At 41.3% G+C, this 72,089-nt stretch overlaps 1 protein-coding gene across 2 annotated transcripts; it reads left to right on the top strand.

The window, feature by feature from the left end:
- Nucleotides 1-27,119: 27,119 nt before the first annotated feature.
- LOC148015651 (DNA repair protein RAD5A-like) lies at nt 27,120-34,471 on the top strand. 2 transcript variants are annotated; one of them, XM_087665400.1, is made up of 20 exons: nt 27,120-27,242; nt 27,402-28,412; nt 28,527-28,660; nt 28,748-28,934; nt 29,026-29,160; nt 29,353-29,504; nt 29,595-29,679; nt 29,763-29,975; nt 30,061-30,207; nt 30,301-30,447; nt 30,528-30,595; nt 30,681-30,803; nt 30,900-30,999; nt 31,085-31,197; nt 31,303-31,581; nt 32,662-32,862; nt 32,969-33,062; nt 33,173-33,244; nt 33,326-33,424; nt 33,516-34,471. In XM_087665400.1, exons 2-20 carry the CDS (start codon nt 27,402-27,404, stop codon nt 33,636-33,638), a joined length of 3,483 nt encoding a protein of 1,160 aa, XP_087521526.1. In that variant the 5' UTR covers nt 27,120-27,242; the 3' UTR covers nt 33,639-34,471. The 2 variants fall into 2 exon arrangements, with proteins under 2 accessions (XP_087521526.1, XP_087521527.1); XM_087665401.1 differs by having other exon boundaries at nt 27,129-27,242; nt 27,381-28,412.
- The last annotated feature ends 37,618 nt before the right edge of the window (nt 34,472-72,089 follow it).

The raw sequence follows: 72,089 nt of genomic DNA, 5'->3' as shown, positions 1-72,089 counted from the left end.
AGCTTGAGTTAAAGTGGCTTGGTCTTCTCTTGAATCTTTTCCTTGTTGATTCTTCAATCTTCCCCTCCTCAAATTATGCACGACACTTCAGTGCTCAATTTGATTTGAATATCAAGAATGTCAGTGAGTTGGAAGTGGGGAAATGAAGTAAATAAGAGCTTGAAAGAAAATAACTATGGTGGAGCTTTTAGGGATTACAACTCCAAAGTGGTTTTCCACCTGGCGCAGCTCACAGAAGTAATTATTTGATGAACCCTTTCATGAGAAGAGAGCTTGGATAGTGGGCTTTCTTTGCTCTATGCTCACAGGACAAACCGCGGAGCGCAAACTCAGATCCAGACGTACGACCAGCAACCAGCATGTTCTGGATAGCGAGGACAAAAACTCACAATGCCGCAGATAGGAGCGACCAATGTCAGGGGTTGATGTGCTGGATTGAAGCGCCCTGAAGTGGGGAACGAATATTTAGAAGGAAGCGGGTTAAGATATTGACTGATTGAGGAGATTAAGAAGCTCCAAGGAGTTAGGGTCCTGTAGGCTACGGCAGACAAGCAGTGGCTATGAGATTCAGGTGAAGAAATGAGGTCATGCCTTCAACCTGAGCTGGGGAGAGATCAAGCAAAGTTGAGAGAGTATGAACCGTAGTTGGAGGAGTAGTGCCATGCCCGTGGGCTCTGATACCATGTTGAGAAACACAGGATCTAGAGCATGGCAAAAGCTATGGAGGTTGGAAGGTAGAGATAAACCTCATGATGACATAGACAAAGAAGACAATACTGTTACACAAGTGAATTAGATTTCAAGATTGAGACTTGAACTCATAAACACATTCTTGTGTATTAGATAGAAAATGACAATGACACTAACTAAAAGAGGAAAGCATCATGATATTGTATTCATCTCATATGAAAGTGATAGCCAAGTACAATGTTATATAGAACTAGATAGTAGCATTCTGCATCACTATGCTTATGGGATTTAGGACCTCATCTTAGACTGCTTGCTTTCCCTTGCCTACTACTCCATACAAAGAGGCATACAAATGGATGTGATTGCTAGAATCTCAACAATTCCTCCCCCCTAAAACAATGCAAGTCGGTTCTACCTAGCAACTAGTTGGTCAATTTATCATCTTCCTATTTCTATCACTGATTTAGAAAATCTCCCAGTGATTTGGGACCACCCTACTCTTGGACGAGGACCCATCGGGGGTCATGCCCACCCACTTTCCTTCGATGATGGTATCATCTTTAGTTTTTTAATTACCTACAACACATTTATTGAAACATATATAACCAGCTTCTTTAATTAGTTTGTTAAATCACATGTTTCTTCACATAATTTATCTCACGGACATGCATACAATTCAAAAAAACCTTGAGTAAAAAATTCTTTTATTATATTGAAAGTTTATTACAATTTTCATCTTTTCGATCTTACAGAAGATATACAGAATTCCACGAGGGTATTCTGTCCACCAAGATTCCTCCCTTGTAACTAGTATTAGGGTTCGAGGATCCCATCCTGGATCACGAAGGGGCTCGTCAGATTCTAGGAGTAATGCAAAATTTATATCCAAAGCTCTCTTTGGCATCCACATTTCCTACTACTCGATACTATCCCTACGGTCAGACCTTTTCACTATGGAGCCGGTCTAAGCCTCTCGAAGCGATAATCATGACCCCCTTGGAGTAGGGTCTCACAACTAGCTTGGGGGTAGCCTAGCACAATCTTTCATTTTATCCTATTTGTTAATGTTTTTTATCAGAGATCTAGTTTCTAGCAAACACAAACAATCATTTCAAACATATATCAATGATGCAAAGACAATCACACCATCATGCAGCTCACAGCTTCACATAGCCAAGGTAGATCCTTAACCTAAGGTAGCCTTACATTCCAATGAGGATTCTCCTCCCCATAAAGAAGTGTTGAGTACAATTCTTTCAACTTTGCTAACTTACCCAACATAAGTGATTTTCCTTTAGTTGCTATTTAGAAAAATATTACGACAATAACTTAACGAGATGATTTACAAGACCTTTAAATAGACTTTTATTTTTTAAGCGTTAATCAACACTTAACCTTGTTGCGTTTGACAATAAATATATCAAGTTATTCTACTAATCTCGAGTGCACATAAAGTCCTTTACTCATTTTGTGCAATATCCTCATGCAACTATTTCCATCATGATTTTATGAATTATAATATCGATTAATCTAACTACAAATCATGGTGGATAGCAGTTAACTGTTTATGTGTGTATTCGTATGCTGTCTAGATGAAACTGTCATTTCGTGTAAGTGTAAATATAGAAGCTAATATTTATGTACTTAATTTTTATATGGATGTTGTCCATGTAATCTAACAATTACTTATTGTACCATTTAATGCAAAAGCTAACATTTTATGTAAAATTTTGGTAAAAACCTTATTATTTTATATGGTGATATGAAAATAATAGCCTATTTTTGAGTTATGAATAACCTGATTTGGCACGATGACATTGGAAATTTCGTTTTTGCTTGTACTCGCGCTCCCCACGCCCAATGTTGCATTGGTAGTGGCAACTTCGGTAATCTCAGGCACTCTCGTATCTCTGGCAATACTCGTTGACCAGTTGCAGTAGTTCTCATGGTCTTCGCGCCTCGTTGCTTTGGGGCCATCGTTCGCAAGTGGGGTTCGAGAGATAGAGAAGGTGGAATGAATTTAGGATGGGAGAGCGTGAGAGAAGATTGCTGAGTTGAAGACCAAGAGAGGGGGAGATTGAGCTAATTCTTTTCCTCTCTAACCGTCTCTCTAATTCCCTCTCTTGCAGCCTCTCGGGATCTTCTTCCCCCTCTCTCTCTCTCTCTCTCTCTCTCTCTCTCCCTCTCTAGCTCCCTCTCGTAGCCACTCGGGGGGGGGGATGTCCTTCTATCTCTCTCTCTTTACCTCCCTCTTGCAGCCTCTTAGAATCTCCTTGCACCTCCCTCGAAACTAAGCAGAGGGCATGCCTTTATATAGGCAGAAGGGAGTGCATGCTGCCTCTCCCTTCCCCCCTCTTTCTGCTCTCTTTGTGTAAAGAGAACTCCTCCACTCAAAGTGGGGAGCTTCTTTCTCTTTTATTTTATTATTTTATTTAATTTTTTGAAGAAAAGAGGGGGGGTTGTGAGGCTATCAATGCCTATTTTGGGTGGTAAAGAAGATATTGATAATCATGATAAAGGAGATGACAAAGAAGAAGAAGAAGAAGAATAATAATAATAATAATAATAATAATAATAAGACGATGATGATGATGATGATGATGACGATGACGATGATTAGGGGGTGGCCTTCTTTTTGGGGCCCGTCAGTTTGACACCCCCTCTTTTTTTTATTTTCTAAAAGTTAATTTTACATTAGTTAGTTATTAGTTATTTTTTAATGTTAGTTTTTAGTTAGTAACCTTACTAATTATTAACTTACTAACTATTAACTTACTAATTATTAACCTTACTAATGTATAAGCTAACTAACTAACTAACTCATAGCTAACCTTACTAACTTATAGACTAACTAACTTTACTAACTTATAGATTGACTAACTAACTTTACTACTAACTTTTATTTGTTTGAAAATATTACTTCCTCCTCCCCTTAGAGGAATCGAGATGTCCTCATCTTGAGAGAAACTATGGGTATTGTTGATAAAGAACATTCTCATCTATCCATGTAACATCTTCTTCAGACGGAGAGCTCCATCTTTCTTCTTTTGGAATAATACTGGGGCTCCCCATGGTGAACTAATTGACCGAATATACCCTTGTTCTAGCAGTTGTTTGAGTTGCCCTTTTAGTTTGATGGCTTCAAGAATAGACATTTTGTAAGGTCTTTTTGCAACTAGAGCAGCTCTTGGAACAAGTTTGATCTCATGATCGGCTTCTCTTTCGGGAGGAGGAGGTAGCTCAGTTAGCTCTTCAAGAAATACATTGGCATATTCTTTTAACCAGGATGGTTATTCTTTTGTCTAACCATCTTGATTTACCTTGTTAAGCTTGATCAAGTAAACATGTAATCCTTTCTTTAGATCTTTCAAAATTCGAGAAGCTTTTGCTAAATTGAACCTTAGGTTTCCTTGTTTCACCCTTGTGTAGTTGCTAAATCACTATTCAAATCCTAAAATGTGACTTGACCTTTTCCACAATGGATATGAGCATCATTGGGAATTAGCTAATCCATTTCTAGTAAACATTCATAAGCTCCTAAGTTCATTACTCTGAAACTCATACTTCAAAGGTTTCCTCCTATAGGTTAAACTCTACCTTGGGAGTTTGGTATGTAGAAAGTACTTCCTTTCCATTTGCTAATTTCACAAGCAATTTTGATGCATTTACTGTATCTATTCCCAAATTCTTAGCACACTTGGGTGAAATAAATGAGTGTGTACTTCCACAGTCAATCAAAACCTTAAATGATTTACCTTGATGACTAGTTGGTGTCTGTGTTATCAAATATTGATGATTTGGACCCTTCTTATGGAATGCCACATGAACAATTGCTTTTTCAATATCGGCTTCCATAGTAGGGTCTTCCTCCTTAAGGGTAGTATTAATCTCTTTAAGGGTAATATTTGACGTTCTTCCTCTTGCCATAGCTATTTGACCACGTCCTTGGGTAGCTTTGCCTTGACCTCAAAATCGACCTTGGCAATGGTTTCCACCAAGCTTTGGATGATCTCTCCTGAAATGTCCTGGCTCATTACAGTGAAAGCACCTAAGACCATCCATGTTTCCCTGGGTAGGAACAAAATTTCCAATTGCATTAGATTTTGTCTTTTTCTTCTGACCTTGGTGAAATTGATATTGGGTTCTTTTTGCTTGATCTTTGAATCCTTCTTTGCTCGGGTTGTTGTAGCTCCATAACTTATTATTTTTAGGCTTTTATTGTACTTTCCGCTGGGGGTTAGAGACGGAGCCAGCCGACCAAAGCCACTGGACGCATCCAACTTGAGGACCCCTAGGTGCAGTGCAGTGCATGTGAGTGCATATATATATATATATATATATATATATATATATATATATATATATATATATATATATATATATATATATATATATATATATATATATATATATATAGAGTATGACCTAGGAGGTGCAAATACGAATGACGTGGTGCGAATGAGTATGACCTAGGTGGTGCGAATGAGGTGGGGAGAATGCGAATGAGGTGGTGCAAATGAGGTGGTGCGAATGCGAATGAGGTGGTGCGAATGCGTATGACCTAGGTGGTGCGAATGAGTATGACCTAGTGCAAATGAGGTGGTGCGAGTTGTAAGATTGTGCAAACCCTAGGCGGTTCAAGGATGGTGGTGCGAGTTGATGTGTTAGAGCAAGGGTGAGAAAAAAAAGAGAAATATATATATATATATATATCTCTTTCCTATTCCCCTACCGACCCTTCTGGCCAACTTCCCTACTTATTCTCGTTAATCCGCTTCTCCTTCTCAACTACTTCCACTTCCCTTCTCTCCTAGTCTTCTTCCTCAACTTCTCATATTCTCCTATGCTTCCTCTTCTTCGTACTCTTATCTTCTTCTATCCCCTTCTTCTTATTCTTCTTATTCACCTTCTTCCCCTCTTTCTTCCGCTTCTCCTTCTCAACTGCTTCCACTTCCCTTCTCTCCTAGTCTTCTTCCTCAACTTCTCATATTCTCCTACGCTTCATCTTCTTCGTACTCTTATCTTCTTCTATCTCCTTCTTCTTATTCTTCTTATTCACCTTCTTCCCCTCTTTCTTCCACTTCTCTTATTCTTCTTCCTCACTCCTTCTTACTTTCTTCTTCTCTTGTTTTTCTATCCTCCTCTTCTTCTTCTTCTTCTTCTATCGTTCTTCTATCTCAATCCTTGCATCTTCTTCTTCTTCTTCTTCTTCTTCTTCTTCTTCTTCTATTCTTCTTCTATTCTTCTTACTCTTCTTCTTCTAGCTCTCTTCCTCACTACCTCTTGCCCTTCCTTTTTCTCTATTTCACCCTTTTTTTCATCTATCTCTTCTTCTTCCCAACCATCTTCTATCTACTTCTTCTTGGCCTTCTTTGCTTTCTCCTTCCTCTACCTCACAAGCCAAGAACTTTAGAATACGAGTACAAAGGCAAGCAGTATATTTGGTTAGATCTCAACCATAAACATGTACGTAACCAATGACAAAAGCAAGAACGATGAACCCTCATCTCCCAATGTTCCCACACAAGATGTCCAACAACAAAAAGAGCACTTTGAGTTTTGAGTTTTGTGTTTTCTTGTGTTTTTGTGTTTTTGAGTTTATGGTTTGTGTTTTCTTCTATTCTACCCTATTCCAATCTCAATCCAACAAACCGGTTCCTTCCGATTTGGCCCTTCCTAACCTAGCCGCATGGGTTTCGGAAGCTAGCCACAAACGCGGACGATCGGAACCACATCGATCCTATCCACGCCCATGCACAAGCCGCCTATTCCGCCACACGGTGGGAGTGTGAGAACCTCGGCAGTTGCACCATCCTAGGTCCCGGCAACAGAACCAAAATGTTGAGGCAAACGCACCAACAGTCGGGACTTTGGACGGACTTCTATTCTTTCAGAAGCTGCAACTCACGTTGGCGACAATCTCTTACCTTGTCTCTCATGCTCCGCTCTAACTAACCAAGCATTCTCCTCTCCAACCCAAGGAAGCAAGAACACAAGACTAGCTCGAGTTGTAGTGAACTCACCTAACTTACCTTTCAAAGGCTCGAAGATAGTTCCATGACCACTATCAACACGATCCGATGCCGTCACTCCTTCGCATCCACCACCAAGCACACCAACGAGTCGAAGAGCTAGTAGAGACGACGAGAAAAGCAAGAAGACGACGAAGAGCTTCACCTTCCCTCAGTCCCTCGCTCAACACACCTCTCACTCTCTCCCTCTCAGTCACTCTCAACACAATGGAAGCAAGATGATAGAATAGAAAGATTGAATGGTTGCACTAACAGAGCTTCCGCAGCATGAATGTGCCAAAGGGGGTGAATACAACTGAGACCTCCCACCCTTATATAGACATAGAATTAGGGTTTGGGTTTGGGTTTGTGCCCCTTTTGCGTTTAGGGTTAGGATTGGGGTTTGCGCCCCTTTTGCGTTTAGGGTTTCCACAACTGTGAATTAGTGTTTGCACCCTCTTTGGGCATCCTACCCACATAGTGGGCTTTAGGCCGGTCAATCCTTGAAACATGCTTGAACCTTAGCCTAAATAGACCAAGCCTACACTATTCTAATCACAATTACATGTGCGCAACCCACTCAACACATGCGGGTGCGACAAATACAACTACGGGTGATAAATACAATGTGCACGGGAGTGAGCCCGGCTCTCACAAAATAATACAACCATGATAGTCTGATGATGTCCATGAGTAAAATGTAATACACAAGTGCCCAAAGTAATACAATGAAGCTCCACAAAATAGTAATCCACCAAAAAATAGTATCCAGCACTTGCGCTTTCTGCAGCCTTCTCAAAATACCGTTAACATTATATCCTGTTAACAGGCGCATTGATTCCAATCGAGTGTTTATGGGTGGATTCAACCCAACACAAATTTTTGACACTTGTTGTGTCATATCCATTAGGGGTGCATACTTTAGGAGTGAAACGAACTTCGAATAATATGCTTCAAGGGATAATCCTAGCTACTTCAAGTCATAGAATTCGTTCATCTTTTGTGTGCGATAGGCAGGTGGTAGATACCTCCCTTACATAGCTTCCTTAAGCTTAAGCTTATCCCAAGTGACTGTTTCCACCAAAGTCTCGCTTCGCCTGTAAGCTTAAGTTTGGCGAGCATGGCTTGGTTAGCAGGTGCAGTTCCTGCTGCCTCAAAATAGTCCTCCATGGACTCAATCCAGATCTCGGCATCAGCTTGAAGAGTCCTTCCCTTGCCATCAAACTCAGGTGGCTTAATTCGTTTGAGAAGGAATTTATTCTCTTGAGCCACAGCTAGACTTAGTGCAGGAGTCGGATTTGGAACCTGCGCTTGGGGTTGCGTCTGAACAATAAGATTCTTTATGTTAACATCTTATCATACATTCCCATATTACGTTAATATGAATAGCACAGCTTTTTAGCTAAGTGATTTAATCACTTAACACCTCAATTAACATTTATGATCAAGATAGATAATTGTAAAAAGTTTTATTTATTCATGAAGGCATAACCCCTTGAGTACATTTATTTTGGATAAGTAGGAGAGGCTGATTGATACATCAATTTGGGAAAAGTAGGATTATGTTACAATTGGCTACATGGACAGAATAATAGTATGGAGTGGGGTCATGGATTTTCAGGAAACGGTAAGTCATAGGAAGCTTGGGGTATCCCTTCCTTTGATACCCGTTCTTCTCATAGCGCCCTAACTCTTTGATTCTGAGCAGAGATTACCCGGGTCACTTCTTCATAGACATACTTGTTCTGCTTGACTTGCCGACCGCTAACGTGCAAAGTTGCGTTTACGCAAGCTTCGACAAAGATGAACAGCTTCACAATATTTAAATCCTCCATCCACTTGATTCTCTTCAAGTTGGTCTAAAGGTACACGAGTCGATGGGCTGCTATGTAGTATGTTCTTGAGTCTCCCATCCATCTCTGCTCCACATACAGGGGCGAAGGATTATAGATGCGGTCCAAAATATCCATCATGCCAAGCCTCTAACGATAATTTGAAGCATGCATTGCAGTCATGAACATGACCTGGAACACCAAGAACTTGCTCCATGCTTCGTGACTCTACAACCCAACATCCATAAGTGAGTAAAGAAATATTTTCAACAGAAAACACTACTCTATTCTACTCACCTTCCCCTATTTATCCCCTTATTCCCTTTATTTTTCTCCATTAAGTTCGCTTGTAATCTTTACATTTCACGGGTTTGCTCTGATACCAACTGTAACATGTCCGCTCGTCCACTTGTGGGACACGCCTTAGCAGCCCATCGGGAAGATATTCTAGAAAATACCACCTGGCACTCACAAGGAATGTCACAGGGTTTGCGATCTAGGTCTTCTCGAGTCTGTCCCGAGTGGAAGTATCTGGCCGTTCCCACTTAGGATCGACCTGAAGTCAAGGTTTCTTTCCTATCAACCAAGTCTCTAGGAAGTAGCTAGCGTCAAGCTCAAGATGACCCACTTTGAGTAGGAACAACAGAGTCGAAGCGGATTTATGATGCACTTAGTTCATGGAGAATGGGAAACAAGAGGGAGGCGAAGCTCAACCTCTCTGCCCATAAGGCATAATCCCATTCCGCTCCCCTAAAACAGCATAAATCGGGATTCTACTCAACTGATTCTAGGTCTTCACAGTATCGTTATCACGTCTTTTGAGAAAAGTTCCCAGCTAACCAAGACCACCCTTCCGTAGGACGGACCCAAGTCACGTCCACCGCACTTTCCTCGGGTTGCTTAGTTATCTAATTACCTACCACATTATGTTTGACGTGCAAAAGCAGCTTCCTTGATTAATCAATTTAAACACAGGTTCCTTCACGTAACTTAGGCACTAAAAAAAAAAAACAAAGTCAAGCAAGTTCCTTTTTCAAATATCTGATCTTTATTTATCATACTCTTGGAATACATCAAGTATCATGCCCGAAGTCTATCCCAGCAATCAACAGGATTGCTGCTCCAAGTTTCGCCCGTAGACTAGTATACGGGCCTCAAGATCCCATCTCGAGACACATCGTCCTCTTCTGTGGGATCCAGAGGCAAGGAATTTACAACCAGAGCCTCCCCTGGCACCCAAGCGTCCTCCCGCTCCAAGCAGCATCCACAGAGAGACCTCTCATGGCAAGCTCGGTCCGTGTACCTAGCACGGCTAATCAAACCCCTTGGATAGGGCCAGGCAAACAGTCAAAGGTAACTGATCTTGCCTCTCTCTCCACGCTATTAACCTGAAGCATTAAGTGTTTGTCTTGAATTAGTTCCTTGAGCAAAGAAGTTCAAACAATGTACCTAAGTGTACAATCACGATCAGTTCTGTGGTCGTTCGTACGACCAACTGCTAAGGTGTGATTCCATTTTCCCGAATACTCCCAACATTCGATCCTGGATTGTTTGCGGCTTGACGAGATTCTAGGGGCTTGGCAAGCTAGGTTGCTTGTTTCCCCTTTTTCTTTGGGTTAGGGTTTGTACCCTACCGACCCTAATTATCCTTACCTTAGGTCTCCTTGTAAAATAGGTCATGGACAACCCCGTTGTCCTCGATTGGTCAACTTGCTAGTTGTCTCCTAGATCCCTTGAAGTACCTATGTACCTTTATCTTTGATCTTAATTGATCAAGATTGTCTATCCCCTTGACCATGGGTGGTCAAGATGGTTCTATTTAGAACAGTTCCTACTCCATCTTAAGTATAATCTTCTTAAGCCCTCTTAATAATGCTCACATGCACTAAGCTTTTACCTATCCCTCTTGAAGTCACCAAGGACTTTGACATGGGACTCATGGATCTCAGTCCCATTTGGTAAACTACAACAACGTTGAATTTTCCCAACAACTTTAATGCACGTAACGTAATGCCATGCCTTGATTTCAATGCTTACAATTTTGATATAATCCATACGATATTTTGTGCCACACATGCGAAGGTACTTTCTATGCATGCAATCTTAACATTATCCTCTATGTAATTATTTACACGATCTATAACCTTTTTGAATGATCTGATCTTTATAACTTTATGTGATCATTATATGAGTCTAGCTGCACTTTAATCTTTTCTGCGGTTTATTACATGTACCTTAGAATCCATCTTGCGATATGGAGATGCACTTTGTTTCTTTCAATGTCCTCTGAAATGCATTTTGCAAGAACTTGTGCAAGGAGCAATGCACTTTATGCAATAATTCATGCAAGACGTTTTTGGTAATTTACGATGCAATTATCTTATCAATTTCACCTATTATGATGTCATCTTACAACGAAAATTATCTTGTTTGTTACATACATCACAACTAAGTTCATACCTAGGAAATTATCAATCGCGCAATTAATGTGATGCATGTGAATATGATTTTCACCATGATAATTATAATCTATGATTTAATAATAGAGCAACCTGGGTTTGGAGTGATGTCTTGATTCCAATGGTATTCATGCCTGATAAACCGTTCACGGTTGCGGTGCTATCTTGATTCGAACCTCCATCCACACTTGCAAGGTTTCCAGCAATCCTTGTGGAACTACGCTTCAGGGCCATACTCGAAGATGCGTGTACGAGAGATAGAATTCTCACACTCTCCCATGCAACTATAAGTAAATTCTTGTGGCCTCTCCTTGAGTGGAGAAAAGATAATGAAAAGGGGGTGTAGTTTTGGAAATATTTGAGGGGGCTTATGACCTCTCTTTAAGGGGGGGAAAGGAGAAACTCCAAAAGCTTCCCTCTCTCTCTCTCTCTCTCTCTCTCTCTCTCTCTCGTGAGATGATGAGGAGGGGGGGCGTTTTCCTGACAACAAGGCGGGGGGGCTGTGTTTCCAGGCTACAAGGGAGGGGAGGGCTCCCCTTTTATAGAGGGGGAGGAGGGAGGGCTTCATGAGGGGGGGATATGGCCATTAATAGCCGCCACCCTCCACCTAGGGGGCTACATGCCCCCCCTTCTCTTCCTTTACTCCCTCTCTCCCTCTCTCTCCCCGCCATGCAGTCAGCAAGGGGAGAGAGGGAGAGGGTAAAAAAATTTTGAGTTAAATTTTTTTTAAAAAATTAAGGGGGGTTCTTATGGGGAAGGTACCGGGGGGGAGAGAGAGAGAGAAATATTACATATAGAAAGAGAATTCATTGTATGGATAGAGTCTGTCTTACTGACTCAATATAGTACAAAATAATAACTAACCATAGCAAAGTGGACTGAGAGTTATATGCTTCACCTAAACCCTATCCTACACCTGGATTATAGAAAAGCATATTGTCTCGATAAAAATTAAAAATAACTACTCAAACACATGGGTTATGGCAACACAAATATAGGACAAAATTACCTATAAAGCAAATTGTAGAAAACAAGATGGAATCCATGATGTACCCTATGTTAATCACTTTAAGAATACTTGATTATATAGCTATGATAATCAAAATCTATTGAAAATTATACATGTTAAAAAACATCAATTCCTCATAACCAAAAATATTTGATCATTTATATGAATTTTGGCAACACATAAGAGGGCAATTTTGGATGTAAGTTGTTCTGCAGAAAAGAACAGAGAATGTCTACTCTACCTTACATTGATTATTGCAATAATAATCGATTCTAAAATTAGAATAGATATCAAATCCTATTGTATAAACAGTAGAAAAGGGAACACACACACACACACAGATAGAGAAATGAGCATATATGCAACCTTGTCCAAATTGATCTCTACAAGAAGATACTACTGACATAAAGATCTATTGAAAAATAATGACTAATAGAAAAGACAAAGGCCAAGGGGAGAGAGAGAGAGAGAGAGAGAGAGAGAGAGAGAGAGAAAGAGAGAGAGAGAAAGAGAGAGAGAGAGAGAGAGAGAGAGAGAGCACCTATGCAATATTGGCCAAGATCTCTATAAGAAGACAACACCAGTTAAACCTAATTTCAAACTCCACCAAAAAAAGTAAGGAAAAAACCACAAAAGGGGAGAGAGAGAGAGAAAGAGAGAGAGAGAGAGAGAGAGAGAGAGAGAGAGAGAGAGAGAGAGATGAACACCTATACCTTTGACCTAAAATAATATCTGCATGATGGCAATAGTAAGATTTAGAACCTATATAAAGCAATTAATGAGAAACCACACACACATACACAAACATATGAGCACATATGTCTCTTCTAAAAATGATCCTTGAGAAAAGACAACAACAAGAGTTAAAATTAACATTAAGCAAACCATAAACCACACACACACACACACACACACAGGAGTACTTATGCCACATGTTGTCGCGCTAAAAAACAGGGGGAATGGGCGAAATTGGAGAAACTCAAAAGCTATGCACTATTCATTCCCTCTCATTTTTAATCCCTTGCTACCCCTTTTTAATCAAAAACTCAATATTTGGGAATAGAAGTTTCACCCCTCCATGGATGTCAATACCTAGCCTTCCTATCGGACAATCCAAAAGGTTTATCTCTTAAACTATATTATGTACAATGTGAGAGTAAGAGTTAAATATTTTTAGGGGATAGCTTCGGTGATTCAAATGAATAAGAATATACAATTCTTTAGAAAGCTATCTCTTTATTATAGCCACAATTTAAGAGGAAAAGCTAACCAATAGCCTATAAATATACAAGTATGTGTATCTTTCTAAAATTCAAATAGTTGCCAAATGTACAAAATGATAATACTTGTGAGAAAACTTTGGAAGTTAGTGTTAATCTTATCCTCTAGCACTATGTTTATTTACAAATGTAAAAACATAAAATCATGACAAGGAGTCTATAATTAGTCTACGAGTTTTGTGCACACAGTCAAGCCATTATGAGTAATGTTGAATTGGGTGGTTACACGCTTCCTTTTCCTTGAGAGAAATAGATGAGGAGAAATATGTGTGCAAACTTATATGCATGGGTGAGAGAGTTTGTCAAGTATCCTGGTGGTTGTGTCATTAGAACAAAAGGACAAGTGAACTAAGCACTATTGTATACATAGAAAAACTATGTAATCCTAGTGGAAAATGCCCTAATTTATTTCTAGAGGTATGTAAGATGAGTGTAGATTATCATATCATGCTTAAATACCTACACGCATTGCAATAATAATGTAGGTGTCTACATTTCTAGAGGTATGTAAGATGAGTGTAGATTATCATATGCATACTTAAATATAATGTAGGTGTTTGGATTTCTTATGGATATATATGTATATGTGCTTGTGTATGTATGTATGTTTGTTATAGATACTTATGTGATCGTGTTAATTTCATATTGAAAGGGGGTTTTAAAATAGGAAATTATATCTTAGATCCTGACCTTGTGTTTTTTTCGGGGGTTAGGATGAGACTTTGCTCCCTCTCATTTCTCATCCTCTTTGAAGCAAGTGCAGCATGAGTTTGGGCTGACTTAGACAAGCAACTACTCAATGCAATATAAATTGTTTGGGTTGACTTAAACAAGCAACAACTCGATGCAATATAAATTGTTAGACAACCTTAGCAATTATTTAGGAACCTTATTTCTAGTCAATCCTCATGGGTATGGACTAAAGCTTCCCCTACGAGGTAGACTCAAGTGAACCTAGACAACAAATTTTGTGACATTCCAAGGGAGTACAAGATCCTGACCTCATGTTGTTTTAGGGGGTTGGGGTGAGACTTTGCTCCCCCTCATTTCTCATCCTCTTTGAAGCAAGTGCAGCATGAGTTTGTTCTAGTTTGGTTTGACTTACACAAGTAGCTATTTGATGCAATATAAATTGTTAGGCAACATTAGAAATTATTTAGGAACCTTATTTCTAATCAATCCTCATGGGGTATGGAGTGAAGCTTCCCCTACGAGGTAGTCTCAAGCGAACCTAGACAACAAATTTTGTGACATTCCAAGGGAGTTCTAGATGATTCTTGCCAATGAGATGGCTACTCCCTGAATGAGGCCGATGTGAAAGACAACAATCCATGAGATGGCTCATCCATTGGAACAACGATGAAATTTAACTTTGCTTGCCAATGACCAATTCGGACCAAAACATCCTTAGCCAGTTCACAATATTTGTATTTGCCTTGCACCAATGAAACTTCAACTCGTACTGCTTTTGATGGCCTGACTCCCAAGCGCGCTGCGACTTGTGGTGAAAGAAAATTATGAGTGGCACCAGTGTCCACCATCAAACTTTGTGAAATGTCTTCCACTGCAGCCTGCACATACATGTTTTTGATAGAAGGAATAAAAGCAGGCATATTCGTGGGGGGGTTGGCGCCTACAGCACCTACTTTAGCTTGGTGATGCCAATCCTTCTTTTCTTCTTCAATTTCTGTAATATGAACCGAGGATTGGGGCACCTCAGGAGCAACTTGAACATAAGTTGCCCTAGAACCACTTGTTGAAGCTGTGGTCCCCTTTTGACAATCGCGAGAGAAGTGAGGCCCCCCACATAAATTACATACTATGGGACCTCCCCTTCCTCTATATGTACTGGTATAGCCACCTCGCGAAGAAAAATTGCTTTGACCGGCTCCTGCACCTGTAGATCGGAAGGTAGTAGATGTGCTGGCAGGGCTGGAGTCGGCCCGAGTACCTTGAGTATACTCAATTCGGAGGGGTTGATTGTTCGACCACCCACTATCTGCATTAACATTGGTTTGATTGAAGCCTTGACTTGTTCTTGTAGCCCATGGTGTCCCAGTAGAAGGAGTATTACGCATGGAACCTACTTGCCTACTTTCAAAATCCATGAGCCTTTCGGCCATATTCATAGCATCTGCCACTGTCGCTGGCTCCTGTTTCTCTATTTCTTGCCGAGCCCAACGTTGTAAACCATATAAAAAACCATGTAATTTTGTCATAGGGTCCATGTCGTTGAGCTGCAGCATGATGGAACGGTATTTCTGAATGTATTCCCTCATTCTACCATTATATTGCTTGAGGAAATGCCGTTCGTCCCTGACTTTGAAAGGCTCATTTTTGGGAACAAAATAATCTATCATTGCTTTCTGTAGATCTTTCCATGAGAGCTTACCCCCCTGTTGTTCCTCCTCAAACATAAGCCATTTGGCCGCGTCCCCATCTAATAATTGACCTGCTGCGAGACCTTTGCGGTGGCTTGAGATCCTCATTAATTTCAAGTAACCATCCACCTCACGGATCCATCTATTTAAGCTGATGGAGTCTCTTTCTCCTTTATATTTGTTTGGTGGCTGAGGTTTAAATTTACCCATTTCTTCAGAAGAAGAATCATCCCGATCTCTTCTGTCCTTCTTTCTGCGTCTTCTATGTGGTTCAACTTCATTATCTGTTTCAACCTGAATTTTTCCCATAGCTTTGGGCAACATTGTAGCCAAAAGATCTTGCATCATACCCCGCATGGCCTCAATAGAGTTGGGCTCCCTACGAAGCGCCACTCTTTCCTTTAGTGCTGCATCCAAATCATCCTCATGTTCTGTTGGGTACTCTTCCCCAACCTCCATTTGAGGTTTACTAGCCCCAATTCCGAGGGCTACCGAGATTTCATCTCGTTCCTCTCTAGCTGCACTTTTATTTTTGTTGCGTCCACCCATTTTTGATGAAACACAACTAGCTTTCCAGTATGATCACTCCCACGCCCGTTGAAGGTCCTGCCTTCGCGTGAGGAGAGGCTCTGATACCAAGTGTTACACACTAGGAGTGCGTAAGGTAAATATCCCCAAGTTGACTTTGGCACAACATAACACGTCACATCACAGCACGACACGGCGCGGCATGGGGCAGCACGGCACGGCACGACACGGCACGACACGTCACGGCACGACACAACACGATTGCAAGAAAAGAGAGAGAGAGAGAGTTTTGAGAATGAAAGTGAGAAGATGTTTTAGATTGAGAAGGATTTACAAAGGAACGGGCAATTCGAAGATGGCGCAACACGCTACCAATATCGTCTCAACACCGTTTGATAAGGAAGCAAGAGGATGCTCCCTTATACACTATCTGATGTCCATCGCTTTCCTCACACCTCAAGCAGCGTGACTACAATGATCACTAAAGGATGTTGATTATAAGACATTGAACTATGGTCTCTATTCGTCAATAGCTAATCATCGTTTCTAATATCTATCAACAGGGGCTGTAGGCTGTCACAACCGAGGCATTAAATACTCTCTTCTTCACAGCATCTCTAATCAGTTGTTGTCAGAATTAGATAGACCTATTTGGCTTCATCAATTGCACTCCTCATCCGTCATCCATCAAAAGGCACAATCATCAATTTTCTTTCTTCGACATCCATCATCATCGTTCTTCGATCAGCAAACAAGCATCGACAACTATTTATTACAATAGAGAAAGTTCCACTTATATCAATTATTTGTAATAATAACCTCAATCAATTATGTATATGTTCAAATGGACCTATTCAAACAGAGTGTTTCTATGCAACACATTCTCAAAACACTATTATTGAAGTATTCTCACTAGCATGAAGAAGATGGTGTTCGTTTGAGATTTTGGAGTGTGCAAGCTCATGACAAAGTAGGGGATGGCATCCTTGATGTGGTGATCCGTGGGTGGTCTCCTACGGCTTTGTCATCGACGCTAAAGACATGTTCAATGGTTTTGTGGTTCTTCTTCTTTGTGATTGCGAGGAGGATAGCTTTGCAATTGTGTTTGGGGAGAATGATGAAGCCTAAAGATGTTCAAAATCTAGCACCCTATTGCATCTACATTAACAATATCATATATCAATGTAGTCTTATTAAGGTTTTACAAATGGTGTATTCATAAAGCAAGCTCGTAAGTGTTGAGGTCCCTAAAGAAACAATGGCTCGGGCCAATGTAAATAAAATTATTAGTCATTAATAATTTTTGCACGAAGGGATGCATGTGGGGGAAGATTGGGGTGTGATTCCTATATCTATATATATATATATATATATATATATATATATATATATCTGTGTGTGTGTGTGTGTGTGTGTGTGTGTGTGTGTGTGTGTGTGTGTGTGTGTGTGTGTGTCTCTCTTTCATTGTGTGGCTTCTATGGATGAGGGTGAGGAAGAAGAGGGAGATGAGACAGATTTTATTTGCTTCATGAGTGAGTGGTTAAATCTCGGCATATATTTTGCTCTGGTTCTGTTCTTGGGAGATTTATTCCTTCAATGGACCAATTTTTGTAATTTTTGAGAGGGATGAAACAAATGGATTCAATTTGAGGTTGAGAATAATCCGCTTAATGTGAAGCATTATTGAACCCATGAAATGCTTAACTTTGGGAATGATGCATTTACATGTTTACCTAATAGACTACATTCATTGGAACAAGAGCAACAATGCATGTGTTTCAAAGAGGAGTTTCAAAGCCCATGGATAACATTCAATCAGTAGGATGTGTACAAGCCCATGGATCATATTTTGACCACTTAAAAAAAGCTATCATAATCATTGTTTGAGAAGCATGCACATGTGTGTGACATTGACGAGAGACACATCAAAACTCCACTCCTCGTCATCATTTTGGTGGTGGCAAAACATGATTATTCTATATGAAACACCATGATGCACTTTGTCATACATTATCACTCTCTTATTAACTAGATTGCAGTGGGCATTGGGTGAAGTATCCTTCCGTGCAAATGGAAGAAGAGCACGACATGTGGCACATGTAAAAGTCACCATTACGCCCATCACAAAGGTCATTGTGTAGCATTGGTGACAATAAACACGTTTGTGTTTGGGAAAACACACACATGGTCTTCCATGCTGATGTTTATGCCTTAGCGCATCGCATTGGTGTTGTTTTTCACCACGCATGTCCCAAAAGTGATATATTGATATGAGCCTTGTCAATGGAAGTTGGCACATGCAACGACATCCATGCATGCTTTATCCCATGAATAGCATAGCATTCATTAATAAGTTGTAAAGACCAAACTATCGACCATATCGTGGCATTTGTTAATAAGCTATAGAAACCACATCTCTTACTTTACCTTATCAATCAATGGAAGCCAATGCTCCATCATTTCTAGTTCATGCTTCATTTTTTGGATATGTACTTCCATTGCTACACTTTGTGGTAACAATGAGGACCTTGTCATTGTTGTGGGGTGTTGATCACAAGGCATGTGCATTATCAACTAGTGGAAGCACAATACTCACACGTGGTTTTAGTCTCTTTGAATAATTGGTTGCAAGCCATATAGGTGCTTACACTCTATGATCCCATTTAGGCAATCATAATAAGTAGATTACATCCTAATCTGATACCATGTGCCTCAAGGCTTGAGATGGTATGCATCCTAAATAACAAACTAGACTTATTCAATATTTATAAAGGAAGTATCATCCTCGTATCATTGAAGAAATTGCTCTTCTTGTGCTAAAATTTTGGTGTGCCTTTTACTAGACTTGTAAATGTTATATTGTCCCAAATCAATTGCATTGAAAATACTTTATAAAGGAAGATCCATATTTATTTTGGAAAATAGGAGTCTAGAAGTTGAACATACCAATCTTCTGCTTTTTTTAAGAAGAACTCTATTACGATCCCCTCCCCCCATCACCCTAGTTGACTTCTAAATTGAGAGTTTTGGATAAGGGCATGGAGTAGATTCAAGATAGAGTGATTCATATGACAATCAAGCAATGCCTACTTTATGTACTATTAGAGTCTCTCCTTTAGTTTGGTTGTGCCCACATTACTGTTAGAAATTGCTGATTTAGAGCATGACACAAGCTATGGTGGATGAAAGATGAAGACCAAACTCATAATGACATGAATAAGTAAAGACAAACTGTTACACAAGTGAATTAGGTTCCAAGATAGATTAGCTTGGACTCATAAACACAATCTTGTGTAAAGTCGACAATGACACTACACTTAACTGAAAGTACAAAGCATCGTGACATTGTGTTCATTTCATATTCAAGTACGATGGTTTATAGAGTTTGGGTTGTTCCACCTTCCTCATTGTGCATATGGGATTCAGGACAACTCATCCTGGAGCATACATCATTTGTCTATTTTTCAACACCCCCCCTCAAATGATGAGTCCCTACATTTGCTAGCCTTTGCTCCCCCCCCTTTCATGATAACATGGCCCGGAAGACTAGCTCATAGGCAGCCTAGTCAAGTTAAAGCTTGAGACTTTACATCTTTGGCAAGGGTTTTACAAATCAAATCCACTAAGGGAAACATAGAGATCCACTATGGGAACAAATTCCTTAGAACAACTTGATAGGGTTGTTGATGGTAGCGGAAGTATCTTTTTCTTCTTCTTCATTCATAAATTGACTTTGGTGATGGTCATTCTGCATCTGTTGTGCTCTTTTCTTGTGGAAGCATTCACTGACAATATGGCCAGTTTTACCACAATAATGACATGTCATCCGACTTCTGTTGTTGGTGTTGAATCCTTGACCTCTTCCTTTGGGTCCAGTAGCTCCTCTAGTGTATAATAGGCTTTCCCTTGAGCTGGTCTCTTTTACATCTTTGCTTTTAAATTTGATTTCTCCATCAAGCAGTGAGTGCTCAATATCTTTGAGTGAGAGACTCTGAACATTACTTAGAGTGGACACAAGGTTCTCATATGGATCCTTGTTTACACTTGCAAGCAGTACGACTATTGCTTCATCTTCATCAATATTCTTCTTAAGAGTTGCAAGCTAGGTTTCTAGGCTCTTGAACTTGTTAATGTGAGTAGTCATAAAAGCATTGTCTTTGATATCTAGTTTATAAAATTGCATGAGGAGTTTTACATTTGAGTTCTTTGCTTGGGTACCAAACATTCTGTCAAGTTCCTCCCAAGTGGTTCTAACATTTCTAATGCCAGATATATGATGTAGCACATCATCACTTAGTCCCTAAGCAATGATGCCTAGTGCCTTATTATTCATCTTCTTCCATTCTTTGGTTTTGAACTGGTCTTCTTCAACAAACCCGTCTTCATCATCTTCCTTCTTGTTATCTGCATCATCTTCAAGCAGGTCCCAGAAGTCCTTTCGCATCAGGTGATACATGGTCTTCTCCTTCCATGCATGAAATCCTTCACCATTGAATTTATCTATTTGTTCAAGCTCTGCCATGTTGCTAAACTTTAGCTAATCAACAAAAGTTTGTATTTTAATGTGTCAAGAGACACAAGAGAATCAGTGTCAAATTGACACTAGTTGAGTGTTAGTAAATACTAGTCGGTACTTGATCTGCTTTCTTCCTAGATGGTTTCTGAGCTTGCTTGGGCACTTCCAGAACAGTAATGAACTTTAGAGAGTATTTCTCAGTGATTAAAATCACTGTTCATGACTTCAATGAGAAGAACCTGTGAAGAATGTCAAATTTTGAAGCTTTGGCTATGGCTTCATGGATTAGGGTTTCTGCAGTAGCCTGGTTTTTTGCTCTGTGTGGACTGCACACTTGATTATTCTTAAAAATTTTTACATGGCAATGAAGCTTATCTCATGGGCTACAAAAGCCCTATGGTGGCTGCGAGAATTGCGCTATGTATTGTGAGCACAGCTGTATGAATCGTCACGTTGTTGCAGACTGCATCATTTTTGAAGATCACGTAATGCTGCCTTCTGTAGATGGTAATGTCATAGTTTGATGTGATAGCAAGGAGCGCCTTAAGCTAAGGAGTAATTTGGTGAAGGAAGCAAGAGCTGACATAGCCTTTATGGTGAGATCTGAATGCTCAACTGAAGGTAGGTGTAGTTTGGATATGGCTGTTAAACAGGGCATTGAGAAGAAGGAGTAGGATTTGGGGTTCCAGACTTGTCCTGAGTTGATCTGAGCTCGAGTTGAGCTAGGTTTGGAGGATTAGTGCCATGCCCAACTGGGCTCTGATACCATGTTAGAAATTGTGGATCTAGAGCATGACACAAGCTATGGTGGATGAAAGATGAAGACCAAACTCATAATGACATGAATAAGTAAGGACAAACAGTTACACAAGTGAATTAGGTTCCAAGATAGATTAGCTTGGACTCATAAACACAATCTTGTGTAAGATCGACAATGATACTACACTTAACTGAAAGTACAAAGCATCATGATATTGTGTTCATTTCATATTCAAGTACAATGCTTTATAGAGTTTGGGTTGTTCCACCTTCCTCATTGTGCATATGGGATTCAAGACAGCTCTTCCTGGAGAATACATCATTTGTCTATTTTTCAACAATTACCATATTGAATGAGATGGCTAAACTTGGGCCAACGTCTTCTCTAAATGCAAGCTTCGTCACATCATCCATTGGTGATGTTCCTTTACAAATTGGGATTTGTGGAATGCTCCAATAGGAGTATATGGTACTTGGCATCAAAATTGGACATTGTGCATGAGTGTTATAAGATCTGAGATACACGCTCGACTTTCTTATATACTTAAAAGATATATGGTAAATATCATTTTGGCACAAAGAGAAAACATATGAGGGAAAATAAAGATGTAGAGAGAGAGAGAGAGAGAGAGAGAGAGAGAGAGAGAGAGAGAGAGAGAGAGAGAGAGAGAGAGAGAGAGAGAGAGAGAGAGAGAGAGAGAGAGAGAGAACACACTAGGGATTGGAAGATGGGCCAATCCCCCCGCCCCCCCTTGTGGAGTTATATTATTGACAAGGAGCAGGCTCCTCCATTACACATAAACCAATTCTTAACTTGTAGATCTTGGGAACAAGATCACGGTTCCTTGCACGGTATACAACCGCCAGCTAACACTTACACAACTTGGAAGTTGGCACCTTTTGATCCTTCTTGAGTCTCTCCTTCTCTCCTACACAATATATGTAGGGCTTTCCTCTTGGAGCTTGATTTCAGCAGAGCTTCCGCAGTACTTGCACCTTCTCTTCTCCTCTTGGAACTTGATTTTAGTAGGGCTTCTGCAGCACTTGCACCTTCTCTCCTCCTCTTGGATGCATACAAAGTGATGCTTCCTTCACCTCTGCCACACCCAAGGAGAACCTCCTCTTTTATAGGCTTTCAAGAGCTTCTCTTCTTGGAGAGAGACTTGAGTGCCAAGATTGGAAAGGTTGATCTTCATGCAAGATGTGGCTGTTCCAGGACCTACTCTGCAGCACCAATTTCGAGATATCTCTGTGCGTTGTTCGGATGGAAAAACGTCCAACACAAAAGTTGCAGATCTCGTTGTTTTCGATAACCTCTAGCGGGCCGTTTTTAGAGATCAACTTTCTATCGCAAGATATTTTAAAAATGGATTCACCATGTCTATTATTAAAAAAACAGCTTCTTAAACTGTACTCTTGACTTGTGGTGCATGCAACCACCTTGAGCCATAGATAAGGAGAGTCCATTAGATTTCCTTGGGCCTCAACCTCAAGATTGACTTCCCACAAAAGCTCATGTCATCTTAGACCTTAGAAATAGAAAATCACTTATCTCCTCAGTTCCAGAGGATCACATCCCTTGTCTTTCTTAGTGAGAGAATTACCTCTCTTGTCTTTCATAATGAAAGAAAAAACCTTAAACCTTGACTTGTAAGGGAGAGGATGACCCCAAATGAATGCAATGCTCATTACACACAAGTAAACATTCCCAAGCGTCCCCGGATGCATGCATAGATACATATATACAATGCTAATGCACTTTCTCTTCTTAGAACTCAATCCATCTTCGTTTATGTGTAGCTCCTTGGTTCTTGTGTACACTCTTACACTTGGCAGACACTTCCTTTTCCCTTCATAACTTTGTACTGCATGTACTAGATATCCCGTCATAGTGCTCTGATCACCCCATTAAGTGATGCACTAGGAATATTGGTCTCTAAATGGTCTCATGGCCATGCTAGATCATCATTGACACTTAAAGAAAAGTGAGTCATTAACTTATTGACATAAATTTATTAAATAGAGAATGTGCAATAAGCAATCAATTTAGTGACTGTTAGTGCATCAAGTTTGACATAGATGAATAGATCACATCACGAGACTCCGTTGTTGTTTATATGTTTTCATAGTAATGATTCTAGTCATATTTGTAGCTCTCATATGCTCAAGCAAGTTTCTTGAGAAGCCTAGAAAACAAATAAAGTACCATGGCAAAGGATTCTCAACCCACTCCTTATTTGCATAAAACCAACACAACACAATTTGATAAACAACTTGACACTTCCCTAAGTGGTGGTCTAGAACCTAATAGCAAGGATTGCTTTGATGACCTTTTGAGAACTCTTCTAGTTTTGGGAGACATTCTCAATAAAATGGTTGATGGTCACATGTTCTTCATGTAAGTAAAAACCTTTTGGAGAGTTATTCAAGAGCTACTCTCTCTCGATCATAGCTTGGGTCACATGTACACGTCATGATCCACATTTGTTTTAAAAGTGCTATCAATGGCTCGTGCCTTGTTAGGAGACAAATGCATCATCATCTCCAACATCCACTCATATTGGATGATTGAAACAAATGGTCTCTCAATCTCATTATCTACCACCATGAGATTCTAGGGTTAGAAGTAGAAGACCTTCCCTTGAGCAAGGAGTTCCTTTGTCTCCATAACATTGAAATCTAGTCATTGTTAGATGGTCTCTCTATAGGCAACATGTATGAAATTTTAGCTATTTATTGTACAAATGACAAAAAGAAACATGTAATTAAGAAGAATACCTAGATTTTAAGTTGGAGTGATATCATTTGAACCTCTTTAGAAACACAATTAGCTTGAAAGTCACATGATCCAATTGGGATGATTGATTGAAATTGAATTCCTCTTTTGAGACACCTATTTTTGCCACGACGTGGCAACATATGCCCACATCAAATAGATCATCTGTGTAAGTTTGAATCACACTTGGAGGAACTAGAAGGTGAGATAAATATTCTCTTGAGGATGGAGAATGTCTAGAATGAACATCACGGAAGTACACATAGTCACTCTTTGATCCTTTGGTATATTTTATTTTAGCCCATGATGGACTTTTTTTTTTTTTGGGAGGTCCCATCTATTTGAATCTTTCTACTTCCATAGAGCACTTTTCTACCTCAATGACACAAATGCTCAACAATAGACTCTAATGATTGAGATACATATTTAGTGGGCCACTCGAGCACAAGTGGTGTCTTATGTTTTATTATGATGTTTGCCTTTAGCTTATCTAGTTCAGCCCAATTGGTAGTATAGACTTTAGTTGTCTCGACAATTTTTGTAGCTTTCTTACCAAGAACCAGTTTAGTGGTAGGAGAGTAGTAGACTTGGATGATGCTTTGTTTAATTCCTTACATCCACAAGCAACAACAAACACCTTGACATAAGATATATACAATAATCCCTTAGCGCCTAACATCTAAACAATAGTGCTCTTTCAAGCATTAAATTGTTGTGTTTGATGACTCATAATGAGTTTTGCTCATAATGGTGACTGAAGTTAAGCACGAATCATAATCTCTGATCTTGCATGGTGCATTGGCTAGGGCTTTTGTCTAGGAATGGTGTGCAACTCTCTACATGGATGCAAAAGTGCAACTCATTTATATGGGTTAGTCAATTACACGGACCCATACAAAGTCATGTTAAGATGCACATGGAGTTATTCAGGAGAGGATTGAAGTTTGAAAGAGCACCAAACTTTGCAATTTTGTAATTAAGCATATTTAGAGGCCATTTAAGCCTAATGTTGTGAGGATTTTTTTCATAATCATATAAACCAGAAACAAAGATACACCAATGCCACCAAAGATGCTAATATTAAATTAGAGCGATGAGAATATAACCAAGTCCTAGTACAAAGTATTATTGTTGCCTCTCTATAGCTCTCTCAACATGTAGAATATCAAATGCAAAAAGGAACCTAGCGTGTAGACATGAGATTGTGTACAATATTTATTGCTCTTTAAGGAATGTCACAACCTTGACTACATGAGATAGACACATAGGGTAGGCCATACCATCCCATACGGTATAGACAAGCATCGCTTCCTTCTTTGAAAGGAGAACTCCTCCATGCTTACAATCAAATGACATTCAAAAATGTGGCTCACAAACTATAAAAAGGAGCATCTTGTGAGCCAAAAGCCAAAGGACTCAATAAGACAATAACAATTCAAAGATAACAAAAGAGGGACTTGCTTTTGATATTGATCTCATGAGCAAAGAACCAAGGAAGAGATATGGGAGCCTATAGCTCCACTTTTAGCATTCAACTTGGCCTTTAAACTCCCCACTTGTCTTCCATGAATCTTGGACTTCTTGAACCACTTCAAAACTACAAACAATAGATGGATCCAAAAGCCTCCATCTCTTTGAATTCCAAAGAAAACTTCACAATGTTTAAAAATAGGACACTGCATTGGTTGTTGTAATAGGAGCCCCAAAACTCATGGAAAACCACGACATAAACACCTCTCCTCTCTCCCATGAGAGGGGCAAACCTTTCACACTCCAAAAACAACTCAGAACTTACTCCAAAGCAGCTTTTATGGGTAGTCAAATACAAGTAATCCACATATACAAGTGATAAGCAGCCAACTATGCTCACCTATGCCTTAATAATAATAAGTGCCCTATTCTTATGTAGTAGGCCTCAAATGTCTCTAGCCATCAACTCATGATTCCCAAGATTTAAAAACCAATCCTAATTTGTCCACAAGTCATGATCATCATCTTTGCCCACTTTCCACCGATTTGTGATCACCAAATTCTCAACCAGAAGAGGGAGATTATGCATGCCAAGTTCTTCCAAATTTAGCATTGGCTTTTTGCAAATTGTGGTTTGGTTGTGGGCACCATATCCATGGGCATTTTTAGCGTGAAATAATATCTGAAAAGTTTTCTTAGGGCTAATACACATGGAGATGTGTTTTCCTCACATTTGGGCTTTTGTATGTGATAATAAGACATTAATTTTGACCATGTACAAACAATACATGATTCCACCATAAAACTTGTGCTCCATAGTCCATGCACACTTATAAGAGCAAGATGCCTTTTCCATAAGTGGCCACACATATAATACACCTCAAGTTTGAGAAAAAGCTTCCAGATTTTCCCAAAAATTCATCACAACATGCAACTGTTTGTCAACGTGGAAAGGCTATACATATGTTGGTAGGCGCAATAGGAGTTATTCACGAATGGATTTCTAATAGGAACGGCTTTCCACAAAGTTTCCGATTTCTAAAAGCAAATTGAGGACATGAAAAGGTTTTAGACCCCTTAGAATCCACTTTTTTCCAAAATTGGGAAGGTCGAGGTGAATCTTAAAACCTTCTCCCAAAAATGCCAAAAGGTGAGGGGTTTCTCAATGAGAAGGAGGTTTTTCCAAGAAATATGAAACCCCCCCACATGACCTTGGGGGGGGCGGTTTTGATATCTTGGAAAAACCTTTCAGAACTCCCCCATAAGAATAGCTCCCTGGTCTCCCGAATAGATTCGCGAACTCCCCTTCACCTCTACTCTCTAGCCCCCCTTCCCTTCCCTCCCGCTGGGTTTTCCTCCAGGCCCGCTTTAGATGTGAACGCGCTCGCTCAATTTCACATTCCCGCCACCGCCAAAAACACCACACCCAAAAATTTCGTCACTTCAAAAAACAAATGGACTATGAAGATCCTCTCCCGAGTCCCCGTTCCTGTCGTCCCTCGTCGGCCTAGCTCTTGCAAGCTCGGACACGGTAAGCAAAATCGTACAATCAGCTTCTTTCTTCTTATCCCCTCCCTCGCTCTCTCCCTCCGTGTGTGTGTGTGTGTGTGTGTGTGTAAGCGGAGATTAACGATTGAGTTATATCTTGGGTTATTCATTTTTCACGCAGTGGTCCTGTTTCCCGTCGCAGATGGCTGCTTGCAAGACTAAAGATGAGAACGTGCAAGTGATGCGTGGCGTGTTGGGCTCAGGTCCTTCTGATGTGGAGTTGGTCCGAGCACTTCATCTTGCCAAGAATGATGTCACGTTGGCATTTAACATCCTGTTTGATACCCTAGGTTACAAGGGAAGCGAGATAAATGTGAAACGAACCACAGCAGGTTCTGGTGCCAGGGTTTCCACCTCTGCGGCTACACAAGCATCGTCTACCAATCAGGTGGAAGGAACTGCGCTCCCTTTGCAGGGAGCATGCCCAGATCACTTGTATCCATTCGATGCTTCTGCACGTTGGCATTTGGAAGCAGCTGAAGCTATAGAGCATAAGGAAGCCCTGCCTTACAGCAATCAAACAGGTGAGAATCACCCAAACGGATTAAATGCGTCAGTTGGGTTGGGTTCTCGTGGAGAAGATCGACAGGGCACATGTTTGCACAAGTTTGAATCCCTCAGGACACACTTGCCCGATCAAGGTACTCTCAATGAACTGCACCATTCTGATCCAGGCACTCTCACTGAGTTGCACCCACACAGCGACAGCTTGCGTGATGTCCAATACTCCAGCAGTAATCTCCGGAATCTATGCGATGATGATTATTCCAAGTCTCAGTTGTCTAAGGGGGACAGTGTGGTTCTCGACAGGTTTCTGGATGATGTTAACCACCGCTATTGCCAGTATGGCTCAGTTGGTGAGCCCAAACAGTCTAACAGAATGGCGTCATGTGCTGTTACCAATGAGTACAGGTCTGCCTCACAGGATGATGGCCACAGTGAGGATGTTCCTGGTGCTGTCCTTGTGGGTGAGGCTGAAGTATTGGCCTACTCCACATGCAAAGGCTCAAAATTGAAGGCAGGGGATGCAGTGTCGTTCGCCTTCCCAAAACTGCCAAATGCCAGCAGAGGTTCTTCAGCTCCCTGGGCACGTGGAAGAGGTGCAATAGCAGCGCAACAGATAGTGAGGTTTTACACCAAAGCTTCTGGAGAAGTATGCATTTCTTTTTTGATGAGCCAATCGTTTTTCTAGTGCATTCGTAGAGAGCTCTAGATCACTGCCTTGATGTTGTTGCAGTCCTGACAATGTGCTCCATGCGTTAGATAGATTGGCAGGTTACCTGGAGAATGGGCAAGATGTCTTATTCCTCTGGTTTCTGGTGGCAATGTTTATGTCAAGGGTTCTTGCAGAGCTGCAGCAGAGGTATTAAGCACAATGGATACTGTTGTGCTTCAAGTTTGGTATGTAAGCTTATCCTGATGCCAGTCCGACAGGTCTTTTTAAGGTTATCCACAGTCTTAAATGATCATTTGCCCTATATTTTGCAGCTTATATGCATCTACTTCACTCTTTAAGATCTCTACTGGTCATCCATCCCTTCTACCAAGTTCATTAACAGAGAATACAAATCATCCATTACTAGCCCTCTTCCGATTGCTTGGTAAGGAACCATTCAGAAAGGCCGAGTTTACCCCTGATGATTTGTACAGCCGGAAGCGTATCTTGGATTCCAAAGTAAGCATGTTGGTTTGCACTTAGCTGGATGCCATGCTCGTATACATTGGATGCAAAATACAAGAATTCAACTGGAGGCTTACTCTTTCAGGATGATATGCTGCCAGCTGAGAAAAGACGAAAACTAATCTCCAATCAGTATGAATCTGCTGAACAGTCCGATGAGACCTTATCTGATTCTGATGTCAACCGTTTGGTTGGGACAACTGACAGCAGTGACTTGCAGGTATGCTTTTCTGAAGGAATATTGTCTGCATAGCCACTGAACTTTTGAGTCGTTACTGTATAGAAATTGCTGGCTTTAAGGAAACCTTGCAGGGTTGTTGTCACTCATTTGATCCGGGTTTATTATTCATTTATAACTTTCCAATTGGGCTAACTGTTATTTACTTTCTGAACTTGAAATTTTATGTAACAGGAGATGGAGCCTGCCAGCACATTGCAATGTGATTTAAGGCCATACCAGAAGCAAGCACTTTGCTGGATGTCAAAACTAGAATCTGGACTTTCCGTTGAAGAGGCTTCTAAGACTCTTCACCCTTGCTGGGATGCCTATCATCTCGCTGATAAGTTAGTTGCACGATTCTCATGTTATTGATTTGTTGGTGTAGCAAGTTGAACATTAATGTGACTCATGTAGGTCTGTCCCCAAAATGGCAGGCATGCATCAGCTGTTTACTTGAATGTGTTCTCAGGGGAGGCTACGATGGAATTCCCTAGTGCCTTGAAGATGGCTCGAGGAGGGGTAGTTCTACCTTTTTCTCTTTAAAAAACAAAAGAATAAGCACGTCTGACAGACAGCAACTCACACTGTCTTGCATTCTGCAGGTCTTGGCAGATGCAATGGGTCTTGGAAAAACAGTCATGACAATAGCATTGCTATTGACGAATCCTGGCAAAGGTTCTGGTAATGTGGTATCTGAAAAGGTGGAGGGCAAGTCTTCAAATCAAAAGAGAGCTCAAAATAAGTCTGGGCAATCTTGTAAGAAGGGTGGAGGCACATTGATAATTTGTCCGATGACCTTGTTAGGGCAGTGGAAGGTAAGAGCCATTATGGCCGTATGTCTGCCTTGAAGCTTCTGTTGCAAGTCTCGGAATCTCATGGCTGTTGATGTGTTGTCTGCAGACCGAAATAGAAACCCATAGTGCACCTGGTGCACTGACAGTATATGCTCACTATGGCTCAGGGAGAACAAGAGACGTAGATGTGCTTCTGCAACATGATGTGGTATTGACAACATATGGTGTTCTGTCTGCTGAATACCAAAGTCAGGTGAATCTTGGAGGTCTTTTTCTTTACATTACATCATAGTCAGCATCCTGGTTCTTATCGTTTATGGTGGATGACTCTGGTTTTGCATCTCAGGGTGCTGGGCCTCTTCATTCTGTTCATTGGTACAGGGTGGTGCTGGATGAAGGGCATACCATCAAAGCAAGCAAGTCTCAAACTGCTCAAGCAGTATTTGCTGTTGCTGCTGATATGCGGTGGTGCCTCACAGGAACACCAATCCAGGTCAGGCCCAATATCATAGCATTCTGTCAGGGATAACAGCTAAAGCACGAGGGCTCACACTTTTGTATCTTGTTGCACAGAATAAGCTAGAAGATGCATTCAGCCTTCTTCGCTTTCTTCGAGTAGAACCATGGTGCAATTGGGGTTGGTAAGTGTACAGGCAGTCTCAGCCTTAAACTTTCTCCTCATATCATTTTGATTTGGCACATTTTGTATTGGTTTTTGATATGCAGGTGGTATAAGCTGATTCAGAAGCCTTTTGAGGAAGGTGATATGCGAGGACTGATGCTGCTGAAAGCTATTCTAAGACCACTCATGCTACGTAGAACCAAAGATACCACTGATAAAGACGGGAGGTATGCTGCTGTCCTCTGTGAGACCTCGTGGTTTTGGCTCAAATTTGGATTGCCCAGGTTTTGTAATTTAACCCATTTCTAATTTCTTGACTGAAGACCAATCTTGGTCCTTCCGCCAAGCGAATCTAAGGTGGTGGTATGTGAACTCTCTGAAGCTGAGAGAGATTTCTATGATGCTCTGTATAAGAGGTCAAAGGTATGATATCTTAAGGTGCGGGGGTGGCTTTTAGCCAAAATTTGGCACAGCACTGCTCTCTAACATGCTCTGTTTCGTACAATAGGTCAAGTTTGATCAGTTTGTTGAGCAAGGCAAGGTCCTGCATAATTATGCCTCCATCTTAGAGTTGCTGTTGAGAATGAGGCAGTGTTGTGATCATCCATTTCTTGTTCTCAGGCAAGTACCGAGTATTTGTGTTAAATGTTGTGTATTTGTGTGTTAAATGGCTCTTGGTTGAGCGTGCAGTGAATGATGAGTACTCTTCTGTGTGACCTTGCATAGTCGTGGTGATACTGAAGAATTTACAGACCTTGATAAACTGGCCCGACGGTTTCTTCAAGGTGTGGCTAACAGTGCAGAGAATGTGAAAGGCTCCTCTGTGACCAAGGCATATGTTCAAGAGGTGGTTGATGATCTTCGGAAAGGTAACAAAGCTGAGTGTCCTATCTGCCTTGAAGCAGTTGAAGACGGGATACTCACAACATGTGCGCACTGCATGTGCCGGGAGTGTCTGCTTGCAAGTTGGAACTCTGGTTCCGGTGGCTTGTGCCCCATATGCAGGTATCTTTCAGATTCTGGCACGTGAATTGTGGTACATTCTGTGAATCAAACATTAGAATGTGAGTCACATTCTGTTTTAGCTGGTGCAGTTTTATGCTCTTGCATTCCTTATTGACCTTTATTTTGATCTCTTGAAACCTTGATCACGTGCGTCTGATTTGTGTGAACTTCCTTCGTCAAGAAGGATTGCATTAACCACTAACCAAATGCTTATGGACAACGCATGATAGTGCATGCTTGCATGAGTATCACCCGTGCTATGCCTGTGATATTCAAGTTTGCACCTGGCCAGTGCTCTTTCTAGCTACCTCTGCTGTTTATTTCTTATATCCAAGTTTGTTCCTGATCAGTGTGCTTTTTTACCATTGGATTTGTTCAAGCACAATACAGCACTGCAATAGGTAATCAGTTCAAATTGGTAAGCCATCTATATCATGCAGGATATCAAAAAAGAGCGCTCATGCATACATTTTTTGTTACAGACTCGGTCTAACCCATACCACTGTATTATTAAACTGGCTATGCTGGCATTGCATTCAGGTTCATGTCCATCCTAGTCTGTGAATTTAATATCAGCATTACGTAGTGCAACCAGATGTAGGAAGTGCCTTGCATCATGCTAGAATTAGGCATCTATAACATTCTTTCCTGTGCTTGGAATCCTCCCTACAGAGTTTTCACGGAATAGGTTTCCTTAAACACATTGATGCATAGTTGTGTATGTTAACTGTACTATTTTTACTTGTCTCGAAGTTTGCAGCTCATCACAATCCACCAATGCACTAGGTGGTCAGTTAAAGCCAAGTATTTGGTATAACTATGTACATTGTGGGTGATGTTCCAGATTTATGCTTTCGCATAGTGTCTATTATGGACTTGCTCTAATCCAAGCCACTGAATTATTCAACTGGCTATGCTGACATCTTATTCTGCTTCACATTGAAATTGATTCTCAGCACTCGCTTTTGCAATCAGAATGTGGATGTCTCCACACCCCGAGTGGATTAGGTGTCAATATCATCCTATAGCATTAGTATAGCTTCTGTCTGCAAGTCTCATCCTGTTCCTTATGTTTACCAGGCAGTACATGACAAGACAAGATATCATAACAGCTCCAAGCCAGAGCAGATTTAGGGTAGATGTCCAAAAGAACTGGACTGAATCCTCTAAAGTTTCAGCCCTTCTGAGAGAGCTAGATGTTCTAAGAAGAATGGGGAGCAAGAGCATTGTCTTCAGTCAATGGACGGCATTCTTAGATCTTCTGCAGATCCCTTTAGACAGGTAAGTCTTGGATTACGGATGCTGATGCTAAGCTAAGCTGAGGAGTGAAGGATGGCAGCCTATTTATTTTCTGTGCGTTGAATACCTCAGTTTTATGTTTTTGCAGGCAAAAGCATAGGTATGTTCGTCTTGATGGGACATTAAATCAACAGCAAAGAGAGAAAGTCATAAAGGAGTTCAGCACTAACCCAAAAATATTGGTAATCTGTCTGTTACTTGATTTTGACTCCATTATAGGTGAAGGCTTCGTTCTTTTACTCCTAAATTTTGATTCAGTGCATCATATGCTCATGAATGATGCTGCTTTCAGGTAATGCTTATATCTTTAAAAGCTGGTGGTGTGGGTATCAACCTGACCGCAGCTTCCAATGCTTTTCTCCTGGTAGGAATCGTTTGAACTCTGTTGCATGTGATTCAAGTCTGAGCTAAAAGAAGAAATCTGAATGGCTCTTGTGATGTAAAGGATCCATGGTGGAATCCTGCTGTGGAGGAGCAAGCTATCAACCGTATTCATAGAATCGGTCAGACCAAGAGGGTTTGCATTAAGCGTTTTATAACAAAGGTGTGCACGAGTGTTTTTCAGTTCGATTCCACAAGGACAGCCCAGGAGGCTTCGACGTGAATCTGAATTCGCACTACTGGGTGTTTGGCAGGACACAGTCGAGGAGAGAATGCTGCAAGTCCAAGCTAGGAAGCAACGCATGATTGCTGGCGCTCTCACGGATCAAGAAATCCGGTCGGCAAGGATAGAAGAGTTGAAGATGCTGTTCCGGTAGACCGCCTGGCAGGCTATTATGCAAGTATATGTATTTTAGGTGTAATGTGAATTTCCAGCCGGTTGCCGCGATCCGGATATCGTCAAGGAGGGAGTGGGTGGCCACAACCAAGAAGGAAGACTTGGTGCGTCCTTACCACAGGAATCTTCCCCCAGTTTCTAAAAATTTTGATGCCCCAGCACCAAGTTTTTGTTTAGACCTATGAGGAGGGCATTATCATCCCTGCATGGCATGGCATGGCGCCATTCCAGTTATGTCTCCCACTTTATGCTCTGCCAAAACACAGGTTTGGAAGTTGTCAACAGAAGCTAAGGCCCGAGTGTTGAAGAAAGAAGAACGGTGACCATTAGACTGCTTGTCACAGGCGACAAGCAGCATATGCGTACAGAACGAACACCCCCACGGTTATTATCCCCTTCACAGGTCGCGGCTGCCGCGTCGACCGGTGATTATTTATTCATTACCATCGCCGTTGTTAATTGTCATTACGCGTCCGACAAAACTGGAAAAATTGGCCAGTTTATCGTTATCGTTTTTTTAATGATGCAGACTCTGCAATAGTGGTATGTATGGCTTTGGCTTCAGCCGCCATTCTCTTCAGTTGAGCGTTTCTCTCCTTGATATGTGGAACAATTGGTTAAGGTGCCTCCAAAACTGCTTCACAGCTTTTCATATCCTCCCGTGAAAGCTGTTTAGAGGCGCCTTGCTTCGGCGATAGGACAATAAGCTCTCTAAATAACACTTCCAAAAGATCAGCATTATGGTGTTCTTCAATATTAGATTACTCCCTCCGTAAGAACGCATTAGAGGTTTTCAATCTCAAAATCTGGAGCAAGTGGAAACATAAAGCAGCTTTAAGTCCACCCAAGTGAGAGCGTCGACTTCAACGTTGTCAAACTTGCGTTAAAAAACATCACATATTTCTTAAACAATTGGTTAAGGTTTGAATAGATAAATCCAACTTGTAGGCAAGTTTTGGGGTAGTAGTCCAAATAAGCACCAACAAATAGCTAGGCATTGTTGTGACATGATCCTTGTATTGCAATCATGGGAAAAGGACTTTCACTAGGCCTTGATACGTATTGACCATCCCAATTTTGATAGTAACCTTGAAATTGAAAATCCTTAGCTTTTGCAATTAGATCCAACTAGTTGGTTGAAAGAAAACCTATTATATAGTGCTTTCAAACCTCTCATAAGTTGTTGCTAATTGCTAAACTACAGAGCTTGATGGCTATAGTGTAAAATTTAGTAGAGGATGAAATGAAACTAAGCAATTGTATGGAATCCCCATAATTTATCATTAAAAACTTGTTCTAGCATGTTGGCATCCAATTTTAGGATAAATATCTAAGACCTAAGAAAAACTTGGATTTTGGCACTTTTATCCTTCTTGACAGGGCTAAAAGGAAATCCTTGCCTCCTTGATTTCTCAAAGGAGGTAGAGATTTTGAACATGACTTGGGAAACCTTGAAATGGGTCAAGAAACAAGAGCATAGCTCATGCATATCTGATGCCTTCATTCCATTGCAACTCCTTGAGATCTATCTACAAGCTTGCAATCATTAGCCTTGCTCTTATGCAATCTTTATCCTTAGAACCCCCATCCCCATTGAGATGCGGTTGTTGTTTCTTGGTGAAGAATGAAGTGGTTGGAAAGGGTTTCTCATCCTTGGCTATGGAAGGGGCCTCCTCTCTCTCTCTCTCTCTCTCTCTAGAACTAGTATTTTGAATGGTCATATAAGGATGTATCATTTTATGGTTTGATCATACCCTTTGGTTTATAATGCATAATGTTGATATAGTATTCCTTGCCAAGGCTTTACAAGGCTCCATGTTGCTATTCTTGGAGGTAGATAAAGCTATGGATGGATCATTAGTACATGAAGCTATGGACATATAATTAGTACTTGTGGTTCTTTTGGTTGCCAAAAATCTTATAGTCACCGAAGAATGGCATTAATCTAATTCCTAATAGAGAAGGAGATGGTGTAAGGCTCATGGAAAGTTGCTTCAACTCACCCAAATTTCAACAAGGTGGTAATAGGACTTTTGCTAGGAGTTTCAATTCTATCTGTACAACAATAGATGTTCTCTAGCACATTATAGGCCTAAAAACTTTGGCCATCAAGCAACAAGCATCTCTAGTCAATTAAGTAACAAATTTTCTTCTCAAGGCCTTGAGAGAAAATATGCACACCTTGATGAATATAGTTCCATTGTTTAACAACTAATCTTTAAATGATGTATGTAGGTCTTTGTCCAACAACCTCATGGTAGAATTCAACTCATTAGAAAAAGACAATTTATTCTTATTATGATTGGCTTGCTCGATAAAATTTCTTTGAGGAAATGCTTTAAGAAAAATTTTTCCTCAGTGAACCTTTGCCTTGATATTTTTTTCAAGATATTTGTTTTGATTGGAAATTTCTCCCTTTATTAATTTATCTATGATGTCAATATTTCCATGACATAGATAAACTCATTAATGACTTCTATATAGTTGGCATAGACTAGGCGGCAAATAACCCCATGTTTTTTTGCAAGAAACGTGTAATACTTCTTGTGAAAGAAAGATCAATTGCTTGGATTTCTCGTGTGCAAACGTTGACATAAGTACCTTTGTTGATGACATCCAAATGGTATCTTAGACAAATATTATCAATGATACCTTAGCTAACCTTCCCTTTCTTATGTGTATCTTTAAAGCTCATAAGAATGAATTTCGATGGCTTACCAGTCTTGCTATCATATTAGAAACTTGCAAAGATGTTATGATGAATTTGGTTGGTCTACTTACTAAGCAGATATACTTGACTTTTGGACCTCATAGATAGTCCTTTTGGCTTGTAAATTTGGCACAAGAAGCCTTTGTCAACTCATAATTCTATATTCAATTCAATTGTTGCTCAGTGGATATTAGGAAATGCTATGAGAATACCCCACACCATGGAGAATTTGGTTTATAAAAAATGATTGGGAAAATAATTTCTCTAGCCTCCAACCATAATAAGGCTAAGTTTTTGGCTATTGACCTAGCAAAGAAAAAAGGTTGCTAGACTAATCAATATAAGAATAATTGGTTATACTTCACTCTTAAATAATCTCTATTGAAATTCTTAGATCATAAATAATACATTTATCCAACCTTTTGGGGTTGTCACGAGGCAATGTCATGGTGTACCCATGGGTCTCAATCATTCTCCCATATGCCGTAATCTCTATCTTTTGTTTTTTTGAATACAATTATTGTAAAAGGCTAGCTATGGAGGATAGACTTGATATTTTGAAGCATTTCTTGCATGCCTATAAATTCTATGATGATCTACTTCTAATTAATATTCCCAATCCCACCATCTTCCTTATCTAGCAACAATCCTCAATATTTTCTTTTTACCCAACAGTTCCCATGAATTTGACATTTCAAAAAATTCCTTCCATTTCTTCCAAAGTGGGGACCTCATATCTCTAGAAATTCCACTTTTTGTGAATATACATATAAGGTATTCACTTGAGGCTCTTCTCATTGAAACATATGACAGAAAGGACAAGTTGCCTTTTAAATGTATTTGATACATTCATAGGAGCAATAACCAACCATGTCAGACTAGTCTCATAAGGTGATAGTATCCCAAATTGGGCTTATTATCTATTCAAAATTGGCACTTAAAGCAATGATACAAATCAAGATCCTAAAGCATAGATTTGCTTACAATGGATTTGAAAAGGTGTGTTTATGGAAGCTCAGAGTTGGGTATTTAAAAAATGGTCTACTATAGCTCAAACTAGACTTACTACAATTGCAAGCATTATTGTAGGACCACACATAGCGTGTACCTTGGGACCTCCCCTATGATGGGTGGTGGCCCCTTTGGTGCATCACCACCCAGTCATAGCCCAAATGGTACGAGTTGATGATGGGCTCAAAATTGAACGATTGTTATTACAACAAGGAGTATATTTTACAATACCCTTGTTCTTCAATAGGGTACTCTTGGCAATGGGAAATCTCCATACACTCGCATAATTACCTTCCACCTCCACTTTAGTAACTCATATGCCTTCATAATCAATTGAAGATGAATTACTCACATTGCATGACTTCTTCAAAATAGTATTGATTGATGTAGTTACGGTAATAATCCATGCAAGAGATTCTAGTATCTCATCTTGATACTATAGGATATTTCTTCCTTGAAAAGAGGTAATACACAATGGGGGTATTATTTGTCATGGGGAGAGTTCTAAGTGATTGCAATGTAGGATAATTTGTTACCTATTGAGATTTGTAGGTAACATGCGATACCCTTCCCTCTTGAATGCATTATTCTTGGTCTCACTACTCCAAGCTTCTTGTATCATTTATTCGATGCCTCGTTGGAGTTTTGTAATGCTATCCACGAATGCGCTCCGCTAGATTTTACATAAATCTTGACTTATCTATTGTGGTTGATTGATTCAATGCTATAACGTGCATGCGCGAGCGTGCTCGTGCACACACGCACACACACAAATTTATCTTTATAAGGATCCTAGTGGGCAATGAAACCTTCCCTTTGATCTTTTCTAGTGATAGCTCTTCCTAATTTCTCCTAATCTATTGCTTTTTGACGAAAAATTCTATGCTCTTTGAGATCACCCTTCAATAGGGTAGATCCATCAAGATTCTCCCTCTTGCTTCCCTTTTTTGTGTGACAAGTTTGCCTAGTTTGGTTCCTATAGCTTATTATAATTGCCGTAGTTTTCATGGGATTTAAGCCAATGTGATTCAGATGTGTCTTGGGTATGAAAAGTAGCCATGCATGTCATTATAGGTGCAAACCTCCATTGACAAGCCGTGTATTGATTTAGATGTGTCTTGGTTATGAAAAGTAGCCATGCATGTCTTTGTAGGTGCAAACCTCCATTGACAAGCCTTGTATTGATAAGTCTCTTTTTGGGACACACCCCAAAGCTATGCATCAAGGCATGAACATCAACAAGGAAGTCAATTTGTGTGTTTCCCCAAATAGAAACACATTTATTGACACCATTGCTACACAAGGACCCTTATGATGGACCTAATGGTGACTTTTACATGTAAGGATACTTGACCTAATGGCCACTACAATCTACTCCATAACAAAGTGGTAATGTATGTCAAAGAGCATTATGGTAGAATAATCATGTTTTTCCACAACCAAAAATGATGATTAGGAGTGGAGTTTTGATGTGTCCCTCATCAATGCCACACATTCGAGTGCTTCTCAAATAATGATATAATAAAATTTTTAAAGTGGTTGAAATATGATCCATGAGTTTCCCAAGTGATTGAATGTTATCCATGGGCTTTGAAACTCCTCTTTGAAAACACATGGATTATTGCTCTTGTTTTGATAAATATATTCTATTAGGTAGATGCGTTAGCATGCTATTCCCAAAGTTAAACATTTCATTGGCTTCATAATTCTTTGCATTAAATGAGATTTTTCTAAATCTCGAATTTAACACATTTGTTTCATCCCTTGTAGAATTTACAGAAATAAAAGTGTTTAAAACCTTGAAGTAGAGAAGGAAACTTGCACAAACTAGAGATGCCAAGTAGCAAACATAATGGAGTACATAACCCTTACCACCTATAGTGACCCACTAGAGAGGCCATAATGTGATCAAAGTTACCCATGCAGCTCGAACTAACCCAAAGAAAAGGTGGGCTTGCAAATGGAGTAACCCACCAAAGAGGATATAACATAGCTCCATAGCTCGAATTGCTTAGAGTAACCATCCTAAAAAGCCCAAATTACACTTTTAGAAGCCTATAGCAGCCTAGTTGAAAGGCTGAATTGCATTTCCAACAATGCTTGCAACTTGTACTAACCCACCAAAAAGCTCTGATTACATATCCACTAATCCTTGTAGACTATACTAACCCATCGAAAAGATCAAATTGCCTATACAATAACCCTTGCTTAAAAGAGCTATTACACCCATGAGATTAGATTGATATTTTAATTATGATGAAAATTGAAGTGGATTGAGTGAAGAGGGGATATCAAAATTCAATTTGAATCAAAAATTTCACTAATCAGACTCTGAGAGCAAAAGTTATAGCAATTTTTCTGACAGGGAGTCTAGTGGGACTACACCTAGACAGGCTATTAGGGTTGCATTGCTTGAGTTTATTTTAGCCATATACCCTATTGTAAGCTGAGATCTTACTAAATCTATAGTATCCTTGCTATATAATCTTCCTTTGGATCAAGAAACCATTGGCATTGGTGCAATACTAAGCAAGATATTAAGATATTGGCAATTTTCTTCCCTATAGCCATTTTTTATAGCACCTATACATAATGGCCAAAAACAAAAGAAAAGATCAAGTCATGAAGACCATTCAAGAAGACATCAGAGAATATATCAATGATCAAAACAACACTAATGAAGCCCTCAATCATGACTAACAAGACGATGTTGTAAGTGTTGGTAATGCTCATAGTGGACGAGTGGGTAATGATGGAAATCCCTTGTCTCATGAACCTTTTGAAGACTCTATGCTTTCAAAAGTACTGAACATTGGGATGCAGGATCATTATGAGCAACTATCCAAATCCTTGGGGAAGGTTGAGAACACATCCAACAAAGTGGATGAAGGACTTCAGCAGAGCTGGTCAAGTTTATGAAGAGTGGATTTGAAGATGTAGTAGCAGCTATCAAGGATTTGAAGACTCAAACCACATCTTTTACACCAAATGAACCCACTACTCATATTGAAAATACTTTAGTCCAACCTCCAATATAAAAGGAAAGGGGTTTGATCATCCTATAATGTCAACCTTTGAGAAAGGAGAGCCATCAACATTGAGGAGCGCTCATTATCAGCCACCAATGTCATCAAAGCATCATGCACGCTCCTCAATTCAATTCAAGACGTGAGGCTACTTATGAAGATGGGGAGGACATAAGAGAATAAGAGAATGAAGAGTTTCATGGATGTGACTCCTTCTATAAATCTTTTCCCTCTCAATCTACCATCAAGCAAAAATAATCGAACTTTCAAGATAAGAGTGGAAGATTTGATGAAAGAAGGTCATTTCATGATATCACCAACAAAGATAAGACATTTCATGATCATCCCACAAATGGATAGCATCATTCTTTTGGATTGGGACAATCGAATCATTGTCATAATACTTTTAGACGAAACTCTTTTGGAAAAGATTCAATGTATAAAGATTCTTGGAGACAATCATCTCTTGGGCAGTACTCCAACAATTTCCAGCCAACCTATAATGAAAGGGAGTACAAAGAAAATATTACCATTTCCAACTTCAAGGGGGATAATGCATCTCCAATGGAGTGGGAAGAATGGGTAAACAAATTAGTAATGTACTTCATAATTTTCCCTCGTCATGATGAAGCTAATATCTATTTTGCAACACTTCATCTTGAAGGCTACGTGCATGTTGAGAGTGGAAAAAGACTGAATTTTTGACTGATTTTTGTTGTTTTTGAGGTATGAATGATTGATTTTTGATGGATTTAGAGTTATGTATGATTGTTAATGGAAGTGTTTGAGAATGTTTTGGATGATATTGATTATATTTTGGAAGCTCATGATGATTCTTAGTGGAAACATGAAGCTCTGTGATGTTCTGATAGGTTTTGTTGAGGTTTTGATTGGTTCTGTATAGCTTCTATTTTGTTCTGATTTTCTTTTGTATGAAGCATGGATTGATGATTGATGAAGATTGAAATATTTTGGAAGCCTATTTAATAGTTTTTGAAAGTTTGGAATGGTTTTATTATGAGTTATGAGGTTTTGATGACCTTCTGTAACCCTCTGTAAACCTTCTGTAGAGCCTCTGTCTCTGCTCTGGTGCTGTACTGTACTGTTCAAAACTTCAAATTTCTTGCCTCTTTTACCAACATTGAAAATGCCAAGTTGATGTGCTTCCATGCCTGTGAGTTTATGTTTATATACATTGGATACCATTAGTGGATCGATTTGTGCATGCCATGTTGTTAAGTTTGCTAGAGGTTTGAAACATATGAGTGATACATGGTATGAGTGAAAAGTGCTTGAGAACCTTCTAGAGGACTGTCTGACCTTGTAAATCCTATCGATATCTGTTAGTGTCACATTTTAGACATACTGCCATCAACTCATATTTGCTTCAAAAGTGGATGTGCTTGATCGAGGATACCTTATTGACACAATTTAGTGACCCATCAAGAGATTATCCTAAGTGATGCCACTTGACCTCCTTAGAATAACACGGGGTCTATCACCTAGTCTCTGTCAAGTCCACTCTGCAATGGAAGGTTTTGACTGTAACCCATATGGATCAACATGAATCTAGGTTCTTAATTCAACACTAAGGTCGCCTAATAGCTCAAATAGCCAATCACTCTTTAGCTCACAAGCATTAATAGGTTTACTTTGTTGAGATGACAGGCTCAACACATGCAGACATTAATGATGGACCGCCTGGTTAGATGGGTCCACACGTCTACACTTAGCACGTCGGTGGTCATTATGACTCTCACATGGCCACTAACTCATTACTTATTATATTCAGGTTGTTACACCTATTTACCAGTTGGCATAGTTATAGCGCCAGTCGACTAGTGTAGTCGGTTATGCATTGTTTGACTTAATAGGCCATTTTCCTTTATGTTGTATCTTAACTATACTTTGTGTACATTGTAAAGTGTATGGAAGAAGAAGAAGAAACCAGCAAGAAAACGTTTTGGCCTCCATCTCTCTTCTTGTCTCTTAAGTGAGCTTCTCCTTATGCATTCTGTGTGTGTCCGACGCAACATCTTGAGCAAGTCCCCTCACCACGCGATTCTTGACATGGTATCAGAGCTGCTCCACTAAGAGAGGTTGATTCGAAGGCTGAAGTAAAGGAGTAGAAGCAAGGTTCGAGCAAGCAAGCCACGGGTAATAAGCTCTCCCATCCTTCCACTCTCTCTCTTGGATAGTGCCTGTGGAGGCACCGGAAGTAAGGTCAAGCAAAAAATCTCAGATTGCTGTGAGATTTGGTGTGCGAGCAGAGTACTGTATATTTTGCAGATGAGCCCTTTAGGGCATTCCCACAGTTATTTTGGGCATCTGAGGCCGTTTTAGGCCCTGTTTTAGAGCCGCAAGGTTGCAGACAATAGTTTCAGGGTATATTGTGATTTCAGCTGTATTGACCAAAAGTGGGTGCACAGGTTACAGATTGTGAATCTGTAATTTTTGAGGTGTTTGCAGGAAGCAAACATAAGGTTTATTTGTAAACAGGTTGCAGATTACATGTACTGTTGAGCAATCAGTGAAAAAGGTTGCTTGGTGTATTACTGTGCACATGTTGTGGAAGATTGCAGAAGACTAGCTTGCTGTGCTATATCCTTGTTTGTGATAATGGTAGAGAACAGTGGAAATCTCATTATTGAGAAGCTCGACAAGAACAACTACCCTTCATGGAAGTTTCGTGTGATGAACTTTCTCATTGGAAAGGGCCTTTATGAGTTTGTCTCATGTGAAGAAAAGGAGCCAGAGCTGGGTATCCCTCCGCCGACTGTGCAAATGAGTTAAAAGCATGGAAAAAGTGGAATGCGAAAGACAAAAAGGTGATGTATTGGCTATCTGCAGTAATTGATAATACTATGCTGGGACATATTAGGAATGCAGAAACTTCACATGCAACTTGGACGATTTTTGAGAGTATGCTTTCAGCAAACACAAAGGCACGAAAGATTCAACTCAAGCAAGAGTTGAATGCCTTGAAGAAAGGGAAAATGTCTGTCAATGAGTATGTGTTGAAGGTGAGGAGCATTGCAAATGCTTTAGCAGCGATTGATGCAATGCCGGATGATGATGATTTGATTTCATCCACTTTGAGTGGCCTTAACAATGAGAAAGCATGGAAATCATTTGTTACTTCAGTATATGTACGGAAGCCATTTCCAGATTTTGATGAGCTGATCTCTCTTATGATTACTGAAGAGATCAATATTCAGGGTGATTTGTCTGAAAGAAATGGTGAACAGGTCCAAGCATTTTACTCGAGTTCAGGAAGGGGACGTGGTAGATCCTCTTCAAGAGGCCGTGGTACAGGACGTGGTAGTGACAACCAGCAAAACAGATTGAATCAGCAATTTGGCGATATGCAGGTTTCAGGAGGTCTGGTAACTTTAGAGGCAGGGGGAGCTTTAGAGGAAGAGGTGGATGGTAGATCATAGGTTCTAACAACTCTGGTATTGTGTGTCACTACTGTGGCAAAACAAGTCATATTGCAGCCCAATGTTATGCTAAGAAAGATGATATTCGCAGTGGTAAGTTGTAGCAAGGAAACTATGCATCGTCTTCATGACAGAATGAAAACAAAAATGAACGTCTATTTGTTATGCAGCATATATTGAATGCTGTTACAGGAAAGGGAACACATGATGATGTTTGGTATGTTGATTTAGGTGCATCCAATCATATGACCAGCCATGCAGAATGGTTTGGAGAGATGCAGGATTTGCAATATATACAGGTTATGTGCAGACGGGTGATGATTCATGCCACCCAATTTCACACATTGAAAATTTTTCCTTATCCTTGCATGATGGTAAGACAAAGAGTCTTTCAGATGTATTACATGTGCCATCTATTACAAAGAACTTGGTATCAGTCGCGGTCAAATGGTAGAGCAAGGGGTGCAAGTCAGATTTAATGCAAAGGGCTGCTTTGTAGAAGACTTCAATGACAAGTGCACGTTGGTTGCAAAGGGAAGTAGAGTTTGATGTATGTTTACTCTGGATGCTGGAATTCCTACTATGAATGCTGCTATGTATGCTAAAGGAAAATGTGTTGTTGCAGATATTGAAATTTGGCACAAACGCATTGGACATGCAAATGTACAAAGGCTAAAATTAATGCAGTCCAAAGGGTTGGTTACAGGTTTGCCTACATTTAGAATTGCAGAATTTCATAAGGTATGTGAAGCATGTCAGTTTGGTAAGCAGGAAAGACAACCCTTTTCACATGACAGAGATGTAAGCAGAAACATCCTTGATGTTGTGCATACAGATATTTGGGGGCCTACACAAAATGTATCTCTTGGAGGCAGTTCATACTTTGTCACATTCATTGATGATTGTTCTAGAAAGCTGTGGGTATATTTTATGAAGGAAAAGAGTGAAGCGTTTGAGCACTTTAGAACTTTCAAGGCTGCAGTTGAAAGAGAAACATGCTTGAAAGTAAAGTGCTTGAGGTCAGATGGAGGGGGAGAGTACCTCTCGAATGAGTTCAGTGATTTTCTGAGGTCTCATGGGATAAAGAGACAGTTCACATGCAGGTATACCCCACAACAAAATGGTGTTGCAGAAAGGAAAAACAGGCATATTGTAGAAGTTACACGCGCCTTGATGGCTGAAAAGAATATGCCTAAGCATTTTTGGTTTGAGGCTGTTCATACTGCTGTTTCTATTATGAACAGAACTCCCACAGCTGTAGTTCATGGTCTGAGGCTGTTCATACTGCTGTTTATATTATGAACAGAACTCCCACAGCTGCAGTTCATGGTATGACTCCTGAAGAATGCTTTACTGGCAAGAAGCCTGATGTATCACACTTGAAGGTATTTGGCTGTGTTGCATACGTTCATGTGCCAAATGAGCTACGGAAGAAGCTTGATCCAAAGGCAGAAAAATGTGTCTTTATTGGATACTCTTTAGAGCAGAAAGGGTATCGTTGTTATAACCCTGTCACATGTAAGTTCAGAGTGAGCAAGGATGTCAGCATCTAGTGGTGATGCATTGGATGATGATGATGATCATGATACTCATGTGCATGATAAAAAGCAAGAATCATGGACTCTTAGTGGACGAGAGACATCATCTGGTAGTCCTCGGTTTGGGAGACTAAGGAGTAGCTCTACATCTTCAGGTGCATCTAGTAGCACTACAAGTAAAGACAAAGGAAAGAATAAAGTGTCAGATGGCATTGATGCAGTTCTTGATGGAGACTCCAGTGGCTCAGAGAGCTTGGATGATGAGCTTGGCATTCCTTCAGTGAGGACTCCAGGTGTGCAGAGAGCATGCGTCAATGCAAATACTCCATTGAGTGATCCAGTGGTACGCAAGTCTAGTAGGGTGAGATACCCTGTTAACAGATTTGGTTTTGAAGGTTATGTAGCTCACCATTATGCTTATATGGTGAAAGTGATTGAGGATGTTGAGCCCACATGTTTTGAGGAGGTTGTTGGTCATGCTCATTGGGATGCAGCAATGGATGAGGAGATTGCTGCATTAGAGGCCAATAAGACTTGGGATCTAGTATCATTGCTGAAGGGCAAGAAAGCTATTGGATGTAAGTGGGTTTATAAGATTAAGCACAATGCATATGGTTCTATTAGTAGGTACAAAGCTAGGCTAGTTGCAAAAGGCTATGCCCAGATACATGGCATAGATTATGAAAAAACCTTCAATCCAATTGCTAGGATGGCAACTGTCAGATATGTGATTGCTTTAACAGTAGTCAAAGGTTGGAGGTTGTAGCAAATGGATGTGAAGAATGCCTTCTTGCATGGTGATTTGCAGGAAGAAGTGTATATGGATCAGCCAGCAGGTTATGAAGATTTAGAGCATCCCACGTATGTGTGCAGGTTGAAGAAGGCGCTCTATGGGCTCAAGCAAGCATCTAGAGCATGGTTTGACAAGATCAGAGAGTATCTTGTCAATATTGGCTTTTATGTTTCTGATGCTGATCACTCACTTTATGTGAGAAAGGGAGATGCAGGTTTGGTCATCATAGTCATCTATGTGGATGACTTGATTATTACAGGTGATAGTGATAGTGGGATTGCTGAAGTCAAGGACTTTTTGAAGAAGAAGTTTGAGATGAAGGATTTAGGTGAGCTAAGGTACTTCCTTGGCATTGAGGTGATCAGATGTGATGATAGTATATGGCTGTCCCAAAGACAATATGGCTTGGATATGTTGTCCAATTATGGTATGACAGCATGCAAACCACTTTCAGTCCCGTTGGGTTGAGTGTTGATGTTGGGGATGAGATAGAAGACCCTACTATGTTCAGGAGGATAATGGGGAGTTTGATCTACATGACCATTACAAGGCTAGACTTGAGCTACGCTGTTGGTCTTGTGAGTCAGTTTATGCAAGTACCTAGAAAGCCACATTTGGATGCAGTCAGACGTATATTGAGATATGTGAAGTCCACATTACATTATAGACTTTTCTATGAGGCAGGTACAGATGTACAGGTGTTTGGATACACAGATGCAGATTGGGCTGGTAGTATGTCTGATAAAAGATCTACCAGCAGATACATGTTCTCTCTTGGTAGTGCAACAATTACTTGGAGCAGCAAAAAGCAATATACAGTTGCTTTGTCAAGTACAGAGGCTGAGTATAGAGGTGTTGCTGTTGCAGCATGTGAGGTAGTATGGATGCAAAAGTTATTGACTAATTTAGATGTGCAGGTGGAAGGTCCAGTTGTCATTTATTGTGACCACGAGCGGTATACAGTTGGCTAGGAACCGTGTGTTCCATGGCAGGACAAAACATATTGAGGTACACTACCACTTTGTGAGAGAGAAGGTACTAGCAAGTGAGATTGACTTGGTGTATGTCAACACACAGGATCAGATAGCTAACTTCTTCACAAAGGCATTGGGTATAGAGAAGCTTCAAAAGTTTCGAAGCTTACTTGGAGTTGTAGAGATGCAGTTGAGCTTGAGGGGGAATGTTGAGATGACAAGCTCAACACATGCGGACATTAATGATGGACCGCCTGGTTAGATGGGTCCACATGTCTACACTTAGCATGTTGGTGGTCATTATGACTCTCACATGGCCACTGACTCATTACTTATTATATTCAGGTTGTTACACCTATTTATATTATAGTGCCAGTCGACTAGTATAGTCGGTTATGCATTGTTTGACTTAGTAGGCCACTTTCCTTTATGTTGTATCTTATCTATACTTTGTGTATATTGTAAATTGTGTGGAAGAAGAAGAAGAAACCAGCAAGAAAACGTTTTGGACTCCATCTCTCTTCTTGTCTCTTGAGTGAGCTTCTCCTTGTGCATTCTGTGTGTGTTCGGTACATCATCTTGAGCAAGTCCCCCCACCACACGATTCTTGACATACTTGAAAATGGATGGGCTCTCCTCCCTCTCCTTCTCTTCTCTTTCTTTCTCTTACTCTATTGCTCTAGCATCACAAGCTTTGTAATCAATGGCAATGTCTCTCTCTCTCTTTCTCTCAATCTATATCTCTACCTCTTTCTTTATCTCCCTCCCTCCCTCCCTCCCTCTTCTTACCTATCTCTTGCCCTCTCTCTCTATTCTCTCTACCTCTCTCTTTTCCTATTCTTCTCTCTCTTTGTTTATTCTCTTCTTCTCCTCTATCAAATCTCTCCTTCTCTATCTTCTTCACTCTCTCTCTTCTCTTCTCCTCCTCTCTTCTTCTTCTTCTTCTCTCTCTCTCTCTCTCTCTCTCTCTCTCTCTCTCTCTCTCTCTCTCTCTCTCTCTCTCTCTCTCTCTCTCTCTCATGTTCCCTTCTTCTTCTCCTCTTTTTTGCTATCTCCTCCTCTTCTTCTCATCTTCTCTCCTCTATCTCCTTTTCTCCCTCCACCACTACTCCTCTCTCTCTCTCTCTAAGGCGTGCAGTGATAAATATTTTTACACATTTGTAGCCTTTTAGCAAAGGATTTTATAGCCTTATAAGGTGGCTATTAAACAAGGTATTCCACAAGAATACGGTTCCTTAGAACCTTCTTCCGCTTGCCAATAATCTTCTCGGGCTCATAGATGATCAAACCATCATCATCAAAGGGAGGTAGTTCTTCAAGAACTTGAATTTTAGGACCCACATACTTTTTAAGCTGAGACACATGAAAGACATTATGGATTCTTGTGTTTGAAGGTAAGTCTAGTTGATAAGCGAGATCCCCAACTCGCTTGACAATATGGGAAGGATCATAAAACCTATGAGCAAGTTTGTTGTGTTCTCCTTTAAGAGAAGCAGAACGTGACTTAGGAACCTTCAAAAATACCCATTCATCTTCCTCAAACTCCACATGTCGTCTTTTCTCATTCGCATAGACCTTCATTGTCTCTTGAGCTTTATGAATATTATCCTTACATTTCTTCATAAGAGCCTCCATCTTTTCCAACTCCTCATCATGAGCTTGTGGATTTACATCTTCATGAAATAATGCGGAGGGTACTTGTACTTTGTAGCCATATAAAGCTTCAAAAGGAGAAATTCCAATGCTCATACGGTAAGTATTGTTGTAACAAAACTCTGCAAGATGGAGCCATTGGTCCCATGCATTTTGTGTCTCATGGCAAAAGTGCCTTAAATAAACTTCTAGCCATTTGTTAACTATTTCTGTTTGCCCACCCATTTGTGGGCGATATGCGGTACTAGGATTCAAAAGAGTCCCTATTGAAGAGAACAAACTCCTCCAAAAGCTACCCATAAACTTAGTGTCACGATTGGACACAATCCTCATTGACATACCATGAAGCTTGAAAATACATTACATGAATTGTTGAGCCACTTGCTTTGCTATAAATTGGGCCTTAGTTGGGATGAAGTGGGCTGATTTAGTCAACCGATCAACTACCACATACATGGTATTCCACCCATGCTTAGTTGTAAGCAATCCCACAATAAAATCCTTAGAGATATCAGTCCACTTGCCTTGAGGAATAGGGAGTGGCTGAAGTAAGCCGCTGGGTAGAAGAGACGAGTCTTTATTTTGTTGACACGGAAGACAATGCATCTCATAATCCTTGACATCCCGTCAAATTCCCTTCCAATAGAAGCTGTTATGGATGTTGTCAAATGTTTTGAACAGCCCATGATGACCCGCTAAAGGTGAAGAATGCATCTCATGCAAAATACGATATTTGAAAGAGGATTGTGGTGTCAAGTAGACTCTACCATGATACCATAAAAGACCATTGTGCCAATTGAAATTGGGATACTCTTCTCCTTTACCTTGCTAAAATTCCTTCATCATCTTTGATGCTTGCTCATCAAGCAAATATTCTTCTTGGATGTCATGAATCCAATCCTTATGTATAATTGAAATTGAAGATTTAGAACATGCCCACATACATGATAAAGCATCCCCACAACATTATCTTTTCTAGCCATGTAGAACATTTCAAAATCATAGCTTTGAAAGTAGCTAGCCACCTCATTTGTTTAGGGGACAAATTTGGTTGGAAATACTTCAGCACACGGTGATCACTCTTCACCTTCAAATGGCTGCCATATATATAGTGATGCCACTTTTTAATAGCATGCAAAATTGCCAACATATCTTGTTCATAGACATGTAGTTGACACTTCTTGTTATCAAGCTTGCGACTTTCATAGGCTATAAATCCATGGTCTTGATACAAAACAACCCCAACTCCTTGTCCACTAGCATCCACACATATAATGAATTCCTTAGAGAAATCCGGGCATACAAGAATAGGTGCTAAAACTAAGAGAGATTTCAGCTCATTGAAGCTCTTGTCGGCTATGGAGTCCCAAAAGAAAGCTTATTTCTTCAGCCTATCGGTCAAAGGAGCTGCCACATGAGCATAATTTTTTATAAACCTCCTATAGAATGAAGACAATCCAAGGAAACCCCTCAAGGAAATAAAATTCGTAGGAGTAGGCCACTCTTTGACACATTTCACCTTGTTAGGATTCATATGAATGCCTTGCTCTCCCACAATGTGACCCAAATATTCCACTTCATCTTCCATGAAAGAGCATTTTGACATTTTGGCAAAGAGTGTGTGTCTTCTTAATGTATCAAAGACCTCTTGTACGTGCATCAAATGCTCAGCTATAAATGAGGATATCATCAAAGAATACAAGGACTATTTTGAACAAGAAAGGCTGCAATAAGTTATTCATGAGTGCTTGAAAGTAGCGGGCGCATTTGAAAGCCCAAATGGCATGACCAAGAAGCGGTATAACCCTCTTTCAATCCTAAAGCCTATTTTATACTCATTCCCTTCATTTAAATTTGATGATAGCCCAAACAAAGATCAATCTTGGTGAAGACCTTTGCATCTTTGAGCTCATCCAAGAGGTCATCGATGCAAGGAATCGGGTATCTATTCTTCATTGTGGACTTGCTAAGCTCCCTATAATCAATGCACATGCGAAAAGATTCATCTTTCTTCTTAACCAAGAGCACGTGAGAGGAAAATGGAGATTGACTTGGTTGAATTAAACCCATTTGCAGTAACTCTTTGTTTTGTATTTCCACCTCTTTCCTTTTAAACTTTGACAAGTGATAGGGAGGTTTGTTGATGGGTTTTGTGTTGGGTAGCAAGTCAATAGGGTGATCTACCTCTCTCTTTGGAGGCAAAGATGATGGTTGCTGAAATAAATCTTTGTATTCCTCCAATAGCTCTTCCATTCTTGGATCCTTTTACTTTGAAGAAGATGATGGCTAATTTGGTGGTTGCTCTTCATCCACTTTCGCAAGCAAAAGAATGAATATGCATGATCGTGCATTGATTTCTTTATGCATCTTCTTCACAAAGATGAGTTTCATTTGCTTTTGACCAACGCCCTTCAATAATATATGTTGTCCATTCCATTGGAACTTCATCAACATGTTTTGCGAGTCCAAAGAAAAGTTTCCAATGGTTTTCAACCAATTGCAACCAATGACAATATCTACGGGACCCATTTCCAAAGTGATCAAGTCCACTTCCAAAGTACATGAAGGAGATAGAGTGATAGGAGTGTGCAGGCATATTTCATTACTTGATTCATAAGCTCCATTAGCCACTTGGATCTTCAACGGCACTTGTATTTGTTGAGGAAGCAATCTTGGCCCATGTAAAGATTTGGTATTAATGAAGCTATGGGTGTTGTCCGTATCAATCAAAAGGTGAACCATTCTTCATTGACCAGCCCCTCAAGACTAAGGGTGTTTTCTCCCTTTAAACTAGTCCATGCATCATGAGAAATTGCACAAAAAGAACCACCCGGATCAAAAGGAAAGCTGTCCACAATATCATAAAATGCATCATCATTTCCTTCATCCTCATCATGCATTTCTTTAACCATAGGGTTTGCTTCCACATGAAATACATTCCCCTCTTCACTTTCATCTTCATCCAGCTAATTGATGATAACAAAGTTAAGCTTGCTATTTTTAGATTTGCATTTCAACCTATGGTCTTGTGTCCACTTTTCTCTGCACTTGAAGCATAACCCTTTGGCCCTCATGTTTCTTATTTGATCATTTGAAAGGACCTTGCTGTAAGTGTTGTTTTGAGATCCCTTTTGTGCATTTTCAGCCCTTGCAAAGCTTTGTTTTGCTTCAGCCATTGGCCTATAACCATTTCCTCCACTTGGTTTTGATCCATGGACCGTTGGATATGTAGGCAACTTGCTGTAATTACTACTGTAAGTACGAGTTCCCTTGCTTCTTGCCTATAAACATCCCTTTGCTGGGCTGAAATTTTCTCCAACCCTTGAAGGTTGATTAGATAATTAATACCCTGCACTTTTTGGCTAAACCCCAATTGAATCTCTTCTATATTTCAGCCCATACCTTTCAGCATACAAAATGGCTTCATGAATTGTCTTGGGCTGCATTGCACCTACTTCTGAAGAGAGGGCTGAATCTAAATCAAAGATGTATTTATTTAACTTGGCCAAATCATCAATCCCTTCAATGTACATAGAAAGATTAAGGAACATATTAGAGTAATCATGAACGGACATGCCCTTTTGTTGAAGACTATACCATCTTCTTTGCAATCTTTCTTTTTCCATTGGAGAGACAAACACTTTCAACATTGCCATCTTAAAATCCTCCCAAGAAGCAAAATTATGACCAACTCTTTATATATATCTCCACCATGTATGCGCTAGAGCCCCAAGAGGAACACCAAGGAAAAGGGGATTCTACTGCAAGAAAATCTATCTTGTAACATCAACAATCTTTTATTTCATTCTTTTGATGACCAAAACAAAGAAAACAACAATTCTTCACGCAACATCATAGTAGATATCTCCCACGGATTTGATATAATCAATCATAATCTTCAACATCTTTATAAAATCCATCAATAGAACAATGAACATAAAAGAATACACCATTTTTGAATGGAAATCAATCACGTAGTATTCATCTTCAATGTCTTCATAGTTTTCTCTCTCAATCTCTCATATACAGTTACACTGTTTTGATAGAATTGACTATCTCTAGCTCTCTCTCTCTCTCTCTCTCTCTCTCTCTCTCTCTCAATAGTACATCATCTCCTCACTACAATACTCTATAATAACTCTCAATAATCCTTCTTAGGTCGTGGATGCACCTCCCAAGTGGTATGTCTGATGTGAAGAGGCACCAGAGCCACTACAGTGTCTCTTCATAGCTCACTACTATCACTGTCACTCTAGTCTTCTCTTCAATCTTCAGCAGCTGCTTCTTCCATTTGTTTTAGCTCTTTTGAACTTAGATTCATTCTTTCCAAAAGTTAGAAAACTTTCCCAAAGTCACACATACATTCTACAGAACACTTACAGAAGTTCTACAGAACAGTACAATACAGTACCAGAGTAGATACAGAACATATATAGAGCAGAGATAGAGGCTCCAAAGAAGGTTTACATAGGGTTACAGAAGGTCATCAGAACCTCATAACTCATAGTAAAACCATTCCAAACTATAAAAAACTATTCAATAGGCTTCCAAAATATTTCAATCTTCATCAATCATCAATCCATGCCTTATACAGAAGAAAATCAGAACAAAACAAAAGCTATACAGAACCAATCAGAACCTCAACAGAACCTATCAGAACATCACAGAGCTTCATGTTTCCACTAACAATAATCATGATCTTCCAAAATATAATCAATATCATCCAAATCATTCTCAAACACTTCCATTAACAATCATACATCACTCTAAATCCATAAAAAATCCATCATTCAGACCTCAAAAACAACAAAAATCAGTCAAAAATTTAGTCTTTTTCCATCTCAACATATCCCCACACAGAAAGGAAGCGTCCTCGCGACCTAAGAAAAAGAAGAATATAAGTTCATTAAAGAGCTCAATTTTGATATTCTTCAGTATCTTCAATAATCTCTCTAAAGCACGACCCCAACTTATCACCTGTATCTCTAGAAAAACCTACTACTAAAGGAAAACTTCATTATTCATTAACACATCTGATAATCAATTAAAAGTCAACAAATTTGTAAAGGATATTGTTGAGTGTTGAAATGACTTGTTTTTTGGCTGATTTTTGTTGTTTTTGAGAGCTGAATGGTTGATTTTATGGGATGATTGGTTGATTTGGAAGTGGTTTGAGAATGTTTTGGATGATATTGATTGTGTTTTGGAAGTTCATGATGTTTGTTGGTGGTTCTGTGATATTCTGATAGGTTCTGAATGGTTCTGTATACCTTCTGTTTTGTTCTGATTGTCTTCTGTAGGGAGGGATGAAGTATTGATTAATGAAGATTGAGATCTTGTGAAAGTTTATTGAATGGTTTGTGAGAGTTTGGAATGATTTGAGAATGAGTTATGAAGTTTTGATGACCTTCTGTAACCTTCTGTAGGTCTTCTGTAGAGCTTCTGCTTCTGTTCTGTTTCTGTTCTGGTACTGTTCTGTAGACTGTTCTGTATGCTTCTGTAAGTGTTCTGTGGAATGTATGTGTGACTTTGGGAAAGTTTTCTAGCCTTGAAAAGAGGTGAATACAAGTGCAAAAGAGCTGAAGGAAGTGGAAGAAGTAGCTGTTAAAGACTCAAGAGAAGACTAGAGTGAAGTGACAGTAGTGAGCTATGAAGAGACACTGTAGTGGCTCTGGTGACTCTTCATATCAGACATACCTCTTGGGAGGGGTATCCACGACCTAAGAGTGATTATTGAGAGTAATTTTTGAGAGATTGTAGTGAGGACATGATGTATTATTGATGGAGTGAGATAGAGAGAGTCAGAGATAGCCAATTCTACTCAAACAGAGTGATTGTATATGAGAGATTGAGAGAAAAGACTATGAAGATATTGAAGATGAATACTATGTGATGTATTTCCATTCAAAGATGGTGTATTTCTTTGTTTTATTTGTTCTATTGATGGATTTTGTGAAGATGTTGAAGAATATGGTTGATTCTATTAAAAACCGTGGGAGATCTACATGATGCTGCATGAAGATTTGTTGTGCCTGGTGTTCTTTTCTTCATTGGGATCATATGAAACATGATAAACAAGCTTGTTGATGTTACAAGATAGATTTTCTTGCAAGAGAATTCCCTTTTCCTTGGTGTTCCTCTCGGGGCTCCATGTTTTTGGTGCGTAGTCGGGGAATCTTGCTATCAACAAGCACCAAAAGAGGCTGAAAATGAAGGAAATGGCATTGCCAAGAAGAGAAGAATTCAATGGATGTTTGTAAAGTTCCTTCTTCCACTGAAGAGTTGGAATTTCTCATAATCAAAGCCACTTTCCACAAGAAGTTCATCCCACAATGGCGGAAACACATCACCATCATGATGCATGCTCTATGTGGTGGACAGTTTCCTCTTCCTATTGAAGCAGCAGAAACTTGCATCTTGGTGGCAAACTGTTTGGGAACAAACTGAAGAGCAGAAACAGAGAGAATGAACATCCATGGAAGATTTGGCATTCATTGAGAAGTTTTCAGACAACATCAAGTGGGAGATTGTGAAGAAGCTTCAGGAGTCTTGGTCTGTAGAGGTTCACAAAGACAAGAAGGAAAAGAGTTGGAATTTTTTCGTGGATGCTCAACAGCAAGATACATGGGATGCTTGGTGTACTGATAATCTTCTGTTTGTTCAATTAGCAACCCACTGGAAGTTGGTAGACAGAGTGTTTTTCACAACATACACTATTGAAACCATCAGAAGCTGGCATTACTATAATGATGGCACCACCACAATGCTCAGACGTATGCATTTTGACACCTTCAGAACCGAATACCTTCCTCTGTGCAGTGGCATGAAAGCAGAATTTAGGGACGTTGAGAGGAAAGAAGTAGAAGAAATGTTGGCAAGAGAGTCCTCCAGAGACTGAAGCCTTCTGTTAACCCTCTGTGGAGCACTAACAACATAGTGGAGTCAACCCCCTGATGAATGACGCAATAAAAAGGCAAGCGTTGGAACGAGTCCAGAGGTACGTGAGAAGAGAGAAAGCAAGAATCAGAGCCGAGAGCGAGCTCGCAGCAGAAGCCGCCTTTGACGCCCTTGCGGAACTCTTTACAGAAGTCCCAATGGCACATCAAGCCCTTCCTCCTCCTGCTGGAGGTCCACTTCCAAGCCAGATCCGTCCTGGAAATATTGATGACAGACCAACGAATGTAGTCCCATTGCCAGTTTTTAAGGGAGAGTACAATGAAGACCCCGATCTTCATGTAGCAGAGTTTATGGTAGCATGTGTGGCTAACAATGCCAGAACCCCTGAGCATTGGTTAGCAATATTCCCCGCCACTTTCAAGGGCGCGGCGTTTCAGTGGTATGAGAGACAAGCAGCAGGAACTTTTGGCACATGGGACGACCTGAAGTTGGCCTTCCTCACTAAATTCAGGCGTGAAGGTTTTGAAGAGCGGATGAGAGAGGAATTTATGAACCTAAGTCAGTCCTCTGGAGAAAGAGTGGAAGCCTATGTCTCACGAATGGAATCCATCCTGAAGAGATGGACTAACCATAATCTAGATGATGGCATTCAGAAGGGAGTGTTTCTCAGAGGATTACAACCAGAAGTCCGTAAGTTTGTGGAGCTGCAAAGACCAGCCACACTGCAAGCTGCAACAGAAGGTGCAAGACTGTACGATGAAGTGGAAGCTCGATTGGCGATGAATTCAGGAAGAGGAGTCCTACCTCCTCTGATGCCAGGAATGATGTACCCACCAAATGCAGTTCCAGGGACTGTTCCCTATCCCTACCAACAGATGCCCTCAGTATCACAGTACAGTGCACCAAATCCACAGTGGCCACAATCCATGCCTCAAATGGTGGTTCCACCACAACAACCATGGTCTCAACCAATTTCCTCAATGCCAAATCATCAGCAACAGTGGAACCCTACCAACTGGAGTCAACAGCCAACAGTTCAAACAGGAGCACTGAATCAGAACCAGAACAGAGACCCCTCTGTACCAGCCCAACCCGTTTATGCAGTGATTACAGAGACTCCTCAAAACCCTCCTACCAGTACGTCCGGAGGAGAAAGCTTGAAGGATTATTTATCCAACTCAGTTGCAAACATTAAGAAGGAGTTGATGGATGTGATTACAGAGCAACTACAGACGTTGAAAGTGAATACCGCTAGCATATCCAACGTTGCAGGAGCAGGAAGAGATGTGATGCGGTCAAATACTTGGTGTGGTAAGTGTCATCAAGCAGGCCATTTAGCCACTGAATGTACACGGAAACCAACCATCCCTGGAGCCTTCTGTTTCTACTGTTTGCGGAAGAATCATACAGAGGACATTTGCTCTCTGAAGGAGATGCATGATAGGAGAAGAAAGGAAGAAGACGCAAGATTTAACTTGTTGGAATCCAAAATGACAACACAAGATATTGGACCCAAGCCTAGAGAGTTTGGTCCTAATTTCGGACCCAGAAGATTTCCCTCTCAAAGTTACAGAGGAAGACAGTCTGGCGGTGGTCAGAGATCAGAAGTGGAGTGTTACAGATGCGGAGAAAAGGGACACATCTCACCAAATTATCCAAATCCTCGAAGGTCAGTGGATTACAAGCCCTTATGCAGTCGATGCAAAGGAGAAGGCCACACTGCAAAAGACTGTCCAAGCCCAGCCCCAGTGAAAAACAGTGCTACTGATAGTCCGGTCAAGGCCCAAGAGCCTACCTCCAATTTGGTAGAATTGGAAGTTGCTGCCATCACGCGTGCAAAGCAGAAGGAACCACCTATCCAGAAAGAAAATAACCCTCCTGCCAGAACAGTGAAGTTCAATCTTCCACCAGAAGAACAGAACAGAACAGAGCCTAACAGTGCCGTACAGAGCCCTACAGTGCCACAGAGAGTTACAGAGACAGTTACAGAGGCAGGACCAGAGGTCCAGGATACAGAAGAGGAGGAAGTGCCACAAGTGGCAGAAGAAGTTCCTGTAATTCCTCTGATGGAAGGAAGAGGGAAAATGAAAATGGGTGTTGCCCCATTCCCTAATCGGTTAGAGAAGCCAGTGGATCCTATTAAGGAATACGATCTGGTCAGAGATCTAGATACCTTTAAACCAAACCTCATATTCCGACAATTATTGATGTTGTCTCCCAGTTGCCGGAAAAGATTCAAAAGTATACTGACAAAAAGACGTGGTTTAAGGATTGCTCCCTCAACAGCAACAAAGCCCAACAAGGCTTTAGAGCCTGTAAAAGAAGTGGATGTGGCTAATGCTTTCCTAGATCCGGGTACTCCAGAGACTGGCGCGTGGATAGAAGGCTGCTTCATTGCAAATGCACTGATTGATGGTGGTTCATCAGTGAACATTATGACGGATGTGACGATGAAGGATCTAGGCCTACAAGGTGTGCAACCAACCCAATGGCTCATCAGACTGGCGGATCAGAGTAGAATCAAGCCTTTGGGCATTCTTCCATATGTGAAGACTACTGTGGCTGGAAAAGATTATTGGCTGACCTATTTGGTGGTGAAGCCAAACTCTTATGGTACATCCTATCCTCTGTTACTAGGCAGACCATGGCTTTTTGAAGCCCGAGCAAGGACGGATTGGTTTAAAGGAACTTTGACCTTGGGTAGAGGACCCAACAAAGTGGTGCTGAAACTGTATGGTTCTCAAAAAGGACATGGATCCACCTCCTTGGAATTATCTTCTGACTCCCCTAATGAGGTTGCGGATGGAACATCAGCAGACGAAGATGCTGTCAAATAGATCCTTCCCAAGAAAACAGTGGCACATTCCTTAACAGTGGATACTGTAGGCCAACTTCCAAAAGAGGCAAAGCCATTATCAATGGGTGAATACTTCCTGCCTGAACCAGGAATGACTTCTGAAATCACTTCTGACAGTGAGATAGAAGCATGGATGTACTGCTCTCCCTATTACATGGCCACAGCAGAGACAGAGGATGGAGAGGAAACAGAGAATCTGTTCTTCTGTTACAGAGCTCCTACAGAGACAGATGCAGAAACAGAGACAGAAGCAGAAGCAGAAGCAGAGACAGAGACAGAAGAGGTTGGATATGAAATGGACGAAGAAGGTTATGAAAGAGAAACAGAAGAGTCTATCCCACCTGAAGAGGATACATTCGAGGAAGAAGTTCCAGAAGCATCAGAAGCAGACGAGCTCATGCTACGGGACAGAATGGCAATGGTACCATTTGGTTTGGTAAATGGATCTTCTCATATGCAAAACCTTTATAAGAAATGGATTAAGAAGAGCAAGCCATCTTTTGAGAGTGGCTCCTGCCGTCCTAACCCATCTTTGCCAAAGAAAGATGATGATGATGCACCGTGCCAACAAGCACCAATCCCACAAACCCAACAAGCATCAGAGGGTCCCTGTTATGTGACGTTCCTGGATGTGTCATCTTCAGAAGATGAGTCTTCAAGCCACGAGGTAATTAATTTTGAAACCAAACCCGAAACAACTCTAATCCCATTCCAACGTCTTAACGAGCAACCTAAGTCTCCACCAAAAGAAGAAGTTGGTTCTAGTGGGACATCAGACGAGGACACCACTCCCTTGAAGGAGTCGGATCTGTATCCAGAAGCGGTCCGTGGGACCTTCATCCGAGAAGTAGAAGGTGAAAGGCAGTTAACCTTTGTGGATGCAGAAGGCACTGAACGCCACTTGAAGGTGGGTAGCAGTCTCCCAGAAGAGGAGTTGTCAACTTTGTACAACTTGTTGAAAGAGAATTTGGACGTGTTTGCATGGTCTTACAAAGACCTAAAGGGGATTGATCCCACAATATGTCAACATCATATTGACTTGGAGCCTGATGCCAAGCCAGTACGGCAACGACAGAGGCGAATGAACCCGAATTATTCCACATTGGTGAAAGCGGAGCTGTTGAAGCTTTTGGAAGCTGAGTTCATCTATCCAGTGGCAAACAGTGAATGGGTTTCACCCATCGTGGTTGTACCCAAGAAGAATGGAAAATTGCGAATATGTGTGGATTTTCGAAAGCTTAATTCCAAGACGAAGAAGGATCATTTTCCTATCCCTTTCACAGACCAACTATTGGACACAGTGGCAGGACATGAGCTTTATTCCCTTCTGGATGGATTCAGTGGATACAACCAAGTCCAAATCGCAGAAGAAGACCAATCCAAAACAACCTTCACCACAGAATGGGGGACCTATGCTTACCGAGTGATGCCATTTGGGCTCTGCAATGCCCCTGCTACTTTCCAACGAGTCATGATGGCTGCATTTCAGAATCATCTGCATGACTTTATCGAGGTATATTTGGATGGCTTCTGTGTCTACAGTTTGATCAGTGAACACTGGGGACATTTGGAGCAATGCTTTGATCGATGCCGGGAGTATGGGATTTCCCTCAACCCCGACAAATGCATCTTTGGGGTCTCTTCTGGAGTTCTATTGGGCCACATTGTCTCAGCACAAGGGATATCAACAGACCCTGCAAAGATCGAAAAGATCGCAGCTCTGACAGCACCCACCAACCTCAAACAGTTGAGGGGATTCCTAGGCCATGTGGGTTACTACAGAAGGTTCATAGCCCATTTTGCAACAAAGGCAACTTCCTTGCACAAGCTTCTAAGGAAAGATGCAGAGTTTACTTGGACGGAAGAATGTGACAAAGCCTTCCACACTTTGAAGCAGTGCCTGATAGAGGCACCCATTCTGCAACCTCCTGATTGGACGAAAGAGTTCCATGTACACACTGATGCATCAATTGAAGGCTTAGGTGCTGTCCTCTGCCAAAAGGGCTCCTCAAAGTTGGATCAACCGATCTATTATGCAAGCCGAAAAGTCACTGATAGGGAACGAAACTATACAGTGACAGAGCTGGAGTGCTTGGCAATGGTGTTTGCCCTGGAGAAGTTTCGCCATTACCTCCTATCTACCCACTTTAAATTTTATGTGGATCATGAGGCCCTGTCCTTCTTGATGAACAAAGCAGATGTGAAGGGACTTTTGATGAGATGGCTCCTTTTATTCCAAGAGTTTGACTTTGAGGTGATTACTAAGCCTGGTCGTTCCCATGTTCTGGCTGATCATCTGTCGCGTATCCCACAAACTGCAGACGAGGAGCAGGATGATCCAGACCTCCCTGATGCTTCCCTATTCTTGGTAGAAACTGTAACTCCCTGGTATGCAGACATTGCCAATCTGCTGGCAACCCAGCAGTATCCTCCTGGTATTTCTAGTCGGGAAAGGAAGAAGCTCATGCTAGAATCAGCCCCATACACCCTGCTAGGCGGTGCACTCTACAAGAAAGGCAAAGATGAAGTACTCAGAAGATGTGTTGCAGGAGATGAGATTGGGATTGTTCTGAAGGCTTGCCACGACGAGCCATGTGGAGGTCACTTTGTAGGAGAAGCTACAGCCAGGAAGGCTCTGCTAGCGGGATATTGGTGGCCTACCATCCACAAAGATTCCTATGATTACTGTAAAAGATGTGATGCTTGTCAAAGAATGGGGAAACCCACCAAGACAAGTGCCATGCCATTGCAACCTATCCTTCCTTTGAAGCCGTTTGAGAAGTGGGGCATTGACTTCGTAGGTCCAATTGACCCTCCTACCAGAAGGAAACAGAACCGATACATCCTCGTATGTACGGATTATGTTACAAAGTGGTGTGAAGCTAAAGCCCTAAAGCGGGACGATGGTAACAGCGTGGCCCTGTTCATGTACGAGAATATCATCACCCGTTTTGGCAGTCCCTTAGAGCTGGTAAGTGACAGAGGCACTCATTTCCTCAACAAAGTCATGGAAGAGTTGACAGAGTTGTATAAGATCCGCCATCGCAAGTCCACTCCTTATTACCCGAGAGCCAACGGCCAAGTCGAAGTCACCAATCGCATCCTCTGCTCGATTCTGACAAGAACAATTGCTGCAGATCGTCTGATTGGGACGATCGACTTACAGAGGCCCTCTGGGCGTACAGAACCTCCCATAAAGCAGCAACGGGACAGACACCTTTCCAGTTGGTGTATGGTACAGAAGCTGTTTTTCCTGTTGAATTGGAACTACCCTCTTTGAGAGTGGCGATCAAAGAGCGTTTGGGGGATGATGATTCACTGCAACGCCGTCTTCTGCACTTGGAATGTTTGGACGAAATTCGTAGGATGGCTCTACAATGCATGGAAGCCACGCAAGCTCGACGTAAGGCTTACCATGACAGTTTCATCAAGCACAAGGAGTTCAAAGAAGGTGATTTGGTCCTAGCCTATGATTCACACTTTGGCAAGTTTCCTGGCAAGCTCCAACAGCGGTGGATGGGCCCCTATAAGGTACTTGCAGTCAACCCTAATGGCTCTGTCCAAGTGCAGACCGTTGATGCCTCTGATGATCCCTTTCTGATCAATGGATATCGCCTGAAGAAGTACTTCCCTCCTTGGGGATCTTGACAATTATGGACACTTGATCCTTTCCCTCGTTGGCGCAGCACTGTACTTCTTATGATGCTACTTCTGATAGCCATTCTTCAGCCACTTCTGATGAGGTGGACGCAACCCTTTGTCCCCTCAAAACCCCTTTCCAGCCTTGATCTCTTATCCTCTATTTTCCACCAGCGACAGTGGCGAGGTGGGTTCTGACAAATGGTCTTTCTACCATTCCCTTGTTCAATATAGAAAAAAAAAAGAGAGAAAAAAAAATAAACAAAACATATCGGTCATGGGAGAAAAGGACTTAGGTCCCTGTCATGCCGACCTATTCTTCGAGAAAAGGTGGAAACACCCTTGGGAATAGGGGAAAACAAGAAAAAACAAAGAAGAGGGAAAAAAAAAAACAAATCTGTTATGAGAGAAAAGGAAGCAATTCCCTGTCATAGCAGGCCTCGTTCCAAGAAAAGGTGATAAACACCCTTGGGCGAGAAGCTGGCTGTGGAAAAGGTGGTAACACCCAGCAGTCCAGAAAGTGGATTCATTAATTGATATCCCTAGGATCCAATTCCGACGCTGCCTCCCTTGGTACGCTGTGTCCTGGGTCTCTTTGCAAAGTGACTAACTGTCCTCTAGCAGACGACATGTTCCTATCCAACACAATGTTCGATTTGATGGCTACCTCCCTGGGTATGCCTCTTCAACAACTGATGACACAATCTTCATCGACAACCCCTTGAGTGATGTGAGCTTTCATCCTAACCGGATGGGGAAGTGAGTACGGTTGCCCTTTGTATCTATCAACAGAGAGTGAGACAGAGGGTGGGTCGAGAGACCAGTCTTTTCCCTTCAAATCAAATGCGAGGTGAGAAGTGTGAATGAAGTGTTGCACGCACGGAATGGGCCTCTCAAAGCACAAAGCACGATTTGTTCGGTGCACTGCACTATAAGGCTCCTTGGCCTTCCTTCTTGCACTGTATGCCGGCACAGGGCGGGATGCACTGTTGCACCATCAACTGCGCACAAGGCATACACCCTTTGCACAAGCGACTGTGAGGATTACATCAATGGGTTTCAGGAAAAGGCTGCCCTCCTGTATCTATCAACAGAGAGTGAGACAGAGGGTGGGATGAGTGTGACTGGAGTTTCTTCAATCAATTACCGAGAGGTGAGATTGAGGGACGTTACGACACTTGGAGTCAGGTATGTTCCACTTTCCCTATGCACCCACGGGATGGGTTTTTGCCATCATCACAAGACACATTACCCTGTTCTGTACACTATACTGTAAGGCTCCCTTGCCTTCCTCCTTGCACTTATGCCAGACGGGTTGGACGCACTAATGCACCATCAACTGTGCACCCTGGCATACTCCTTCTGCACCAATTCCCCTTTGACGATTCCTCAACCGGGTATGAGATATGGGTTTTAATCATGCTTCCTCGAGTGATATTAGTCATGGGGCGAGTGACTGTTCTTTCATTTCAATTGAGTGATTGTGAGTTGAGTGCAATATCCCTCATCATCGACGAATTTCCTGCGATTCCTTCCATCAGCTACCCCCGTGGGTGCTGCGACGTGGTCCCTGCCATGACGAACGTGTGCTGTGAAGATGCCTTGGTCCCTCCAGCGCCGACAACAACACTGGACGTGCCATCGATACTCAACCTTGATTCTTGACGCAACGGGCCAAGTTTTTCTAACCCTACAACTTCTGTTTCTTAGTGATGTTCATGTTTTAAGTGTGGGGAAGTTAGTGGATGGTCTGTGGTGTGGTCCTAGGTCCCTGTTGCTCGGTTAACCCTATCCGTTAAGGTCTTAAGTGTGGGGACGCGTCCCTGCGCGTCTGTATTGTCTACCCCTCTGCATATGCCTTACCCTGCTCATGCATGTATGCCATGACTTGCTTTTACCCTAATGGGATCCCTTTCCACCCATCCGGTTATGTTTCACCCACCCTTGGGGCTGTTCCCTTGCAGTTTTCCTTCATTCCCTGATTTTGAGGTTTTTCCATGTGAATGCACCCTACGTTCACCAAAGTCCCCATCCAACCTTATAGCTCTGTTCCTCCCATTGAACGGTCCATTTTTTCTTTTTACCTACCCCTGTTCCGGTGCACGGTTTTTGAGTTATTAATTTTTGAAGCATTTTACGCAATTTAGACGGTTTTCCATGTGAACGCGCTTTTCTTGCTTCGGAACCGTGATCTGATGTCATAGCCCTGACCAGCGCTTTTCCTTTGACATTTTTCCTTTTTATTCCACATCATTTCGATACATGGTTTGTCCGTTATTAATTTTCCGGGTTTTCACGACTTTTTCGTGTGTATTTTTGACATTTTTCCATGTGAACCTGCCCTATTTGCATCGGAATTCCAATTTGATTTGACAACCGTGTCCCCTGTGCCTTCCCCTACCTTTTCCTTTTTCCTCCACCCTTTTTCGACTTCTGGATTTTTACTTATTAAATTTTAAATGAGTTTTCGGGCGTATTTTTGGAGTTTTTCACATGTGAACCCCTCCTATTTCCGCTGGAACTGCATTTTAACATGATAACCATGTGCCACCCCTTCCTGCGGACATTTTTCCTTCTTACTGCATGTCATTCCGGTGAATGGTTTGTTCGATATTAATTTCCGATCCCATTTTCGGGTTTATTTTTTGGGTTTTTCCCATGTGAACGCGTCTTCTCTCAGTCGGGATTATGTTTTGACATGATAGGATTGTCGGGCACATCTTTCTGCACAATTTTCCTTTTTTCTGCACCTCATTCCGATGCACGGATCTTTCGATATTAATTTTTAAATTGCGTTTTTGGTTCGTTTTTTGTGTTTTTTGCACGTGACCGCCCTTTACCCCTCCCGGAACCCCCGTCCCGTATTTTCCTTGTTTCCCCCCTGTCGTCCTGCCCACTTTTCATTTTTACGCTATTTCGTTTTGACGTCCAGATTGGGAGTTATTAATTTTTCTTTATTTTTACGTTTTTCTCGCGCCCGTTTTGCGCGTGAACGCGCCCTTTTTCGATTTTACGAGTCTCCACGCGCCCCGGTCGTGTCCGCGTAACCCGTACCGTCTTCCCCGCGCCATTTCAATCCCGTCACAGCAAATTTTTTTACCCCGCCCCGCGCATGTGCGCGGGACGGGGGTACCTACCCTTGTCTCCACCCTGCCCACCCCCCTTCCCTACCCTTGTCCCTACCCTTCCCTACCCTTCCCCCCACCTGACCACTCCATGGCCCCCCCCACGGGCCCCCCCACCCCTTCCCCCCCAACTGCCCACCCCTTCCCCCCAACCGCCCTTCCCTCTCTCTTTCTCTCTCCCCGTGCAGCCTCCTCCTCCTTCTTCTCCTACCCCCCCTGTGCAGCCTCCTCCTCCTTCTTCTCCTACCCCCCCTGTGCAGCCTCTTCTCCTTCTCCTACTCCTCCCCCCAGCGACTTTGCCTACTCCCTCCGCCAGCCTCCTTCGCCCCCCCGCCAGCGATTGCCCTTCGCCCCCAGCCTTTTTCCTCCTCCCCTGCCAGCCTTCGCTCTCCTCCTCCCCCCAGCGACTTTGCCTACTCCCTTCGCCAGCGACTTTGCCCGTCCCAGCGCCCCCCCCAGCGAGCCTCCTCGCCTTCTCCTCCCTCCCCCTTCTGCCGCCGCCCTCGTTGCCCCCCGGATTGCCGCTTGTCGACCGCCACAGTCGTCGCCGACTCCGCCACAGCTGCCGACTCCGCCACAGCCGTCGCCGACTCCGCCATCGCCGCCGACGCACCTCCCCTTCCTCCTCCTCTTCCTCTTCCACCTCCTCCCTCAGGCTAGTAACTAACCTCCCTAGTTAATTGACTAACCTAACTAGGTTAAAACTAACCCTAGTTAATTGACTAACCTAACTAGGTTAAAACTAACCCTAGTTAATTGACTAACCTAACCTTAGTTAGGTTAACTAACCTAATCCCACCCACTAACCCTAACCTAACCTTAGTTAGGTTAACTAACCTAATCCCACCCATTAACCCTAACCTAACCTTAGTTAGGTTAACTAACCTAATCCCACCCACTAACCCTAACCTAACCTTAGTTAGGTTAACTAACCTAATCCCACCCATTAACCCTAACCTAACCTTAGTTAGGTTGACTAACCTACCCTGACTAACCTAGCTGACTGACTTACCTGACTAGACTTAGGTAGACTAACCTGACTTATCCCACTAACCAGACTTAATTGACTTATGCTTAACTGACTTATTTGATTAATGTGATTTAGGTGACTTAATTAATCACTACATTAATTTTTGCATAAAAACATTTCAGAAAAATTTTTAAAAATTCCTTTTTCCTTTTGTCAATTTTTGGCAATTTGTCTGCTGGAAATTGCCTACCCTATAATTTCTGAAAATTCCACATTTCCTAAATTTACCCCTAAATTGCCAAAAAATGTAGAAAAATCATTTAAAAAATTGCAAAAAAAATTCTAAAAAATTCTGAAAACATTCTAAAAAATTCCCCTCACCTCCCTTGCTCATTTTCCATTTATTCAACCATAAATAATCACAACTAAAAATAAAAAAAACCAACACAAACCAAATCAACACATCTGCTAAGGTGTTGTCATTGTTGTTTCATCAGTGCTCTTTACTTTTCCTTTACTGGAACTCTTCCGTGCGCATTCCTGCATTACATACACACCCCTTCCAGGTATTTATTTTATGTGCTTTATTTATTTTTATTTCCCCCCTTAATCACAAATTAATTGTTAAAATGAACCCTTTAATTCACCCACCGTTTCCACGCGCATTCGCGCTAAACACACAAATTTTTTTATTAAAATAAACCAGCCGTTCACTTAGCACGCGCTACGTGCGCTAAAGAGGCACTTTAATTTTTAATTAAAATAAACCAGCCGTCACATGAGCACGCGCTGGCAAAAAAGCGCTCCACATCACTTTAATTTATAATCAATAAATTGTATTTAGAGACCCAGTCGGGAATCGAAGTCCGGGAATCGAATAACTGCACCGCTTAACCTAATAATTGGTAATTAAATTTATAATAAGGAACCGCCGTTTTCTTGCTAAGGTTTATCACCTAATAAAAATTCACCCATTTTTAATAATTGATTAAAATCAACCCTTCATTAAATTAATTCCCCCCTCACTGCACTTAATTCCCTTTTTAATGAAGCGTTTCGTGGGATGGGTATACGCAGTCATTAGTGTTATTTTTCATGGTCCAGTCTTGGTTCTATCACAGATGTCGTATTGATATGTGTCGGATATGGTATGGTTTTGGTTTCCTGTCTTTGTTACGGTTACGGGTACGGTATGCTATTTTTTTTTCTTTTATTGCCTGATACGGGGTTCAGGGTGTTTGTCTGATGCATCGCATGAAGCTTTCGGTCGCATTTGTCTCAAGGTCATGTCAAATTTTTTCTAGGATGTGGATTTCTTGGGGTTAGTTGGTCGTGTCACGTCTTATTTGGTTATTCTCTTATCCTTGGTTTTTGTCTGTTGCTTTGCAGGCATTCTCCTTGATTGTCTGTGTTTGTGGTGTGTGTGTAACCATCTGAATGGCGCCTTCTCAAGCTCCTCCCCCTATCCAGTACGTCCCATTAGTTAGTAGGGATTACTCGTCCCTACTTACTTTTGAGCCCCTCACGAAGGCAGGACTTGCTGCTTTTGTGGCCACTCCTTTTCCATTACTTCCAGAGGATCCGTCCGTATGTGATGAGTTCCTGGCCTCTTACAGCAAGAAGACAGGCGTAGTCCAAGGAATGTCTATGACATTGACGTCTCGAGGCTTAGGGAAGGCTCTATCTTTACCCTCCAAAGGAGAACCTTTTGTGACCACTCGTCAGCTCTTCTCTAATGAAGAGATTCTCAAGCTGTTGCAGAAGCAGACAAGGGAAGTCCTTGATGTTAAGAAGGTGATAAACTCTTCAGGAGTTTCCTTTTCTATGATCACTGATCCCGTATGGAAGACGATGTGTCAGTTCCTTCAGGACAGGTTTATGCCTGCCAAAACGCCATCCCACTATTTGTCCAAAGAACTTTTTACAGCTTCCAGGATGGTGTTGAAAGGAGTTGCTATTGATTGGAGCACTTACCTCCTCACTAAAATGGATCAGCATTTTGTTAAAGTCACGAGGGGTAATGTTACCAATGTTACCTATGGATCATATTTGTCTGCTTTCTTGACCTATTCAGGTTTACAGAAGACTGTGCCTCCACCTCCTCCATCAGATCCAGTACCTCCTCCTCCACCTTCAGAAGAGTCAGCACCTATTGACATTGAGGATGATGATTCTCCGCCTCCCCTGGTCATACAGCGCAAACGCTTGAAGAGGGTAGCGGATAAAGCCCCTTCTGTACTTCCCTCAGTGTCTATCTCTGCTACTTCTGGCAGTGAACTCCCTGGGTATCTCACTTGCAATAATCTGTTCCGAGCACATAGAGAAGGATCCTTGGAGATCTCAGTTCCCTCCCTGAACAGTCTCGTCTCAGGAGATGCCATTCCTTTCCTCTGCAAGGATATTCAAAGTTCCATTGAGTTGTCAGTGACAGCCTGTGTTCAACAGCTGTACGCATCTTTCTATGAGGAGCTTATGCAGTCCAAAGACCAGTTGCATAAGGCAACATTTGAGTTAGCTTCTCCTAAGGATACCCTAGCAGATCTATTTAAGCAAATGGAACAGCAAACCCAACTGGTTGCCACTCAAAACGATGAGATTTCTTCATTGAAGACCCAGTTACTCGAGGCTCAGTCAGAGGTTACTAGCCTTTCAGCAGAGAAGGAGAGGATGTCCAGCGAAGCGAAGGAATTCCAAGCTATCTTAAATGACAAGCTTTCAGCTTTACAGATGGCTAATGACACAGTGGCCAACCAAGCCTCCCAAATCCAGCAGTTGCAAGATCAGCTTGCAAAGTCCCGCTCTGTTCCTCCAAGCCCTCCTGTTCCATTGATTCCTTCTCTTTCACAGCAGGATTTGGCTGCCCTACAGAGACAGGCTACTTTGTGCCCTCTATTCCAAGACAAAGTGGAAAGATTGTAGTCTAGAATGGACTTGTTATGGTCTACCTTTGAGCAGTTTCAGGAATATGTCTTACCAGACCATTCTTTCTTTGTCCACTACCACTTACAGAAGTTGGTCTTCTATATGAAGCTTTCCACGATGGATTTACCTTTTCCAGAGGATGGCTGGAGTGGGGCTTGGTCTGCTGAGTTGTTGACAGAGGTAGTCAGAATGATCTTTGAAGATTCTGTCACGCCAGATACCATGTTGATGTCATACATGTATCTCCGAGGAGACTTGTTAATCCCAGATGAGGTAGATATGGCATGGTATGTGGGGGATGTGGTCTTACAGGCTGTTCTATATGTCAATCATTTGGAGTTGCGCATAGCTGATATGTTCCAGAGTTATTCCTCCAAAGTAGCTGATTGTCAGGATACTTCGTGGCATCCCATGATTGATTCGGTGGTCCTAAATCAAAGACAAAACACTGCTCCTACCTTTACCCAGAGTACTAACCAACTGAGGATGGATCTCTTAACCTATCTTTCCAAACATAATCCATTTGATGCTACCTTCTTTGATGCCTATCATAGACGATCTCTCTTAGGACCTTCTGTTCCTACCCTCCTCTATTACCAACAATTGGCTCACCGCTATGCTATATATTTTTCCCTTTGTCAAACTAATTCCACAGTAATTTTACCACTTCTTTTCCAACCTTCCAATTTCCCTCAAATTCCTATTTTCACTTACTGTTCCTTTATTGAGGATAGGGTATTTTCCCCTTCTCCACCCTGTCCTTCACCCCTCATAAATGTACCCTCCATACATTGGAAAGGTATCAATGAAGATGATCCCTCTTAAAAGATTGATGTTGTCGGAATCGATCCATAGATAAGGATTCATCTACAAAGTTTTTAGGAGGATTTTGGAAAAATTGGAGACAACACATCCTTTCCAACAGGACCAGGTATTTGCTAGGTAAACAGAGGGCATGAAAATACAGTATCTCCAGCTGCTGGGAATCAATGCTGGAGATACTGTATTTTCATGCCCTCTGTTTACCTAGCAGATACCTGGTCCTGTTGGAAAGGATGTGCTGTCTCCAATTTTTCCAAAATCCTCCTAAAAACTTTGTAGATGAATCCTTATCTATGGATCGATTCCGACAACATCAATCTTTTAAGAGGGATCATCTTCATTGATACCTTTCCAATGTATGGAGGGTACATTTATGAGGGGTGAAGGACAGGGTGGAGAAGGGGAAAATACCCTATCCTCAATAAAGGAACAGTAAGTGAAAATAGGAATTTGAGGGAAATTGGAAGGTTGGAAAAGAAGTGGTAAAATTACTGTGGAATTAGTTTGACAAAGGGAAAAATATATAGCATAGCGGTGAGCCAATTGTTGGTAATAGAGGAGGGTAGGAACAGAAGGTCCTAAGAGAGATCGTCTATGATAGGCATCAAAGAAGGTAGCATCAAATGGATTATGTTTGGAAAGATAGGTTAAGAGATCCATCCTCAGTTGGTTAGTACTCTGGGTAAAGGTAGGAGCAGTGTTTTGTCTTTGATTTAGGACCACCGAATCAATCATGGGATGCCACGAAGTATCCTGACAATCAGCTACTTTGGAGGAATAACTCTGGAACATATCAGCTATGCGCAACTCCAAATGATTGACATATAGAACAGCCTGTAAGACCACATCCCCCACATACCATGCCATATCTACCTCATCTGGGATTAACAAGTCTCCTCGGAGATACATGTATGACATCAACATGGTATCTGGCGTGACAGAATCTTCAAAGACCATTCTGACTACCTCTGTCAACAACTCAGCAGACCAAGCCCCACTCCAGCCATCCTCTGGAAAAGGTAAATCCATCGTGGAAAGCTTCATATAGAAGACCAACTTCTGTAAGTGGTAGTGGACAAAGAAAGAATGGTCTGGTAAGACATATTCCTGAAACTGCTCAAAGGTAGACCATAACAAGTCCATTCTAGACTGCAATCTTTCCACTTTGTCTTGGAATAGAGGGCACAAAGTAGCCTGTCTCTGTAGGGCAGCCAAATCCTGCTATGAAAGAGAAGGAATCAATGGAACAGGAGGGCTTGGAGGAACAGAGCGGGACTTTGCAAGCTGATCTTGCAACTGCTGGATTTGGGAGGCTTGGTTGGCCACTGTGTCATTAGCCATCTGTAAAGCTGAAAGCTTGTCATCTAAGATAGCTTGGAATTCCTTCGCTTCGCTGGACATCCTCTCCTTCTCTGCTGAAAGGCTAGTAACCTGTGACTGAGCCTCGAGTAACTGGGTCTTCAATGAAGAAATCTCATCGTTTTGAGTGGCAACCAGTTGGGTTTGCTGTTCCATTTGCTTAAATAGATCTGCTAGGGTATCCTTAGCAGAAGCTAACTCAGATGTTGCCTTATGCAACTGGTCTTTGGACTGCATAAGCTCCTCATAGAAAGATGCGTACAGCTGTTGAACACAGGCTGTCACTGACAACTCAATGGAACTTTGAATATCCTTGCAGAGGAAAGGAATGGCATCTCCTGAGACGAGACTGTTCAGGGAGGGAACTGAGATCTCCAAGGATCCTTCTCTATGTGCTCGGAACAGATTATTGCAAGTGAGATATCCAGGGAGTTCACTGCCAGAAGTAGCAGGGATAGACACTGAGGGAAGTACAGAAGGGGCTTTATCCGCTACCCTCTTCAAGCATTTGCGCTGTATGACCAGGGGAGGCGGAGAATCATCATCCTCAATGTCAATAGGTGTTGACTCTTCTGAAGGTGGAGGAGGAGGTACTGGATCTGATGGAGGAGGTGGAGGCACAGTCTTCTGTAAACCTGAATAGGTCAAGAAAGCAGACAAATATGATCCATAGGTAACATTGGTAACATTACCCT

This window comes from Lygodium microphyllum, chromosome 24 (assembly GCF_053477565.2).
Source record: "Lygodium microphyllum isolate KBCC chromosome 24, Lygodium_microphyllum_v1.1.10, whole genome shotgun sequence".
NCBI lineage: Eukaryota > Viridiplantae > Streptophyta > Polypodiopsida > Schizaeales > Lygodiaceae > Lygodium > Lygodium microphyllum.
Note: the sequence above shows the minus strand (reverse complement) of the source record. Positions and strands in the feature narration are given on the sequence as shown.

Coding starts and splice junctions, on each gene's coding strand:
- LOC148015651 (XM_087665400.1), top strand. CDS start 27,402: ATGGCTGCTTGCAAGACTAAAGATGAGAACGTGCAAGTGATGCGTGGC. Junction 29,976..30,060: donor CCTTGTTAGGGCAGTGGAAG/GTAAGAGCCATT, acceptor TGTTGTCTGCAG/ACCGAAATAGAAACCCATAG. Junction 31,198..31,302: donor CATCCATTTCTTGTTCTCAG/GCAAGTACCGAG, acceptor GACCTTGCATAG/TCGTGGTGATACTGAAGAAT.